Source organism: Felis catus, chromosome B3 (genome assembly GCF_018350175.1).
Source record: "Felis catus isolate Fca126 chromosome B3, F.catus_Fca126_mat1.0, whole genome shotgun sequence".
NCBI lineage: Eukaryota > Metazoa > Chordata > Mammalia > Carnivora > Felidae > Felis > Felis catus.
Genome location: NC_058373.1, coordinates 115,981,260 through 116,046,013, shown reverse-complemented (window position 1 = coordinate 116,046,013; position 64,754 = coordinate 115,981,260). Strand labels below are relative to the sequence as shown.

The window sequence follows — 64,754 nt, the reverse complement described above, 5'->3', positions numbered from 1 at the left end:
ACACAGGAAACAGATGTTGGCAAGGATACGGAGAAAGAGGAGCCTTCTTACACTGTTGGTGAGAATGCAAACTGGTACAGCCACTCTGGAAAACTGTATGGAGGTGCCTCAAAAAGTTAAAAATAGAACTACTCTATGACCCAGCAATTGCACAACAAGGTATTTACCCAAAGGATACAAAAATACTGATTTGAAAGGATAGCAGCATTATCAACAATAGTCAAATTATGGAAAGAGCCCAAATGTCCATTGACTGATGAATGGATAAAGATGGTGTGTGTGTGTGTGTGTGTGTGTGTGTGTGTGTGTGTGTGTGTGTGTAATGGAATATTAGCCATGAAAAAGAATGAAATCTTTCCATTTGCAATGATGTTGATGGAGCTAGAAAGTATAATGCTAAGTGAAATAAGTCAATCAGAGAAAGAAAGACCATATGATTTCACTCATATGTGGAATTTAAGAAACAAAACAAATGAACATGGGGGGGGGGAATGAGAGGCAAACCATACTATAGAAAACATACTGAGGGTTGCTGGAAGAAAGGTGGGCAGGCAATGGGTTGAATAGGGATGGATATTAAGGAGGGCATTTGTGATGAGCGCTGGGTGTTACATATAAGTGATGAATCACTAAATTCTATATCTGAACTAATATTGCACTGTATGTTTACCTGGAAGTTAAATAAAAACGTGAAACAAAAAAAAAAGAACAACAACAACAAAAAAGGCAATGTGGTGTATTTACAATGAGACAGTAGGTTTGCTCACTAGGGGACATACATTCTGGCACCTCCCTTGCATTAACTTATCGTGTCATCTTGGTGACCAAGATCTCCTTCTTCTTCCTGGTGACCAGTTTCTACTGTTGTGGAAACACTGTGTGGTGTTTCTACTGTGTGGTGACACTGAGGTCTCTCTCAGCTGTAGCAGCCCTGGACGGTGGGAGGACCCCACAGGGTTGTGTGGTACATGAATCATCTCAGGATCCTGCTGCCAGGCTGTGGCCTTGACCTCATTCTGCTCAATAATGCAGTCTATCCAGCTTTGATAATTGTGGGCCTTGCCCCTCCTACACCTCTTGAGCTTGAGTTTCAGGCTGCTGGATTTGGGTGTGAGGATGGAAGACGCAACATTTCCAATTATTTTTCTAAGTACTTCTCTAGGGTCAAGACCAAGAGGAAGAAAAGAAAGATTTGAGAGCTTTCCCATCCAACCAGGGACAGAGTCACTGTAGTAAATGGACTTCCCTTGTGGGGATGATCACAGGGGGCATCTGCTCAGTTCTCTGGAAGCTCTGCAGAAGGGCTTGGGGACTGCTTATGTAAGAGGGCATCTTCCCGACAGCCTCTTCCAATTCCCCATCACATGTCCTGTCAAAGGAATCCCCACAATCCCCTTATTTGCCAACCCTGAAACTGCCTCACTTCACTTCTGACTTCTGAACTAGGGATTTTCCGCTTTCTTGTGAAATGGAGGTGAAATGGAGTAAGCTGAAGTAGCCCATGGCTTAGGTCATTTTCCTCGTTTCATTCAACATTTAGGTGCTAGACTCTTTGCCAGGGATTCAAAGAGTAAATTAGTCAGGTTGTGGCACACTTAAATTGGGTAATTGGTAACTTGAGGAGAGTTTAATGAAGAGACTATTGTCAACAGTGAGGACAGAGTACAGGAAAATGAGGGATAGTGTGGTACCCTGGAGCTGGTAACATTAGAAAGAGATTATCAGACCTAGGCTGCAAGGATAAGAGAGAAAATTCCCAGAATGCAGGAGAGAGCATGTGGATAGGGCCATTTGGCAGGAGCCAAAGTCACCCAGACCTTTGGTTGAGGAACTCATCTAGCTTGTGAATGAACACCTTGACCTTCCTCTCTTCTTCCTATTGAACTCCACTGATGTAGTTGGGATGGTCCAGCCTCTTGGGGGTTCACAGTAGGGCAGAGGACAAACAGATTTCTAGCACAGAAATCAGACACAGTCCTGAGTCCTCAAGGAGCTTCCATACTAGTGGGGGTAGGGTGGGGGGTAGATAGGAGTGCAAAAGTAGGTTACAGCATGATAAACGCTTTAGTAAAGATATGAACAAAGTACAAGAGGAGTTCAGGGTTTAGGAAATAGGAAATGATCTCTGCCAGAGAAAGTGTTAATGTGTTTGTAAGTTGGGGGAGGAAATTGGTTCCTGGGAAGGAAGTGCAGGGGAATTGTACCTCAAACGCAGATCAGGCTTCTCAGAGGAAGTAATGTCTAAAATGAGACCTGAAATGTGAATAAGAATTAGCCAGGAGAAGAGGAGGAAGTAAAGGAGTCTAGGCAGAGTGAAACACAGGCATGAAAGCCAAAGACTGAAAGAGAGTGTAGGACTCCTTGGGAAACTGTAAGTAACATGATAGAATAAAGCAATGTAACATAATAGTGTATAGGAGGACAGGTGGCGGGTGAAGCTGAATACAGCAGAGCACAGAGTGTGAAGAATCCTTTTGCTAGATGAAGGAATTTGGGATTTTGTCTAAGGCCTTAAAAGGTTTTAATCAGGGGGGTGACGTCATTGTCTCTGTCTTAGAAAATCACTTTGGTTGAAGAGATGAGAGTGCATTAAAGGTAGGGGGATTAGAAAGATAGTTGTTTTTGTAGTTTACATGAGAGGTTATAGTGCCCCAAAGCCAGCTGGTAGAAGGGCAGAAGGAAAGAAGTATTAAGAAGGGAAATCCTGGCATGTGAGGGTGATCTGGCTGCAATATCAGTCACCCGATTGATCGCCAGGGTTGATTCAGCTGATCTGGCTGGCTAGGCGGGTGTCCCCTTCTTCCCTCACCACTCCATGTGCATCCCAAAGGATGACCTTCCCTGATAGAGGAGGACCGTTCTTCAGTCAAGGGTATATGAGTAGCTGCGCTCCCCTGCTAGAACCTCCAAACAAGCTCTCAAGAAGGGAAATCCTGGTGGGATTTGGGGGTTGGATAGAGGAGAGAGAGTTTAGTCCTGGAGATATAGTGACATAGTTCACTGAGATAAAGATCTTTAGAGAAGGAAGAATGTGTGTGTGTGTGTGTAGGGGAGGAAAGTGTACCATGATGAAAAAGATGGAGGGGATTGATAGTCTAGTTGGGGCACATTGAGGTGATGGCCCAGTAGGATGTCCAAAAAGAATTCTTGGTGCTTTGAATAAATTGTCCAGAAGAGGTCTTGGTGGAAGCTATGGATTTGAGAACCACCAGAATGTAATTGATGATGGCCGCAATGGAGCACATGAGATCACCATGGGAAGAGCTTGGAGCGAGGAGAAAAGAATCCTGACAAACACAGACTTTTTTTTTCTTTAATGAAGAAGATTAAGCATTATAGTTTATTAATTAATTCTGAAGCAGATTATTATTTTTAAAAAATTTATTGTCCAGTTAGCTAACGCACAGTGTAGTCTTGGCTTCAGGAGTAGATTCCCATGCTTCATCACTTACATACATCATCCAGTGCTCATCCCAACAAGTACCCTCCTCAATGCCCATCACCCATATTCCCTAACGCCATCAACCCTCAGTTTGTTCTCTGTATTTAAGAGTCTCTTATGGTTTGCCTCCCAGTCTGTTTGTATTTTATGTTTCCATCCCTTTTCCTATGGTCATCTGTTAAGTTTCTCAAATTCCACATATAAGTGAAATCATGATATCTTTCTCTGACTGACTTATTTCGCTTAGCATAATAACCCTCCAGTTCCATCCATGTTGTTGGAAATGGCAAGATTTCATTCTTTTTCATCGCTAAGTAGTATTCTGTTGTGTATATATACTGCATCTTCTTTATCCATCTGTTGACGGATATTTGGGTTCCTTACATATTTTGGCTATTGTTGATAGTGCTGCTATAAACATTGGAGTGTATGTGCCCCTTTGGGTCAGCACTCCTGTATCCTCTGGATAAATTTCTAGTAGTGCTGGGTCATAGGGTAATTCTATTTTTAATTTTTTTTAGTTTTTTTAATGTTTTTATTCATTTTTTGGGAGACAGAGAGCAACTGTGAGCAAGGGAGGGGCAGAGAGAGAGAAACACAGAATCTGAAGCAGGCTCCAGGCTCTGAGCGGTCAGCACAGAGCCTGATGCGGGACTTAAACTCACAAACTGTGAGATCATGACCTGAGCTGAAGTCTGCTGCTTACCTGACTGAGCCACCCAGGCGCCCTATTTTTAATTTGTTGAGGAACTTCCATGCTCTTTTCCAGAGTGGCTGCACCAATTTGCATTCCCACCAACAGTGCAAGAGGGTTCCCCCTTTTCCACATCCTCACCAACATCTGTTATTTCCTGAGTTAATTTTAGCCACTCTGACTGTTGTGAAGTGGTATCTCAGTGTGGTTTTGATTTGTGTTTCCCTGATGATGAGTGATGTTGAGCATCTTTTCACATGGCTCTTAGCCATCTGGATGTCTTCTTTGGAGAAACGTCTATTCATGTCTTTTGCCCATTTTGTCACTGGATTATTTGTTTTTTGGGAAACACAGACTTCTTGAAGGGTAGTGGAGGTAGAGGAACTCACTAAGGAGTGGAGAAGGAGCAGCCTGAAAGGGAGGAGAACTGAATGAGTGCAGTCACAGAAGCCAAAGAGAATACAGAAGTTCCCCCTTATCTGTGATAGATATGCTCCCAGACACCCAATGGATGCCTGAAACCATGGATAGTTCTGAACCCTATATATAATTTTTTTTAAGTTTATGTATTCACTTTGAGAGAGAGAGAGGGCAAGCTTGAGTCGGGGAGAGGCAGAGAGAAGGGAAGAGTTGGAATCCCAAGCAGGCTCTGTGCCATCAGCACAAAGCCCAACTCGGGGCTCACACCCACAAACTGTGAGATCACGACCCGAGTCAAAATCAAGAGTCAGCCACCTAACCCACCAAGCCACCCAGGTGCCCCTACTATATTTTCTATGTACACACATCTATGATAAAATGTAATTTATAAATTGGGCACAGTAAGAGATTAACAACAATAACAATATAGAACAATTATAATAATATACTGTAATAAAAGTTATGTAAATGTGATCTATCAAAATATCTTTTTGTGCTATACTCATTCCTCTTCTTGTGATGATGGGAGATGATAAAAAGCCTATGTGATATGGGGCACCTGGGTGGCTCCCTCAGTTGAGTGTCCTACTTTGGCTCAGGTCATGATCTCATGGTTCATGGGTTCAAGCCCTGCATCAGGTTCTGTGCTAACAGCCTGGAGCCTGGAACCTGCTTCTGTGTCTCCCTCTCTCTCTGCCCCTCCCCTGCCAGTGTTCTGTCTCTCAAAAAATGAATGGACGTTAACAAAAATTAAAAAGAAGTGTATGTGATGAGATGAAGTGAAGTGAATGGCAGTAGGCATTGTGACACAGTGTTAGGCTACTACTGACTTTCTGATGACAGGTCAGAAGGAGGATCATCGCGTCTGGACCGCAGTTGATCTCAGATAACTGAAACCCTAGAAAGTGAAACCACAGATAAGAGGAGAAAACTGTATTGACTTCTAAGAGGGACATGAGGAAAAGCAATCGTCAAACACTGCAGAAAGGTCCTAGGCACAGGAGTTAACTTACTGAGCATCTACAGTGTGGTTGCTGTGGACTGAATCATGTCCTCCCAAAAGACACGTTACAGTCCTAACCCCTAGTACCTCAGAATGTGACTGTATTTGGAGATGGGGCATTTAAAGGGGTAATTAAATTCAAATGAGATCATAAGTATAGGCTCTAATCCAATATAACTGGTGCCCTTATAAGAAGAGGAGATTGAGGGGCGCCTGGCTGGCTCAGTCGGTTAAGCGTCTGACTCTTGGTTTCGGCTCAGGTGATGATCTCACCATTCGTGTGTTCGAGCCCACATTGGGGTGCATGCTGACAGTGTGGAGACTGCTTAGCGCGCTCTCTCTCTCTCCCTCTCTCTTTGCCCCTCCCCCATCTATTCTCTGTCTCAGAAATAAATAAACATTAAAAAAAAAAAGGAAGAGGAGATTGAGACACACAGAGAGCAGACTATATGAAGACATGGGGGGAAGACAGCCATCTACAAACCAAGGAGAGAGGCCTCCAGAGGAATCCACCCTGCTGACACCTTCTTGGCAGACTTCCAGCCTCCAGAATTATAAGAAAATAGATTTCTTGTGTGTAAGCCACCCACTCTGTGGTTCTTCTTTATGGCATCCCTAGCAACTAATGTAGGGCTACATTATGTTTTAGGTAGGCATTTGAAAAAGCAAACAACATGGGCTAGGGCCCTCAAGGAAGTTAGCAATTTTTTTTTAGGAAAAAAAAAGAAGCACGTAGATTAGTGACTGGCCATTCTAGCCTGTATAACCCTCCGGCTTGGGCAATTCGATTGTTAATAAATACTGTATGAGGTTGAAGAAGCAAGCACGTTGCTCTGGGCTGGAGGCAATCAGGAAAGGTCTTGAGGAGGAGGTGGGATTGAGCTCAGATTTGAAAGCTAAAGATCAGGATTGGCAGGGTGACTTGAGCGGAATTATGGAAGATGGAGTGGCATGCAAAGACCAGCACTCCTGTATGTTCTGATGTCTGTTCTCTCATCCAGGGGAATAATAGGTTCAGCTGACCACTTGGCCACCTGCCCAAAGATGTTTCCTTCACTCTCCAGGTGTGGTCGTGTGGGTAGGTTCTGGCCAGTAGAATGTGAGTGGAAGTGACGTGGACGACTTTCAGTTGTTCCCATGTAAGGAAAGAGGCATGTCTCCCCTGTCACCCTTCTTTCCTTCTCTCCTGGACATCGACAACACATGGCCACTGCCTCAACACTGGGCCACTTTTATTTGGCCTGTTATTTGGGAGATGTTCCCATCTTGTTTAACCCACTGTTATTTTATCCCTTATACTGACAAACAGATAATCTAACTAATGCATACAAGATAGTGCTAAATGGTGGTGGCACCTCCGGTTTGTACCATATGTAATGATAATTACCAAAGTCCTTTGGATGCAAAAATAGAGATTAGGGAAAGGAGCAAATATTTGCTGAGTGCTTTTCATGCACTAGGTATTGTGTTAAGTATATGTTCTGTGTTGGAATTATGTTCTGATTCTTATAACGGCTCTTTAAGGTAGTATTATTGGCCTTCTCTTACATTTTTTTTAACGTTTATTTATTTTTTGAGAGACAGAGTGTGAGTGGGGCGGGGTGTAGAGAGAAGGAGACACAGAATCCAAAGCAGGCTCCAGGCTCTGAACCGACAGCACAGAGCCCGACGCGAGGCTCAAACCCACAAACTGTGAGATCATGACCTGAGCCAAAGTCAGACGTTTAACCGACTGAGCCACCCAGGCGCCCCTATTAGCCCTCTCTTAAATGTCAAGGAAATTAAGTTTCAGAGAAGCTACATCACTGACCCAAGGGAACATAGTAAGTGACAGAGTCAGGATTTGAATCTGGGTCAGTGGTTCTTAACCAGAGGCAATTTTGTCCCTCAGGAGACACTTGGCTGCAGAAATGTTTGTCACAAGTGGTGGAGGAGGGCGGGTAGGGATGTGATACCGGGTAGCAGGAATGCCGCTAAATATCCAACAACGCACAGGACAGGTCCTCCCCCTCCAAAGAAAGAATTATCTGCCTCAAATGTTGATAGTGCTGAGGTTGAGAACCCCTGAGGTCTATTCTACAAAAGGCTCACATTCCTTCCATTTCACCAAACTGGGGAGGCGGGGAGGGGAGGCGAGGTTGAAGAGGGGTTTATGAAGCATGTCATGAAAACATTGTTTTGGGGATGTAAACCTAGAGTGGTAAAAAGAGGAGTTGGAAAAACTGAGAACACCTGAGATGGGAGAAACTGAAGCTAAGAGACTAATGGACACCACTGACATGGTCCAGATGAGAGGGAGGGCTTGAGGGGCTGGGATGGGGGTGGGGGGGTGGCCAACAAAGGGAAGAGAATTGAAGTGTCAGGGCAAGAACTTGTTGACCGGGAGTATCTAGAGAATGGAAGAGTCAGGGAGAAGTGAAGACAGACTAGTCAACGGATGATTCCATTTCTCCCCATCTCTTTCCCTCTCCCCACACCCTCCCCTCCCCGCCTCCTGCTTCCTTACCCATCTCACCCTCTTCTCTCTTTTCCCTGCAGTCTCCTCCCCCGTCTGCCTCTGCTTCTCTCCACCTTCCTTCCTACTAACCCCTTTCTCTACGGGTGTACTCTGTTTTCCTCTGAAGCCCAGTTCTAAGCCGTGGGTCTAAGCTCCCCCTATCCAGTGCAATGCGGAAAGATCTGTATTTCCTCAGCTTCTCCCCTTGACAAGAACCGGCAAGCTCCCGCAGTGACAGCAACAGATTCTGACATGTCTTTTCAGTCTTGCTTCCTTCACCATTTCCTGTTCGCAGGGAGGATTACAAACTTTGGCCACTGTCTAGGATTGTTGTAAGGACAGACACATGGCTCCTGAAAGATGCCCCGAGGGAATTTCTGACATGCCAGAGGAGGAAGGAAATCCTTTGTCTCATTTTTGCTGTTTTTTTTCTGGAGTGGTTTCCAAAAACAACTGGCCTGCTGACGAGATCTTCTGAGGGACCTGGGTGATCTTCCTCCTTTACCTCACCCGTGGCCCGTGCCTGTCATGGCATCGCCTGGCATGCCCTGAGCCCTGCTGGCAGAAGCTTTAGTGTTTGGCCTCTGGGTCTGCTTCCCTGGCCCTTTCTTCCCCAGCACTTGGGGAGCCCTAGGGAGAGGCCACTGACATCTCATGCCTTTGGAAAAACTTGGTCAATGAGAAGGCTGCCGTGACAAACAATGCTGTCACACCTTACAGCTAAAGACAGAGGCTGCACGGGCTGGCCCTGAATCAGGCATCGTCCAGAGGGGTCAGCACCTAGGGGGATGCCAGTCCCCCAGCCCCCGCTCCCATCATGCTTCTGTGGGACTACCCTTGGTTCAGCCTGCGTACATCCCTCGCCCTTAGGCCCCCTCTGCTCACTCGCCTTCCGCTTCCTGGGTTTCCTCTCCTTCTTGCTCCCACCCCACACAGTACCTTCTTCCAGGAGCACCAGGTCAGAAAACAGGGAGAGGGAAGCCCCTTTCTTCTGTGGCCTTCGGCCCCAATCACCTCTCCTCCTACCCACCCATCACGTCACTGCGTGACCCTCTGAGGAAAGGACTGGATGTCGGTTGTCCATACCATTGATGGCCTCATGGCATGGCGGTTTTGATCGTGCGTCCACCCCGCAGTTGGACATGTGGGCTGGAACTCAGGTTCTGTTCCCCACATGCAGGGTATGTGACCAAACCTTTACGTTCCCATTTCTTTCCCGTTTCTTCAGTCCAGAAGTCAGGGATAACGGTAGCACTGACTTCGAGCCGTTGTGAGGGTTCAATAAGCGATGTGTGTAAACACTTTGGACGGCGCCTGGCACCTGAGAAGTTCTATAAAAATCAGATGCTTTGGGGATGCCGAGGTGGCGCAGTCAGTTCTTCGGCTCAGGTCGTGATCTTGAGGTTTCTGAGTTCGAGCCCCACATCAGGCTCTGCTGACAGTGTGGAGCCTGCTTGGGATTCTCTCTCTCCCTCTCTTTCTGCCCCTCCTCCCCTCACATGTGCGCTCTCTCTCTCTCCCTGTCTCTCTCAAAAATAAATATTTTTTTAAAAATTAGGTGTTCCCTTCACAAATATAGATTGATGACCTATAGCTCAGTAAAAGCTGTATGTATAGGTCAGTCCCCCTTCCAGCCATGACAAGCTGAATCCAGGGCCATCATGGGGTGACCAGGCTTACTGGAATGGCCAGGCCAACACTGGTGATGCCCAGGATGGGCTGAGCCACATCCCCTGTCAGCACAGTGGGCTTGAGACTTGGCAGGCCTTATGGAGAAGAGGAGAGGAGGGAGGGAATGGAAAATGGTGGGATTACATCATGCTAACAGTCACTGGACTCGGGGGTAAGCATCAGGCCAGCAGTGGTCAGAACAGGGAGCATGTGCCACTGCAGCAGGGAGACTCGAATGGCTCAAAGGGAAATGTTTCCCTAGGATCTCTCTGGGGACAAGTAGGCGGGACCCACTGCATGGGGAAGGTTGAGGGCTGATGGCCAGTAAAGAGCCCCTCGCTCCATTTCCTGTGCCCTTTCTCCCTTGTTTCAGTCCTCGGTGCCATTCGTGGTCTCTCCTTTCTCTCCTGGGAGAGGCCCCTTGTTAAAAGCTTCTGATAGCAGCCACCCCTGAGGGTGAATGAGTTAAGGTTGTCTATGGGGCAGGCCCTGACTTTTATTAAAGAAAAAATATCAGGGGCGCCTGGGTGGCTCAGTCAGTTAAGCATCCGTTGGTTCATTAGGAAGAGAAATGACTGAGCCAAAGCTGCCAAGAGGCAACTCTTTAGAATTGTTTTTTCTGGCACCTTCCACGGCATTGCCAAACTCATGGAGGGATCAGGGATATCCGATGCTGGGAGCCACAGGAAAACTGGGAGCCCGCAAGGCCAACGGACATGTGTGTGCCTGTGTGGTGGCAGTGTCCTATGTCCCGATGCGGTCCCCTGTGGTCTCCCTGAACTCAGGAAGGGGCTCTTATAGGGTCAGTACCTCCAGACTCCCAAATCACACACAGCCGCGTGGCCGGGCAGGGCTGCTGCCCCATGACTCAGCAGGAAGAGAGTTCCAGGCAATGCTTACTCTCTTCTGCAGGGACCTTGCCCTGAGGAATATCTTAGGCCAGTGTCCAATGGTCAGGTCGGCTGGCTTTTCAACACTCTCCAACAACCGCCCTGCCTACCACCACCCCCGCCCCCATTCACTGATACAATTTTGTTGTGTTTTTCCATCTAAAGAAAAATGTTGTGCAAGAGCATCTTCGAGCCAAGTCCCCCAGCCCCAGGGGTGATTTTCAAGAGTGCCAGACATTAGTCCTTTTATAGCATGTCAGGGAGGTTCAGGGGTCCAGGGAAAGGAGCCTTGAGTGGCTCAGAGCAGTGCCACTTACCAGCTGGAAGGAAAGCCCTTTATTATATTGGGGGGTGGGGGGGGTGGTGATATTCTTTTTTTTTTTTTTTTTTTTTTTTTTACTTTATGAAAAACATGTAACACTAAATTTACCATCTTAACCTTTTTTAAGAGTACAGTTCAGGGGTGCCTGGGTGTCTCAGTTGGTGAAGCGTTCGACTTTGGCTCAGGTCATGATCTTGTGGTTTGCGAGTCTGAGCCCCGCGTCAGGCTCTGTGCTGGTAGCTTGGAGCCTGGAGCCTGCTTCGGATTCGGTGTCTCCCTCTCTCTGCCCCTCCCCCGCTTACGCTCTGACTCTGTCTCTCTCAAAAATAAATAGACATTAAAAATAAATTTTAAAAAAAGAGCACAGTTCAGTAGTGTTAAGTTTATTCACACTGTCGTGTAACAGATCTCTAGAACTTGCTCATCTTGCAAAACTGAGACTCTATTCCCACTAAACACTAATTCCCTTCTTACCCTCCCCTCAGCCCTTGGCAACCACCTTTCTGCTTTCTACTTGTATGATTTTGATTACTTTAGATGCTTTATAGGAGTGGAATCATCCAGTATTTGTCCTTTTGTGACTGGCTTATTTCACTCAGCACAATGTCCTCAAGGTTCAAAACACTTTAATATTTTAACAACCTGTATTCATGCACTTGCGTTGGCTGAATGTCAGCCCGGCCTCACCTCTATCTCAAACATGGGCCCTATTGTGCAGGAGTTCTGGAAGTTACTCATGCCTGGATATTAAAGAAATCCCATTCCACATCCCCAAATCCTTCCTATGGTTCTTTTCCTAGTGTGAGTTTCAGGAGACTCTCAGAGTGTGAGAAGTCTCTCTGCTTGGGTCGGTTTTTTTGGTCGAGGCCTCATTTGTCAAAGCCCACGTGTCTCCTTCCTTTCTAGTTCATTCCCAAGTACTTCCTCTTATATGCCACACACCATCTCAATGTAACTTAATGCTATTTTTTTCCTAAACACAACCTGAATATCCCCATCTTCATGACTTTGCTCTTCGACTTTCCTTGACATAGGGAACCTTTTTCTCTTTTCTCAACTTGCACCCATCTGCTGAGGCTGCTCGAATGGCACCGTCGTCATGGAAGGCTCCAACTATTCCCATGTTCAGAAACGATTTCTCTTCCCCTCTGTCACCCTAAAACACCCTGTAAGGTGGCAGGAAGGTGGTTGCCAGGGGCTGAGGGGAGGGAGAGAGGGTAATTAGTGTTTAGTGGATAAGTTTCAGTTGTGCAACTTCTTCTGAAACTTCAGGATGGCACTTAATATTTCATCCTCCTTGGAGCGCCTGGGTGGCTCAGGCGGTTAAGCGTCCAGCTTCGGCTCAGGTCATGATCTCGTGGTTCCCGAGCTTGAGCCCCGCATCGGGCTCTCTGCTGTCAGCCCAGAGCCCACTTTGGATCCTCTGTCCCCCTCTCTCTCTGCCCCTTCTCCGCTTATACACGCACACATTCTCTCTCTCTCTCTCTCTCTCTCTCTCTCTCTCAAAAATAAACATTTAAAAAAAATTTTCATCCTCCTCCTCCTCATCTGGTAGCATTTATTGAGAATCTACTGTGCGTCACAAAAATATGCTGTGCTTCACATCAGCATTTGCCTTTCTATCTTGCAAGATAGTCATTTATGCACGTCTTCTTCCTTTCTAGGTTGTGATAATAAAGTAAGTGGGATTTGACACCAACTGGACTTGGGCTTGGACCCCTTCTGTTACTGGAGGTAGGACTTCGGGGAAATGGCTTTGCCTCTCCAGTTCTCAGCTTTCATGTTGGCGAAACACAGATTTTAGAACTTCATATCAGGTAGTTGTATTGCGTGAAACAATGCAATGCTGTGACTATAGCTAGCATTTACTGAATGCTTATGATGTGCCGGGCAGTGCTCCCAGCACCTTTTTTGTATCATCTTATCTAATAATGTAAACCCTTACAACAACCCCATGAGATACGTTTACAGAGGGAGAATCTAAAGCGAAGAAGGTTTAAGCCAGTAGACGGAAGAGCCAGAATAAAGTCTTTGACCTCAGGATCCTTACTCTTCGTTATTACCAACAACTGCCTCCCAAGGGTGGACGCTGCGCAGCGCAGGCTGGATAATATCTGGATAATTCTTAGCTCAGCCCTGGCAAATGTGTCCAAAGTGGCAGCTGTTATTCTCATTCCCATTCCTGTCGTGGGGGGCTGGGTCTGTCCGCGCGTCTTTGTTTCTCCGGGGCGCCTCCCGGAAGAAATAGATGGCATTTGTTAAGCATTTTCCACGGATTTGCATTTGCCAGGAATTGTGCTAAGTCTCTAGCCCCAGCACAATTAGCGAGGGGGTGATCGAACAGACGAGTGCATGAAAACTGGGGACACGAGCTCTGGAACAGCGGGCAAAGGCTGTCTGAAGAGAGGGGGCCTCCCAGCCAGGTTGTTGGCCAGGCGAGAAGACACTGCCGTGAGGAGAGGCCTCCCAGAGTCTGACTCGGGCCCAGGATTCATCAGTGTTTTCATTAACGACTCAAACGATGGAGTGCAGAGAATGCTAATCGAATTGGTGAAGCCTGCGAGGCAGGACAGAAGCTGAGCAGTTAGGAGGCGAGCTCGAGCTTGCAGACAGTACTTGACAAATTAGAGAAATAAAGAGTCAATAAACAGAGCTCCAGGAGCTGCAGACTTCAAGTGGCACCAAGGGGAGCAGCTACCGCTAATGGATCCACCCAGAGAAGCTTTTGGCCCACTTTTCTTTGGGCCTCACCTGGCTTGATTGCATATTTGGGGCCAGTCTAAATGCAGTCCCTCGATGAGGGATTTGGGCCTGGAGGCCTCATGGACAAAGTTCCCGCTCCAGAGGCTACGCTGTCCCCATACCCCTTCCTGGCCTCTTCCCTCCTCGCCCCAGCCATTGGTTTTGCTGGTGCTCGTGGAGGGAAGGACATGGCTCCACCTGCTCCCTCAAAGACCTGAGGCTTGGCAAAAACATAAACTCAGCCACGATGCCGCATCCCTACCCACCAAAATGGTGCTGCCTTTCTCTACTTCCTGCACATTCTCATCACTGAGCTGCTTCTTTTCCCATTGGAGGCTGCCCTGGAGGATACTGTGACCTCAGTTTTCCATGGGCAAGTGTACCGGGTGTGAAAGGAGGGACAAGGACACAGCGTGATCTGGTAGGGAGTGCCCTACCTCTTCCCTGCCTGCCTCTGGGAGGAAGATGACGTCTGGGTGGTTTGGCAGAGATGTGCAGGCTTTGGAGCTCCAGCTGCATCCTTCTGGGGCTATGTAGCATCAGTAAGTTATTTACCTTCTCTGAGTCAAGTCCCTTTGGCTATAAATAATTGAAAACCAGTCAGTTTGTCTTCATCAAAATGGAGTACTCAGTGGGAAGAACAGGAGAGAGTCCCAGAAAACCTGGGCGCTGATGGAAGAGCCGCTGTGAGACCACGGCGTGACCTCTCTCTTCCTCTTTCTCCTTCTCTGGAGTTGCAAAGTTCTCTGCTCCTGCTTTTCTCAGCACATCTGATCCCTTCCTTCCTCCCTCCCTCCCTCCCTCCCTCCCTCCCTCCTTCCCTCCCTCCTTCCTTTCCATCCTTCTTCCTTCCTTCCTTCCTTCCTTCCTTCCTTCCTTCCTTCCTTCCTTTCTCTTTCCCTTCCCTTCCTTTCTCTTTCTTGCTTTTTTTTTTTTTAAGTAATCTCTACACCCAAATGGGGCTTGAACTTACCAACCCTGAGATCAAGAGTTGCATGCTCTACTGACTGAGGCAGCCCAGCGTTCCTCCTTCTTCATTCTTCATTGGCCTTCATGGTACCTGTGAACACACACTGATTCCCCGGTCCTGGCTTTAGAAGGGCCTGGGAGTGAGGACAAATATCGAATCCTCATTTCTAGGGAAAAGAAACTAACCTGCCCCACTAGGGTCAAGTTTCTACCCTTGCCCAAGGAGTTGCTGGGGTTTTCTTGGTATCAACATGCCGGTAGGAGTCCACCCTTGTGGGTAGGTAGAAGGTTCTCAAAGAAGAGAAAAAGGGAGGGTGTGCAGTCTCTCAGCTTCATTTTTCTCATGTGAAAATGGAAATAATATTGCCAACCTCCTAAGGATGAAGTGCTCTACATAAAACACTTAGCATCATGGCTGACACATGGTAAGTTCTGTCACTTGTTGAACAACTGCTCTTATTCAAGGTAGGTTCTCTGGACTTGGCAGGAGGGTCTCTGAGCTGGAATGGGCCTGGATGGGGAAGGATGCTCAGAAGGGACAGGCTGAGGAGGAGTGAGTATGGGGAATGTATCTCCGTTCACCCTCTATTTGGGGAGACAGAGTTGCAAAAAGCTGAGGAGGCGGATGCTCAAATGTTCTTGTTTCAGGAGGACCGACTCCTAATTCCCAGCTGGAAGGCAAGTCAGCACTACCATGTCATGAGCTTAAGCTCTCAAACCACGCTTTCATTCATTCTCTCATTTAACCGATGTGAGCTGAATACCTACTGTGTGCCAGGTACTGTTCTGTCTGCTGGAGATATAGCAGTGATCCCTCACAGTGTTTGTGTTCTAATGGGAGAAGACAGTAAAGAAGATAAATGTTATGGGCAAGTGTTAAAGAGAAGAAATAAAATGGGAAAGAGATATGTGAAATGTCAGGTAGGTGGAGTGGGTGTTAACGTTTTAAATGGAAGTAGTCAGGGAGGGCCTCACTCAGAAGGTATCCTTTGATTAAAGACCTTGAAAGAAGTGATAGAGCTAGCCATGTTATGGGATGGGGGAGAGGATCCCAGATAGAGGGAACAGCCAGTGCAAAGGCCCTGAGGTGGGAGTCTGCCTGCTATATTTATACTGTAATTAATACTTTAATTAAAGTATTACAGGACCAGATTTTGTAGATCATGTAATTCATAGTAAGGACTTTAGCTTTTACTCTGAGTGAGAGGGAAGCCATTGGAGGGATTTAAGCAGAGGAGTAACATGATCATAATCAAGTTTTAGCAGAATCACTTTGGAGAAGACTGAGGAGGTCTAGGATAGAAGTAGTGAATCTAGTTAGAGCATTGCTAGGAGAGCTAGAGCTGATATCTTAGACTAGAGTGGTCACAGTAGGAGTGGAAAGAAGTGGTCAGATTCCAGATATATTTTGAAAGTAACACTGATGGGGTTTACCCAGCTTAACTACTGCTTTGTTCTGCAGTGACGTAAATTCCAGGTCTGAGCCCCCAAGTATAACTTAGCACATGGTCCTTCTTCCTGACAGCCAATCCTTGCAGGGCATGTCTCTGCAGACATGTTCATGGGTCACCCATTTCCATGGAGACCCAAGGCTTAGAGGACCTATTAAGACCTCTATGGTCACAACCATGGCTCCTGAGGTCAGAAAGCTCTAAACCCAAGTCCTCAAAGAGGAGGCATGAAGAATTTATATTGTGGTGGCAACTTTCTTTCTTTAGTGATGTGACAGTGAAGTCCCAAAAGTCTTCTTCCTTCTCTTGTTAGTTTTGAGGTACACTTTTAGGGATCCCAGAATTGAGTTTCCAACCCTGGAAACAAATTGCCACTTGAGCAAGGCATGGAAGAATTAGTGCCATTCAGAAGTACTGAACTTGAACTCCAAAGGAAATGGATTTGAGTCCCAACCCTGTCACTATGGGCCTCAGCCTCTTTACAAGGGGGTTCCATTAGATGAGCTCCTTTCAAGCTCTAAGGGCCCATGAAGTTTGTGCATTTTGTTTGCCTGAGATATTTACTTCTGTGGATTTCACTTCTTCAGTGTCCTCATCCTTTTAAATTTAACCTTAAATTTAACCTTTTCAATTTAACTATAAATCAAGAGAAGATAGGTGAATTACATTTTTGAAAAATGGCCTGATGACAGAGAGGATGCCTTTGAGCTAGAGGACCTGGCCCAGGCCTGAAAAGCTCATCACCCTTCTGTCAATGGGCCTCATTCAAGAGCCTGAGCTAAAGATGCTCGGCTCTGAAGGGCGAAGGAGTGAGTCAGCAGAAATGAGGGGTAAGAGAAGGTGACACCTGCAGAGTTTAGTTTCCTTGTTCCCAGTTGTTTTTATTCTCATGTTTCCTGTGAGTTGTCTTTCAGAAAGCAAATGAAACTTCTCTGTAAGCTCCAGGGCTATATGGATGACATATAGGTGACCAAAGGGTAACTTTTTCTTGCCAAGAAGCAGACCCATCCATTTCTGGGGTGTCACCATGCCCTCACTACCTCTGCTGGGGGTCATCAGCATTTCAGGAGGGGCTGTAGAGAAAGAATTTGGACAGGGGGGAATCTCTGTCTTGTGGCAACATAGGGTCTGCCAGCCTGGGAGCTACTCCTTCAAGCCAGTGATGTGAAAGCCCAAATTCTCCCAATGATCTTCCTGAACTGGTCGGCACCACCCTTAAGACTGTGTTTCCTAAATGACCCCTGAACAAGTGACACTGATTTGCTCTATGGAGTTATCAGGGAGTCATACACCGTACAGTTGGTTTGTCCCAACTGAGACTCAGTGACCAAACTGTGTTGAGAATTATAGCTCACTTGGGAATTTTTTGCTTTGGGTGCAAAAGCTGCAATGCTAGGCAACAATGAGATGGGTAAAATGCAAAGCAAGAGCAGCAGAGGCTGAGGAAAAGCTGGATTTTCATCAGGGCAAATGTAAGGCATAGGTCTTCCCTTAAGGTCTTCCCTTGCCTTAAACTTTGTGCAGAAGTAGGTATCACAGAAGTAGTTCTATTTAACTTCTTTTTCTTGTCCTTGATCTTTACCGTAGACTATTTCCCCCTGGCTATTAATCGCTGAGAGGCCAGTGGGTTACCAACACTATTACATGCCTACCATCAAGAATGCAAAAATAAGGGGCGCCTGGGTGGCGCAGTCGGTTAAGCGTCCGACTTCAGCCAGGTCACGATCTCGCGGTCCGTGAGTTCGAGCCCCGCGTCGGGCTCTGGGCTGATGGCTCAGAGCCTGGAGCCTGTTTCCCATTCTGTGTCTCCCTCTCTCTCTGCCCCTCCCCCGTTCATGCTCTGTCTCTCTCTGTCCCAAAAATAAATAAATGTTGAAAAAAAAAAAATTTAAAAAAAAAAAAAAAAAAAAAAAAGAATGCAAAAATAAGCCAGACTCATGGTCTTTACTCTTAAGGAACTTGTGTCTAATAGGAGAGGTAAGCATGGAGACTAATATCTTGATGATCATTTCACTAAATAGCTGGAGATTGCTTTAAGATATTCAACCTGGCTGTGTCTAGAATAAGCTAGTTCTTTTCCAGGCCACTGTCCAAACATCCTGTGAATGAGAACCCATCTTTTGTTTTTCTAGCAAGATGCTCTAGTGGTTAAAAGACTTGGTTCAAATATTTATGATGCTCTTGTCTTATACTTGTTCAGACCTTTCCTTCTAAATGTCCATGCTAACACATTCATCTTGCCCTTTGTTCTCATACATAGGCTTTTACTGGTCAAGTGGCCCTGGTTCCCAACCCAAGAGATGGTGGAGATGTTTCAGAGGATGATAAGAAGGGAGCTGGCTATTTGTCTGAGCCCTTATTCCTTGGCTCATACATATGATCCTAGGGCAGCCCCAAATTCCCATTCCTTACATTTCTATCTTCTATTCTTTTCTAGCTTAACACACTTCTACTCAGGGGTGAAAAGGCATTAACTAATCCTGGATCCCTCTAGCTGCCTGAAAGGCACCCCAGGGCTGACTTTGCTACTGTCTTCTCTCTTAGAGGAGCAGCCATAGGTCCCCATAACTCAGATAAGTCAAGGGGTTGGACAGTGAAGCCAAGAAAAATGAGGGGGTGCCTGGGTGGCTCAGTCGGTTGAGTGTCCGACTTCGGCTCAGGTCATAATCTCACAGTTCGTGGGTTCGAGCCCCGCATCGGGCTCTGTGCTGACCTCTTGCTCAGAGCCTGGAGCCTGCTTCAGATTCTGTGTCTCCTTCTCTCTCTGCCCCTCCCCCTCTCACGCTTTGTCTCACTCTGTTTCTCAAAAATAAATAAATGTAAATTTTTTTTTTAAAGGAAAGAAAGAAAAATGAGCCACACAAAGAAAGTGGGTGGTACTCTCAAGTGACACACTTGGTTGATGTGTGGCCTCCCCAGAAGAGCTCTAGGTTCTGGTTCCCATTCCTGACAGGGCCCCAGAGGTCAGAGACCAGACTCCAAATGACTATGCAGCTATCCTAGAAGAAACTATATAGAGCCTTAAATGACTGAATGAGCCACTGGGAGGGTGAGGGAAGCAACACCACCTTGTTCTATCAAAATAAGTGCTTTTCAGTTGGAACTCATAGATTTCCTCTTCCTTAAGTGGTACCTGGTAGAATTATTATTTTATTTTTGAAATACTCAATTAAAGGAAAAATTAACCTATATTGCCAGGTGAAGAGGGAAGACACTATTTTTAAGCGGGTTTTTTTTTTTTTTTGGTCCAACTCTTCCTCTTAGACTTGGACAAAAGGCCCAGGAGCAGACGCTAGGGTTTTTGCAAGAAGATCTCTCCCCGATCCCAGTGGATAAAAATGTGTCATTTTCCTCCTCAGTGTCTCATCAACAGACATTTATTGAGTAATGACGATATGCAAGAATAGATCATCCTGTCTAGAATGCCTTTCCTTCTTCCATTTTCCTTTCCAGCCAGGGCATAATGGATGATCATTTATCCTTTAGACCTAAGCTCCCTAAGAGTTTTCTCCCTTCATTAAATGATAAGGCTTAAAATGCAGAATGCCTCAAACAGCTCATACATGTGGAGTCACTAATAAGTGTTTTCACATCTTTCTCTAAAAGTCACTTTCGAAGTGGAAGGGAAGGAGGAGGGTAGAGAGCAAAGGAAGACAGAAGCTCCTGAAAAGAGTGGAGGAGGGGCCACAAGATGGTCCCTTGGAGGATAATGGGGAGGCTCAGTGAGGGGAGGCTATAGGTCTCAGAGATCACTCTAGCCAACTTCTTATGTGCTGAAGATGCTTGAAGGTTAAGTCAGACCTTTATCCTGGATATTCAGCAACTAATGCCATTTTATTCCAGGCTAAGGCAGGATGAAAGTACCAAAGTGGGTTAGGACCAGATACAATCAGGCAGAGAAGAAGATATGAGAGCCCTTGAGATTCCAGGGAGAATGGACTGTTCACCCTCCCAGGATAACTTCCCACATCACGGTGGCCAAGAACTTGGGCTTTGGAGTCAGATGGTCCAGGTTCACATCTTGGCGCTTATGAATTGCATGACCTTGGCAATTTATTTAACCTGAGACTTTTCTGGGTCTCAAATTCCTCATTAATAAAATGGATGTTGTTATAATCATAACTACCTCATAACTGGGTTACAAACCCAGTAAGGATCGCAAAACACGGTTCTGGTGTATAGAAGTCAACCTGTTATTGGTTGGCTTATTCTGGAGGGAGGAAAATGGGGAGTGTATAGGTTTAGAAGTATAAATTATAAGGGGTGGATTGGAGTGCCTGTGCAAAGAAGGACCTAGGGGTTAGCAGAAGGGGTTGGAGGTAGAGGTGGGGTGTGGGGTTCTTCACCTGATTCCCAAGATGCTCGGAGTGGAGGGAATACTCAAAAGTCTCAGTGACACTCAAGAAAACAGTAGTTTTTTAAATAAATAATATGTGGCTAGATAAAGATATGGTCAGAGGAAGTATCTGGATACAGGGTAAGAAACTGGCTGCCTCTGCTCAGGAGTGAGGCTCCTCTGTTCTCTCCCTACTCAGAGTGTGGTCCACACACTGGCTTCGTAGCATCACCCACAATCTTGTTAGAACGGCAGAATCTGGGGCCCTGCTCCAGACCTACTGAGTCAGAATCTGCCTTTTAGCAAGATCCCCAGGTGATCTGTGGGCACATTACAGCATGAGAAGCACTAGTGTTCGCAATCACCCATTTCCGTCCCAAGCTGTTCTCGGGGGGATATGTGAGCTGCTGGGACTTTTAAACTCTTTGTGACAGGATGTGATGCTAAGACCCAGGTTACATTTTGTGATTTTTTTAAATATTTAGTTTGGAGAGAGAGAGAGAGACAGAGAGACAGAGAACGAGCAGGGGAGGGTCAGAGAGAGAGGAAGACATAGAATCCAAAGCAAGCTCCAGACTCTGTCAGAGCCTGTTGCGGGGCTCGAGCTCACGAGCCGTGAGATCATGACCTAAACCGAAGCCGGACGCTTAACCGACTGACCCACCCAGGCACCCTGAAACAGATTACCTTTTAAACTTAAATTAACTTTATGCTTTAGTGGGTTCATCTTTAAATGAAGTCTTTCTATATAGACCAACAGCAAGAGGTCACCATACCACCAATACGCCTTGACATATCAAACATTCCTGCCTTGGCATCTATACACAAGGTGACATCAGCAGTATTCAGTATGAGCTTTTTAAAAAATCACTAGACACAATTTCTCTATTAGTGGATTCATTAGACATTCCCTCATGGATAACTTCTATTAATAGTCTTATTTAAAATTCACCTATTGCCACCTGCCAGGGAACACAGGAAATCAATTCAGTCAACCTCCAGCAACCCTGAAGGGAAACCTTGAGGTCTCCATGCAGCGAATCCCTGAAGGAGCAAAGGCCAAGTAGGCAGTGCTCTTGCTAGGACACACCCCTGCTCTGTGCCTCAGTTTCTCACCTGCAAAATGATCAGCATGATTGACAAAAAGAGCTCAGTGAACAGCTCTCAGCTCCTGTCTTCCTTCTTCTGGATCTCAGGACGTGATTCAACTAAGACCTCAGGTTCTTTTAACTAGAAGCTGGTGCAAACCCAAGCAGGAGCAAGATGAGACCCAGGCCAGGACAGCGGGGCTTAGTGGCTCAAAAGGAAGCTGTGGTCACAAGGAGTGGAAGGGAAATGGAGGAAGCTAAGGAATTTTGCCCTTCTACAAGCTCAGGGTTAGCTCTGATGGTGCCCAAGAGCCCTGAGTTACCTCGAAGTTTACACAGTCCGGTCCATTGGTGACGATGTGTCAGCACCTTGCTTACACTGAATTATGTGCCCAATGGGGGCATTGGCAATGCCTTTTTAATCTCTTCATTTGCTTGCCATAGAAATTTCCATCAAGTGTCACTCTACCATGCCTGATGGTCAGTCACCCCTGTCTTTATTTCTACCCCTCTATGTTCTCTCAAGCTTCTCTATAAAAAAAAAAAAAAAAGCCTTTCCAATCTTTGATTAACATTCTTACTGATTCAAGCAAATACATGAAATAAATGCATGGCTCAGAAAGGACCAATTCTATTTGGGATTAGCTAAGATATCCTACCACAGACTTCTAGAATACTAACCCAATGAACCAATATCAGAATTACAGTTTTAAAAAAGTGCAATTTCCTGAACCCCACCATCTATTTTTTTATGCTGACTGGGTGATTCTGAGACCCAGAGAGATTTCTGACCCACCTCTGCCCATTTGTAGATGAGCATGAGGTGGGGAGGCTCCCCTCAGACTCAGGGTCCCATGGCCAGGGATGGCAGAGTGAGTGGGGTGCAGGTTTCCTCAGTCACAGGTCTGTGCTTATCTGCACTTCTAAGCCCACATGTTGTGTGTCAAAGAAACAGGAGGCTTATAATGCTGAACCCAAAGAATGAAAAAGTAAAAAGGCAAGCAACATCTTGGTAAGGGGAGCTTCACTGTGGGAGAGTTGTCGCCTGACTGAAAGATGAAAAGAACCAACACATTCCTCTGTCCTTCCCCCCAAGCCCACCCTCAGCCTGCACAGCCTGTCCCCCAAGCCTCACTCACTGTTTTCCAGTTGAGGGAGTGGGAGAAGAGACCAAGAGCCCTCTGTGATTTAACAATATCAGCAGATTCCAAATCCAGGAAAATAATTCTCCTTGTAAGCCGCCAGACTCCACTTAGGATTTAACAAAACAAACATAACAAAACTGAAAACCAGAACTACCAATAACTTGAGCTCAGGACTCCTGAGACGCCCATGGAAAACTTCATGGCTCTCTCGCTCCAGGTGACTGACTGGTCCTGGGGTCTCCCCCCCCCCCCACCCCCAGAGCTCTTTTCCCCCTTCCATTTCAGCATTCTCGGCTATGCATGTGACCTCAGACCTTCCCCTGCAGCCCTGCCCCCCTCCCAGGACACATCCCACTAGAATGTCCCATTGCCACCTCCGTCAGTGTATTCCAGGCAGAACACAGTCCTTTCCACCAACACGGATCATCTCCCAGTACCTCCTGTTGGCCAGTGCTTCTATAATGCTTTCCATCCCCTAAGCTTGAAAATTGAAGGGTTTCTAGTTTAGTACTGCTGCACTCTCCGTCTTTGTTCTAGTTTTATTTTGGATTAAGGACAGAAGGAATCATAGTCAAATCTGTAGATGGCACGGAGTTGGGGAAATTAGCAGATACGGGTGTGATGGAATCAAGATGAAAATGCTCACCATAAGCTGTAAAGATCGAAATCAATGTGATTAAATGTAATAGGAATAAAGCTGTGCATTAAGGTAAAAATACAATCTTACAATACTGTACTATTCCATTTATATGAATTTCAAAAACAAGTTTTGTTTTTGCAAAACTTAACTGTGGGGCTAGGAATCAGAATAGTGGTCACCGGGGCGCCTGGGTGGCTCGGTCGGTAAAGCGTCCGACTTCGGCTCAGGTCATGATCTCACGGTCCGTGAGTTCGAGCCCCGCATCAGGCTCTGTGCTGACAGCTCAGAGCCTGGAGCCTGTTTCAGATTCTGTGTCTCCCTCTCTCTGACCCTCCCCCATTCATGCTCTGTCTCTCTCTGTCTCAAAAATAAATAAACATTAAAAAAAAATTAAAAAAAAAAAAGAATAGTGGTCACCTCTAGGGTTTTAGGATGGAAACTGATGGGAAAGAGACATGAGAGAACTTTCCAGGGTGAAGGCAATGTTTTTTTGTTTTGTTTTGTTTTTAATTTTTTTTTCAACGTTTATTTATTTTTGGGACAGAGAGAGAGCATGAATGGGGGAGGGGCAGAGAGAGAGAGGGAGACACAGAATCGGAAACAGGATCCAGGCTCTGAGCCATCAGCCCAGAGCCCGACGCGGGGCTCGAACTCACGGACCACGAGATCGTGACCTGGCTGAAGGCGGATGCTTAACCGACTGCGCCACCCAGGCGCCCCGAAGGCAATGTTTTATATTATGACTGTTGTGTTGATTACAGGAGTGTATTCATTTTTAGGACTTATCTATTGACACTTGAGATCTGCACATTTTATAGTACAGAATTATAACTAAATAATAAATGCTGTATTTTTTAAGTTTTTATTTATTTATTTTGAGACAGGGGGAGCATGAAGGAGAGAGAGGGAAAGAGAGAGAGTCCCAAGCAGGCTCCACACTGCCAGCACAGAGCCTGATGTGGGGCTCGAACTCAGGAACCATGAAATCACGACCGGAGCCGAAGCTGGACGTTTAACCGACTGAGCCACCTGGGCACCCCAAAAATAAAAATTTTAACATCAGTGGTATAAGTAGAAGATGGGGCCACACATATACTTCAAGCCAGCTGTGAAATGATCTGATGAAAAAAGCTGGGCACCTTTGCAGTCTGGATGTAGAGAGACAATGAGGGTCTCCTGTTTTCTGTGCTGGCCATTATGGTTCTGTGTGTCACATTTTAAGAGGAACATTAATAGACTGAAAAGCAAGGGCCAGAACCAGAAAACCTGTGAGGGAAGACTAGTTGAAGGAATTGGAACATATAGACCAGAAAATAGAAGACTTTAGAGAGTCCAGACAGGTGAATGTCATGTTGAAGAGAAGACTGGTTGGTCCTGAAGAGGGCCAAAGGCAGGTCATGGATGGAAGCTACTGGAGGATAGGTCCTAGTTCAATTCAAGAAGGCAGATTCTGGGGCGCCTGGGAGGCGCAGTCGGTTAAGCGTCCGACTTCAGCCAGGTCACGATCTCGCGGTCTGTGAGTTCGAGCCCCGCGTCGGGCTCTGGGCTGATGGCTCAGAGCCTGGAGCCTGTTTCCGATTCTGTGTCTCCCTCTCTCTCTGTCCCTCCCCCGTTCATGCTCTGTCTCTCTCTGTCCCAAAAATAAATAAATGTTGAAAAAAAAAATTAAAAAAAAAAAAGAAGGCAGATTCTAACAAGTATTACTACCTAAAATGGAATGGGGTATCTTTGATATAGGACTTCTTTTTGAGTACTCAGGCAGAGAACCACCTGTTGGGGATATCATAGCTCCCAGTGTAGACAGCTATGGTTTCCTGAGTATGTGCTGTGTGCCAGGCCCTCTGCTAAATCCTAGAGACAAGATTAAGAATAATAATTTTCCAGAGTGCCTGGGTGGCTCAGTCGGTTAAGCGTCTGACTTTGGCTCAGGTCATGATCTCACAGTTCGTGAGTTCCAGCCCCGCATTGGGCTCTGTGCTGACAGCCCAGAGCCTGGAGCCTGCTTCAGATTCTGTGTTTCCCTCTATCTCTGGCCCTCTCCTACTCATGCTCTGTCTCTGTCTCTCTCTCAAAAATAAATAAAAACATTTTAAAATTTAAAAAATGTATATGTCAGTGACTTTTAGTATATTCACAGTGATGTGAATATATATTCTTAATTACAAATACCAGATATATGATTGCAAAAGATGGAAGAGTCTCTCCCATTTTGTGAGTTATCATTTTGCTTGATGGTGTCCTTTGAAGCACAAAAAGTTTTTAATGTTGGTAGATAAAAAGTTCATTTTATCTATTTTTTTTCTTTTATTGTTTGTGCTTTTCATGTGCAGGAAAACATCACCTAATCACAGATCAGAAAGATTTACACCTACATTCTCTTCTAAGAGTTTTAAAGTTGTAGCACTTGAATTTAGGTTTTTAATCCATTTGAGTAAATTTTTTTGTGCGTATGATGTAAGGTAGTGGTCCAGCTTCATTCTTTGGCATGTGACTGTCCACTTGTCTTAGCATCATTTGTTGAAAAGACTCTTTTTTCCTCCGCTGAAATATCTTAGTTTCCTTGTTGGAAATCAATCTGCCACAAATGTGAGGGCCTATTTCTGGACTATCATTTCTATTCCATTGATCTCTTGTCTACCTTTATGCTAGCACAGTCTTGACTATTGCAGTTTTGTTGTAAGTTTAAAAAAAATTTTTTTTAACGTTTATTTATTTTTGAGACAGAGAGAGACAGAGCATGAACAGGGGAGGGGCAGAGAGAGAGGGAGACACAGAATTTGAAACAGGCTCCAGGCTCTGAGCTGTCAGCACAGAGCCCGAAGTGGGGCTCGAACTCACGGACCGTGAGATCATGACCTGAGCCGAAGTCGGACGCTTAACCGACTGAGCCACCCAGGCGCCCCTGTTGTAAGTTTTAAACTCTGGAACTGTGGGTCCCCCAACTTTGCTCTTCTTTTTTAAGGTTGTTTTGGCTATTCTGGGTCCCTTGAATTTCCAAATGAAGTTTAAGATCAGTTTGTAGATTTCTGCAAAGAGGTCAGTTGGGGTATTGGTAAAGATTATGTTGAATCTATAGATTAATTTGGGAAGTAGTAACATATTAACATCTTAACAATATTAAATCTTCCAATTCATGAACATGGGCTATCTTTCCATCTATTTAAGTCTTCTTTAATTTCTTTCAATAACGTTTTGTGGTCTTTAGAATTTAAACTTTGTACTTCTTTCGTTAACTTTACTCCCGAGGATTTTATTCTTTCTGGTTATTTTCTTAACTTTATTTTTATTTAGGATATATTATTAAAAGTATTTTTTTCTGTTTACATTTACTTTTTTAAGTGTGGCTTCTAGAAAATTTAAAATTTTATTTCAAATAGTGGCACACGTTTTATTTCAAATAGTGCTGTTCTAGAATAAAAAGGCTGAGATTAGAGAAAACAAAGGAACAAGAAACATGACTCTGGAGCTACATTTGTGAAACTGGGTACAGAATTTTTGCCTATTATGGAAATCACAAGTCTGGAAGAGCTTCTGGTTGCACTCAGAAACAACACATGTAGCCATTTGTCCCTGTTCTACGTGGAGGGGATTTAATCAGCTGTAACCTTCAAGGCCTTCTGTGACTTCTCAGCCCATGGGCCTATGCAGGTAGTAAAAGTGACATTGCCTGAGCCCAGGCTTGAAAAACCAGGAAAAGCATAAGAAAAGATAGCTCATGAGGACGGTCTCAAATCCCTTCGTATTATATCCAAGAAAAGGAGCAAGAGAGCCTTGCCATTGGCCCTGAAGTTGACTCATCTCTCACCAGTTCTCCTCCACCAGTTGGTACCCACTAAGGAAAACCTTCACCGATCCTCCGGGATTGGTAAAAATGCCCCTTCCATGTATGCCCTTGATGTTTTGTAACATTTATTACACAGATTTGAAGTTGCCTGCTTATTTTTCTTTCTTCTCTACAGACTATAAGCTTCTCAAGCAGAGAACATACCTTGTTAATCATTGAACCACTAGAATGAAGTGACTGGAATGCTAACTATTGGGTGAGGGACTGGATGAATGAATGTGTACAATGTTCCTTCTTTCTTTTTTTTAAAAAAAATTTTTTTTTTCAACGTTTATTTATTTTTGGGACAGAGAGAGACAGAGCATGAACGGGGAGGGGCAGAGAGAGAGGGAGACACAGAATCGGAAACAGGCTCCAGGCTCTGAGCCATCAGCCCAGAGCCTGACGCGGGGCTCGAACTCACGGACCGCGAGATGGTGACCTGGCTGAAGTTGGACGCTTAACCGACTGCGCCACCCAGGCGCCCCTGTTCCTTCTTTCTCTAGGAGAGAATTTGGTTTTTGAGTTTATTTATTTTGAGGGGGGAGGGGCAGAAAGAGAGGGAGAGAGAGAAACCCAAGCAGGCTCCATGCTGCCACTGCAGAGCCCAATGTGGGGCTCGATCTCATGACCTGAGCTGAAATCAAGAGTCAGATGCTTAACCCACTGAGCTGCCCAGGCTCCCCTCGAGGAGAATAATTTTACAGCATTACTTTCTTTTTTTTTTTTTTTTTTTTAAGACAGGTGCTGTCTATATAAGTGCATTTTGGTTCAGTGGACAGAATATTAAATTTGTTGTCAGAAAACTGACCTAGTTCCAGTTCTGGCTTTGTTACTGACTAGCTGTGTGACCTTGAATAGTCACTTACCTTCCCTGGACTTGATCCGTCGGCTGTCAGATGAAAGGCTAAACTGGTGAGATTTAAGACTACTCCCAGCCCTGATATTCTGTGAGATGTTAGAAAAAAAAAGGCTAACTGGCTTTCAGTTGCAGGCTTGCTTCCAGACAAGCAATTCAGTTGAACAGCTGAGATCCCCGACCTTTTGCAGGGGCCTCTGCCTCCTCCCCCTCCTCCATGTCTTAGCAAATATTAATAGCCAAGGGCCTCACTGAGTGTGGTTTTTAATAGAATCCAATTTCAGTCCATTTAGAGTGGGACTTTTCATGCTGACTTGGTAATTTGAACTCTGTCATTCCTGATGGGCTGAATGCACTTTCCCTGTCTGTGCAGCCCGCTCGGGGCTGGGGGGAGAGGGCATGTAGGTGAGGATGCCGGGGGCACCTTCACAGAGCAGCTGCAGATCAGCTACTTCCGGCTCACAGCCATTTTTTCTCTCTCCTGCCCTGAGGCATGGGAGTAGGATCCCAGGGCACTGGAAGGAAACAGGCAAGGCCTACTCTCTTTCCTGATGGTCGCCATCCTCTTACAGCCCAGAAGCCACTGGCCTCTGGGTGGAACCACAGGGAGAAAACTGGATTGATCTTTGGATGGGACTGGAAGATACTTGGTTCTGAAAACCAGCAGGATTGTTCCAACTGATTGCTGTGCAGTCTCTGATATTTTGGGAGAGGGCATGTGAGAAAGTAAGTGGCTTCCTCTGCACGCCCCTCTACCCCACCCCCACCCCCACCAAGTACGTGTCCTATTTGAGTAGAGAGTAATCTGAGAGCCTACTGGGAGTTCCTTCCTTCTAGAGTGCAGTGTGGGAAAATGGAGGATGAACATACCGGTATTAGCCATACCATAACTGAGGAAACTGGGGCTCACCAGGAGGAGGGAAGAAAATGAATGTTTATTCCACGCTTAGCCTGTACTGGTCACTGGGCTAGGAGACGCCTGCTTCTTAATCCTACTGATAACCTTTTAAGGGATATAAAATTATCCCCATATATAGGGGAGGAAAATGAGGATCAGAAAAGTCAAGCAACTGCCCCAAGGTCACACAGCGAGTGGGTGTCAAAACTGGTATTCAAACAAAGCTCCGTGTGTCTGGGTGCTCTGATTTGTCTGTTGGTCTAGCTCACAGCACTCCTTCACCAGGCGGGTCGTTGGAAGCACCCCAGGATATTTTTTAAAAACTATAGTATCCTGAGTATTATCCCCAGGCGTCTGATTCAGTGGGTCTAAGGCAGAGGCTGAGATTATGTGTTTTTAAAAAGCTACTTCAAGTGATTCTGATGTTTTGGGAAGCACAGCACTGGGGCACGTGGCTTCTCTTCCAACCTGAGCCTCCTACAGTTCCTCCGTTTTCAGAAGCACAGATCCAGTCCAGGCCTGCATTTACCCCAAGTAACATTTGCCACTGAATCCATTAACCGTTCATTCCAGGCTCAGGGCTTAGTATTTATCGAGCACTTACTGTGTGCCAGGCATTGTGCTCAGCATTCGGGCTGCAAAGGTGAATAAACCATAGCACCTGTCTTGAGGAACGTGCAGGGAGTGAGCGAGACAAACATCAGTAGGAAGGTCCAATTCTTTGTAGCAAATGCTACCCACAGGTAGGCTTATGTTGCTTTAGAAGTACAGACCACGGGGTCAGGGAAAGCTTTTGAGCGGTGATGCCTTGGCGGAGTCCTATAGGAGTTAGCAAGACAAAGAGGGGATTGGAGGGCTGAGGCATGGCCTACTAGGCAGAAGGAACAGCATGGAAAGGCCCAGAGACCCAAAGCAGTGAGTTTGGAGAATCACAAGGGGCTGTGTGACTGTGGACCATAGGATACCGTTGGAAGAGGACCAGGAGGGCAGCCTGGAAGAGTCAGCGGGAGAAATTACCTAGGGAACCTTGTGTGCTATGCTTAAGATTTTTAAGCTGTGGAATGACATAATCAGACCGTGTTCTGGAAGAGGAACTCTCACAGAAATGACAGGGTGGACCGCAGGCAGAAGGAGGTGGCAACAGAGAAACAAATTAGTTGCAGAATTAAGAATTTATGTGTGTCAAAAAGCACCATAAACAAAATTTGAAAGCAAAGCACTTGGAAAGCCTATTTGGGATGTTTCTTGCCAAAAATAACGTTCTTAATAAAATTACAAATTGGTAATAAAGATAAACATAGCAATATCAAATAAATAGAAAAATCACAAAGAAACAAGTACAAATGGTCAGTAGGCATTTGAAGATGCTATTCACTAATAATTGAAGAAGCGTGAGTTCAAATAACACTGACATAACGTTATTTTCCTACCGAACTGGGAAAGGTTTGGCAAGCGACAGTACCCACTATTAGTGAGGGTGCGGGGAACAGGGCACTCTCAGGTCTGCAAACAGGAGAGTGCAAAGTGTAGTACAAACTTTCTGGAGGGCAGTCGGCAACATATAACAAAATTCTTAAAGGTAGCCAAGCAATTTCCTTCTTGGATTTTATCCCAAGGAAATGGCCATCGGTGTATGCAAAATTTAGCTACAAGAATGTCTGCTGCAACATTATTTACAGTCAAGATTGAGAACGAATGAAAATAATCGCTATTAGGAGATTGGTTACCAGATGAGAGCCCATCCACGTAATGGAGGTGCTGCTGAAAAAGTTGGAGAGACATACAAAAAAATGTTTCGTCCATGGTATAGGAAGTGAAGGAGTACAAAGTACAAAACAGTGTGTCTGATGTGCGACCATTTGTGTGTGACAAAAGAATATATACGCATATATTTGAAAATGCATAAGTGTTTTTGGAAGGATGTACAGCACGAGTAATTGGAGGGAACTAGATGCTGGCAGACAGGGTGGAAAGGAGATTTACTTCTTGCTGTAGAGCTTTTTGCCCTTTTTGAATTTTGTCTCTGTGCATGTATTACATATTCTGAAATAGAAATACACATTTTGAAAAGCAAGTTACTGAAGAGTATATACACTGTACTCCAGTTTTTGTCTTTAAAAAAAGAAACAACCCTGCACGGGCACGTCTACATTTATACCAAAAAGAACTTAACGATGAGTCCAAAAGGGTAGCTATGTTTGTCTTGGGTGGTAGGATGACGAGTTGGAGTTTGTCTCCCCCGCCCTCCCTAAATTTTCCACAATACACACGTGAGGCTTTCCTAGCAATAACAAGAAAAGTACAATTCTCCCCCCCCCCTCCCCCCCCAAAGAGTCTATCACAAAAGTCCAAGCAGGATGACGAAGCAGGTCACATCCAGGTTTAGTGCTCCAGGTCTAGTTCAGGGACATCTGCAAACAAAGCATGTGATCACAGTCCCTGCTTGGGGGAGGGATGGGAGAAGGAAGCTGAAGGTCTGCTAAGGTGAATAGACCTGATTTTGCTTACTCGCTCTCTTAAGTCCCTGTTGGACAAACGCACAGCAAACTCAATCCCTCCGCCCCAAACATCAAACAACACGGCCAAGGCAGCTTTTTACTTTGGGATCACTTATCTTTGGGTCACAGTGAATGGACTCCAGTAAGCACGTATGTGTGAATCACCAGACAATCTGGTTTCCCACATTTCTCTTTAGAAGGATGGCAACAGTCTTATCCCCACCTGTCCAGCCCTGCCCCAACTTACTGGATGAGGCAAGACCCTCTCTCCTGCTCCATGTTGGAGCAGTTAAGTCCAAATCCTTCCTGATGGCACGAGGGAGCAAAGGATGACCGTGCTGGCTGGAACTGGTTCTGCAGTCCACCTCTGACCTCATCCTCAACCTTCAGACCCTGACAAGCAGTTGGCCAACTCACAAGCCTTCCGGGCTGGAAGCTTGGGAACAGGGGAGTTTTACACACGTGCCTATGTTGCGTATGCTGTGGGATGGCTCTGATCTGGGAACATGTGAAACCACCCTGGAAGAAGAGGGCAGAGGCAAGGATATGGTAGGCGTGGGGGAGAATGTGGCAGCCTCTCCTCTTCCCCAGAGGTGAGCTACCGGCAAGCAACTACGAACCCCCCTAGAGATTCCTAGCACCTTCTCGAACCCTGGCCGGAAGCCTTTCAGGAGCTGTGTGAATATAACCTGGGCTTCTGGCTCCGGGGCCCCTCAGCGGTGATTAGATCCTTTAGTGGTAGAGCCTCTGATTACACAAATAACCCATAATTACCTTTGTGTTTCCTTTCAATCTCTACCTATAATTGTGAATCTTCCCCGATGGCTGGGGGAATGCTAGGTGGGTTGGGATATGTGCTGACATCAGAAAATAGAATGAACGATACGCAGAAATAACTGCTAGGTCTCAGATGTCTTTTCCTGGCCCGTCCCCACCCGGACCACTGGGGAGCCTAGTGTTAGGGACCTTTTTTTAACCTTGAGCTAAATACAAGAGGCAGCCCACGTGTGGTACCTACTATACCATTGGCACAGTCAAGGCTTTTCAACCTAATACACACTGTCCTGCTCTCGACTGGTTGTAACCGCTCAATATAACACTTTGTAGAGCACCTGCTACCGACTACAGAGTAGTTAGTGGCCAGAGCTCTGGAGTCAGACAGACCTGGTTCAAATCCTAGCTATGCCCCTTGGGGCCATGTAACCTTGGGATAGTTACTGTGTCTGGTTTTCAATTTCCTTCTCCACCTAATGGAAATAGTGTCTCGTGGGGTAACTGCATGAAAGAAATGAGATTATACATGTAAAGATCTGAGGACAGTGCATTTAATAAATGCTAACTATTAACATTATTGCATCTGTATATATTTTAATTTGTACAATATTGTCTCACTAGTCACACAAAAAAATACACGAAAGTGCTTTGAAAAATTTAAAGCATCATATAAATTAAAGGTGTCAGTGGTGATCATCTCATAGGAGTATTTCTCAACTCTTGCACCTCCTTAAAGACTGGGACTACATCCTATGTCCCACAGTGTATTGCACGACGATGGGCAAACAGTAAGCCCTCAGTAAATGCTTCTTATTTGACTGGAGCATCATGGCATAGCGTAAAGAGCGTCGATATCGGGAGACTAGGCTGGGATAAAATTCGTTTAAGGCAGGAGGGAGCCAGTCTGCAGTCATAATTTATTCATTCAACAAATATTTGTTGAACACATTCTATGTGCTAGATATTGAGTCCAGATAATTTCATCACAAGGAGGCCGTGCAAGTTCCCACAAAGCCAAGTCCCTGGGCAGTCTCCACGACACCAGCCCACTCTACTGCACAAAGGCGGCGGCCCACATTGTTCACCACCGGACAAACGGCCCATTGCTGTGGGGGAAGCCAGTCCTGCCCGGCTGGAAGTAGCTCTGAGAGTTGGGGGAGGGAGGGACAGTGAGAGAGTGGGCCGCTCCCAACAGAAATGACAGGAACTGCTGCCCGTGAATGTATCTTTATTTACACTCGGTCCACAGTTCGATCCCCAGTCCATACAATGCTCCTTCCCCTAGGCGTCAGCTCCCCTCCCCTCCGTCACCTATGCGGTCGGCCCCGGGCCCACTTCACCCTGCCCCTCTGCTGTCACAGCTGCCTGCTGGGTGGGAGTATGGCAGAATGGTATGTGTGGTCACCAGAGGGCACTGAGAGTGGGCTTCAGTGGCATGTGAAACCTGGCAGAGTCTCAGATCCCCAAGGCGGGGGAGAGAAGAAAGCCGAGACAACAAGTGAGGGAGGGAGGCAGGGGCTGAGGTTACGGGGGGTCGCGGTGGGGAATCCAGTGTACAAATTCAGGGTCTGTTGGCTTAACCGATGCTTCTGGTGTTTGTCTCATCCCCGCATTCGACACGGTTGCCTGGAGATGCTCTGGCGTGTTGGGAAAGCGTGGAGGGGTCCAGCCCGTGGTCTCCGTGCCTGCTGCCTCTGGGACGGTACACCTACCAGGCTCTGCCTCCGTCAGAAGCACTGGCCAAAGTCAAGGCTGCAACAGCATTCCCAGCCCGTAAGAGTCCTCTCCAGCTGTCCCCGAAGAAGTGAGGTCCCTCTCAGTAGCTGACCTACTAGAGAAGGGGACTCTCCATTGCGGGCAACCGACCAGATTCCCAAACTGTGGGTCTCCTTCTCTTCACACCGGGAGCAGACAGATTGTGGAGGAGTAGCAGGAGGAAGGAGGGGGAGCCGGAAGAAGTGGGGAGAAGGGAACAAAACCCAGGAGGGGCTCTTCATCGGGCTCTTCGCCTGAAGTCCCGGGTCTGGCGCAGGTGCAGCTCTAGGGAGGTGCCCTGGTTACATGGCTTCCTTCTCTCTCTGGGAACACCTGCTGAGTTTCATCTCTGTCAGCTGGATATACCGGATCACGTTGGTGTCTGCGAGGACAAAAGCACACCTTAGGGAACGCGTGGTGGGGGAACTGTGGGGTCTCTACGCAGATTCAGGTCAAAGCTGTGTCTGCAGATCACGGAGCCTGAGGGGGCGACCAGGAGTCCGGCCTCCCCTCCACCGCCCCTACCGAATGTGGACGGGTCACTGGGACCCAGGGGGCAGACGGGAAGGAGAGGAGAGCGGGGGACTCCCTCCACTTACTCCCAGGCAGCAGCAGATCCCAGTGGTGCTGAGTCAGCACAGCTGGTGGAGACTCTGGGGTTTCACCTCAGGCAAGTTACCAACTTCTCTGAGCCTCCTGTCTCATCCGCAGGAAACAGCCTCCATTTTTCAAATGCCTACTTTGGGCCGCGCTTGCTACCTTCATTATCCATTTAACCCTCGTTACAATCATCTCGAGTACCTGGCATCATCCTCACCGTGACAAAAGGGAGAGCTGAGCCCTGGAGAGATTAAGACGCCCAAGGAGACGCGCGGTCAGTGGTGCACCTGACTCGGCAGCCTGCCTCCCCTGGGGATCATGGTGCCTTCTTCACAAAATTGTTGCGAGGACCAAAATAGGTAAGTCTAAAAGCGCTTCATCCAATGAGCGATACATATTGAGGGAATGTAAATGTTTTCCAATCGAAGAGTTTAAAATGACTCTGCTTCATTGTCTTAAATATTTGTCTTGATCAGTAAGGTCAGGCACCACCTCGCCACAAATGGGGCATTCCCCCCCCCCCCCAATGTCAGGCATTGAATTAGTGACTGGGGCATGGCAGGGAACAGCCACCTAGCTCTACGCGCACCGCGATACAAGGGCTTCGGGGCTGCCTGGGATGCGACACTTCAGGAAGCAGAAATGGATGTCGTCTACTACTCAAAAATGCCAGCGGTAGCATCTAGAACGGTGCTGGCATATAGAAGCGTCCCAGAAAATTCTGTTAAACGAGTCCTTCGTCCTCACGTCTCCCTTAGTCTGTGCTATAGAACACAATTCATATGCAGAAAACAAATCAACAGCACATAAAAGGAAAGATAGGGGTGTTCTTTCGAACTATGGGGAGAAAAGTATACATTTGGACGTTGGCAAACTGGTCCTGAGGTTCTTAAAGACTTTTTGAAGGAGAATCGCATTTTTTAAAAAATCAGCCACGTGAACAACCATGGCAACATCAAGTCAAACTCAAGGCAAACATAGTAATGCCACCGGTTACCTCCTCAAAGAGGCTCTTCCTGACGACCCGGCCTAAAACAGCACCCCCCTTTACTCCTGATTCTTTTACACTGCTTTATTGTCCTCCTAGCACTTACCACTACTAAATATTACATTATCTGTCCATTTGTTTACTGTCCATCTTCCTCCGTCATAACGTAAGAAACCCCTTGAAGGTAGCAGCTTCCTTTGGTTCGCTATCTACGCAATACTTCCTGACCCATTGGACCCGCTCAATAAATATCCGTGGAATGAATGCATGGCTGAGCTGGTGGACATGAATTTAAGTGGGTGGTCCAGGTAATGCAGGTTCTAAGAAACGGCACTTGACCAGAGAAGTCAGAGCACACTTCCCGTAAGATGCCGAGCCCAGCGCCAAAGAGCATCCGTTCATATTCTGTCTCGCCAAGTGGAGCGCGAGATCCTCACAAGGGGGGACTATACCTTCTCAGTCACATCCCTGGCGCCCAGCACAAACTGTGGCATGCACTAAAAATTCAGTATGTATTTATTGAGTAAGTGAAAAGAGCCGGATCCTGGGTTGGAAAAAAAAAAAAAACCAAAAAACAAAACAAAGAATTCCATATTCTATTTGAAAGAGGTGCCCAAGCTCCCTGGAACCCAGACCCCAGGCAAATGCACGGACTGTTTACTCTCCTCATTCCAGGTCCTGGCCCACACTGGGCTGGCTGACGGTAAGAAAACAAAGCAATTGTCGCCTTCCTTACCTGTCGGCTGTCGGGTCCTTGCTTCTTTCAGGTAGTAGAGGGCTTTGTCATAGTCCCCAAGGTGGTAGAAGGCCACACCAGACCGGTAAAGGGCCTTGAAGTTCTCTCCTTCTTTCTTCAGGACTTTGAGGCAATACTCTTTGACTCGCTCATAGTTTACCAGCTCGGCCTGGAGCAGGCAGGCTACGGAGGGAGAGAGAAAGGAAGGGAAAAGTTATGAACACAGCAGACTCAGAATGTCTCTCTCTGGTTCTTTCTCCCTGCCCAGAAAAGGTTTAGTCGCGTTGGGGCTTCACATGGGATTTGTCATCAAATGATCCAGGGTCCTCGGGCTCAGTTTCATGACCAGCAAGCTGTGTGACCTTAAGTGAGTTACCTGGCGTGGCATTATGGGTCGAATTGTGTCCCCTCCAGAAAGATATGTTGGAGTCCTATTCTAACTCCCAGTACATCAGAATGTGACTTACTTGGAAATAGGACCTTTACAAAAAAGGTAATCAAGTTAAAGTAAGGTCGTTGGAGTGGGTCCTAATCCAATATGACTGGAGTCTTCATAAAAAAACACACTATAGACTGAATGTCTATGTTCCCCCCCCAAATTCATATGTTGAAAACCAGTCCCCGGTGAGATGGTATTTGGAGGTGGCTAGGTCATGAGGGTGGCACCCTCATGACTGGCATTAGTGCTCTTAGAAGAGACCTTAGAGAGCCCCCTTGCCCCTTCTGCCACGTGAGGACACAGCGAGAGGATGGCTGTCTGTGAACTAGGAAGCAGACTCTCACCAGACACCAAATCTACTACCTTGATCTTGGACTTCCCAGCCTTCAGAACTGTGAGGAATAACTGTGTTGTTAGAGCCACCTGATCCATGCTATTGTTACAGCAGCCCAAACAGACTAAGACAAGGGGAAGTTCGGACACAGAGACAGAAACACACGGAGCTCAGACGACATGAAGCGACACAGGGAAAACATGGCCATCTATTAGCCAAGGAATGCTCGAGGTCACCAGAAAGTAGGAGAGGAGCATGGGGCAGATTCTCCCTCACAGCCCTCACCTTGATCTGGAACTCTGACGCGAGAAATTTCCATCGTTTACGCCGCCAGCTTACGAGACTTTTGTGGTGGCAGCCCTAGGGATAAGCTCCAAGAAGCAATAACAATGCTAACTGTGGCTAATACTTGTCAAGTGCTCACCTTGTGCGGGGCGCTTGTGTCACTGCTTGTATTCCCTGACATGATCCTCGGGATACCATGAGGTAGGTCCTACTCTTCTTCCCATTTTACAGATGAGGAAGCTGAGGCCCAGAAAGATCAGGTCATTTCCCAAGGTCACATAACATGAGAGAGGCAAGGCTGAAATTTAAATCTAAGCTGCCAGGCTCCACAGCCCAAGTTCTTTATTGAGTTGGTGAGGGGATTTTCTAAAATAATGGCCATAAAGTATTTAACACGGGGCTTGGTACACAGTAAGTACCCAAAGTGTTATTTAATATTCTTACAATTCTTTTCAACCCTGCACCCCTTCAGGGACAACGGCCTCTGACTTTCTTCAAGTTCCCTTTCATACGAGTTTGTCTTTGCAGTTCCTGGGAGCAGGGACCTTTTGATGGGCCAGTTCCCAGATTGTACAGGGCACACCTCTGGACCCGCGAGGCCCCGTGTCCCTGCTGAGGCTGGCAGGTACCCATGGTGGGGCCCGTTCCTATTCTCTATCAGCCATCTCTGAGTAAATCATCCCTCCTTGAAACTTTCTCTCACCAGAAATCAGCCAGAGGGCCAGGGTCAGGGTCAGGGTCAGGGTCAGGGTCAGGAAGCGCGTGAGAACCTGGAGAGTGATGCCCTCTTTCCTCGTGTGCCCAGGGGCCTCCCTGCCTCACCCTACTCCCAGCCCTGCTGAGCTAGCTACCTCCCCCTCCGTGCGATCACTCAAATGTTTAGGAGGCAGTGAGCAAAGATGGTCTTACACATGACGGAGGCATTGCCAAAAAATGGGATGCAGGGCAGGGGGAAAGACACCCGTCTGCTTCTTGGAAGTGAATAAAGAGAGAATAAAAAGAGACGTAGGAAACAAAAGTGCTCTTCCCGCCAAGACCAGACTGGGTGGTGGTGAGAGAACGCGGACCTCCAGGCCTTGTGCTCCCATTTATCCTACATGAGACGAAGCATCGTCTCTTTGGGATGGAGACAAGTCAGTGATTGAAATCTTCAGGGGTCTAACTTCAGCTGTTTTGATCCTTTAAACAACCCCCCAGGGGTCAAAATTGCTGAGTAGGAGACCTAATGCCCTTTCACTGGGCATTCTGGGCAAAAATAAAACCCCAAAGCAAAAAAACCACATCCCTCTTGTAGGCTGAGGGGGAGGGGCACCACACAGTCTCTCTCAGGTTGAAGGTGTGAGAACCAGGAAGTGGAAAGTGAGTCGGCCTAGATCTAGAAACTGACCCATCAGGTTCCACAGGCCCCCCGGGGCAGAAAGCCAAAGGAGTTGACAGAAGTGACAGGCCTGCTAGTCCCTTGGGAGTGGGCGGCTTGGGTCACAGAGAACCAGGAGGGCTGGTGGCCAGGGGTCCATCCGGCGGAGCTCCTGCCACCAGCCTCCTCCTCTCCTCCATCAGCTGTGGGGACCCCTCTCCACCCACAAGCCGTTGGAGTCCGCCCAGCTGCTCACAGGGCTCTGTGGACAGGGAGGGGTTTCTCTCAAGGGGGTTCCTGTGCATGGCTACCCGTGTGGGACTCGGCTCCCACACCTGCTCCCAGAGCTAAAGGATTTCCGGTCTGGTTCCCACATGCCTCATTTGGCATCCTCACTGCCCGGGCGGGGCCACCCTCTTCCCATCTAGCCGTCCATCTTCAGACGGACACTTCTGTTTGCTGACCTGAGCAGCGTAGGAAGTGGACCTTTGTCTCTTTTAAAAACAGCTTTTGAATGTCTAAAATGAGGGTGGGGTGTTGGGGAAAGGAAGCAAAGAGGGCTGGGAATGGAAAAGATCCTCCTCCTCCGGGGCAAAAGGAAGGATAGCAATCAAATTCTGGGAATCGTTCCGTGCAAGTGTTGCAAATTCCCCTGCTGAGCCAGATCCGCTGGGAACTGTGATACCCGACTGTGGACCAGGGCTCAGACCGGGTGGGAGGTGGGGCCAGGCTGGTAAGGGGGTGGAGCCCCAGCTGGCACCACAGGCGGAGCCCAGGAAGACAGAGAGAGCTAGAGTTGGGTCTAAATGGGCTGCCGTCTGAAGGCTGGCCAGAGAGGTGGGATCCAGACGAGAAACCTGGGGTGCCAGGCCAGAGCTCTTAAGAGGCTCCAGGAGGGAGGGGGAAAGAGGCAGTCTGGAGAGCTGCCTGCAGCCCTACCTATAGGTGATTTTTAGGCACCCCTCTAGTTGGGTGGGGAGCTATTTAGGGTTCATATAACCAGCCCAAGGGAGAGGTAAGAGGGGGTGTTTGTAGGCATACTCTAAGGAGTGGAGAGAGTTCAGGAGAGGTTGATCGGCAGTCTCCTGATGTTCTTTCCACGTCGCTATGCCCACCACCCAGGGCCTGGGGATTATGGTGGACTTTTAGAATGGGTCACGTTATCCCACGGCCCTTTCTTCCTCTTAGTGGTTAATCCCTTACCCCATGTCAGAGATGGCGCTCAGTACCGTACGTATACCACACCTTTTCGTCTTCACGGTAACCATGAAGCAGGTTCTATTTTTATGCTTCTTACAAATGATGAAACCCAGTTCCAGAGAAATTAAGTAACTTACTGAAAGTCACTCAACTAGGAGGTGGTAGAATTATGATATTTACCCACTTCTGCCAGGATCCCCAGACTGTGCTCTTGACCATGGGTATCTGTGGGTCTGTGTTTGAAGCCCTCCAAAACCCAAGTAAGCCCTGGAAAAAGCCACGTCACCTGCGTAAACCACCTTTCTCTGTGTGGTAGGGTCAATAAGGCAAAAAGCAATCCCTGACTGCACTGGGCACTGGGATCAGTAGTGAACCAAACACCTACTCTGTCCTGGAGCTAATGGGCTGGTGGGGAAGGCACGGGTTCCATGATCTCAGATACTCCCATGTGCCAAGATGGAGAAGGAGAAGGGAAGAGTGGGAACACACTGAGGGGGAAGGGACCTCAACCAATATACAGTGTCATGGGAGGACTTCATGGAAGAAGTGGTATTTAAGTGAAGCTCTGAAGACTGATTGTTCCTCAACTTAGCACTAAAACATCTTAGGCTGGATAATTTTCTGTCGTGGGGGAATGCCCTGCCCGTTGTATGATGTTTAGCAACATCCCTGGCTTCTACCCACTGGATGCCAGTTGTGAGAACAAAACAATGTCTCCAGATATTGCAAAAGGTCCTGTGGGGGGTAAAATTCCCCTCTGTTGGAGAACCAGTGATCTCGGTGGTGGAAAGGAGAAAAAGCTTTCTAGGCAGAATCTTTTTCTTCTTCTTTTCTTTCTAGGCAGAACCTTATCTTTGCTCTGTTAGAGAAAGAGATGGTGGTGGGGGGCAAATGACTTATTTGAGGAGTTCTGGGGAACCACGCCTGGTTGGAACAGAGAGATGGAAAGGATGGGTAAAAGGAAGGAAAGGTGAGGGCACCTGGGTGCCTCCGTCAGTTGAGCGTCGTACTTCCGCTCAGGTCATGATCTCCTGGTGCGTGGGTTCAAGCCCCCCCTCAGGATCTGTGTGGAAAGTGCAGAACCTGTTCAGATTGTCTGTCACCTTCTCTCTGTCCCTCCCCCCACTCATGTATGCACATGCTCGCTCTCTCTCAAAAATAAAAACATTTTTCTAAAAAAGCTGGAAAAGTAAGATGAAACCAGGACACCCAGACCCTTCTGGACTGTGTTTAGGATCTGGGACTTTGTTATTAGTCACCTGGGATGAAGAAATGGTTTGACTAGGTTGGCTCAAGTGGAGGCAGAAAGACAGGGGAGGGGGATCAGTTTAAGAGGCAACCAGGAGATAGAACATTAGGGAACCTCTGAAATATTTTCCGTCTCCTGTCACACTCGTGTGGTTAAAGCCCTTCATCCAGGAGGGCTAAGACTGTCATTTTGGGTTCGCTGATGATTCAGAAGTATTCTTCCACGTTGTTGTAACCTGGTCTCCATGTGAATTAAAGTTTACAATACGACAGCCTAAGTGCTCTGCTATATGGAATGGGCCAATATTTTAGAGTACTGGGCTGGGGATCCGAAAAACTGGATTCTAGTCCCACTTCTGCCATTAGCCAACAGTATGAAAATCACTTTCCCTTTCTGGGCCTCAGTTTCCTATCTGTAAAGGGAGGGGCCTCCACTTGGCTGAATAATCTGTGCTCTCCATTGCAGTCTAACAGCCTATGAATACAAATGGTTGCCACTTAACAGAAAGATGCCATTGTTTCATTGGTTCCTCTTCGAAAGGAATTGTCTCCCTGTGACTTATGGTGAGGTATCTTCTGTTGGGGATGGCACTCAGGAGTGGTAGGGCAGAGATCAAAAGGGCTTCTGTAAAACAAATCTCCCTCTATGTGGAGATTTTTTTTTTTCCACATAGAGATTGGATTATGTGGTCTCCCAAGGCCATGGACCGGGGCAGGATCTTCCCTGAAGGGAGTAAGTTCAGCCACCATCAGTCAGCCTCAGCAGAGGAGGCTGTGAACTTGGGAAGGCAGGCCTCATGCTGGATGGAGAGGAAGCTTGTTCCCGTCTGTGGCCTCCACTCTGAGTATATATTTGGATCCAAAGATGTAGTCATGTGGTGGCAGAGGGGGTGCAAAGTGGGAAGCCGTGTCCACGGTGGACATGTAAAGATAGCCCTGAGTTCCCAATCACACCCGGAAACCCTTTTGAAAGAAATGTTATTAACCTTCCGGTCTCTGAGTCTTCTGACATGGTTAAACAAATGCTGCAGCCCTGCATCAACCAAGCTGTGGAGAATTAAGACAAGTTTCTAATGGTTGGGAAGAAGTTCTAGAAGAGAAAAGCCTTCCCCAAGCCCATAATGGTGACAGAAGTTGTAGACAGTGCAAGTTACAAGAGAAAGGTAAATTGGGGGGGACAAAAACTGGGCTATAAATGTCCAACCATCCCTTGTATGTGGAGATTCCTCTTCCACTGCCAACCTTGGGTGGTTAGAGTATGCTTTTATAAAAGGAGCTGGCAGGCTTTCTTTACTCCACAAAGGGGTCTGTGGTAGGAAAAAGAGAATCGGCAACCGAAAGAACCCCATGGCCCAGCCGTGCACTCGAACAGAGGAAATCATACGTTTGATGTTCTCCAAAGCAACCACACTGAGACCTCAGGCTAAAACATGTCAGGTTCTCCTAGCTCTGGCACCTGTTTTGTTTTTGTTTTTCCTGGTGCACGCAGGGCATAGTGACTGCCTGGGCAAAGTGCCACTCACTGGCAGGAGATGAAGGGAAGCTGGATGAGAGAAGGAAGAACAAGTTCATGCAGTCATTGGTTTTCTTCTTACAACTGATCTGCTATAGTTTGTCCTTACCAGCTGCCCAGAAGGGAAGCATGGACTGGATGGGAGGGAAGGAAAGACCGGATTGGGGCCGGGAGTGAGGAGAAGGAGGTTGCCCCACTTTATGGGTTGAATTGTGACTTCTCCAAAAGATAAGTCCTCATCCTCAATACCTTAGAATATGATCCTATTTGGAGAAAGGGTCTCTACAGAGGTAACCAAGTCAACATGAGGTCACTAGGATGGGCCCTAATTCAATACAGGGCCCATCAATACAGGGTTCTGGTGTCTCTAGAAAAAGGAGAAATTTGGACACAGAGACAGACACACATATGGGAAAGACGATGTGAAAAGACATAGGTAGAAGGCGGCCATCTACAAGCCAAGGAACCTAGGCCACAAGAAGCTAGGAGAGAGACATGGAACGGACTCTCCCTCACGGCTCTCAGAAGGAACCAACGTGAGAAACACCTTGGCCTTGCCCTCCTAGCTTCCAGAACTGTGACAAGACTTCTGTTACCTTAAGCCACACTTTGTGCTGCTTTGTGATGGTGACCTTAGGAAACTAATACACCTTACTGCTCATCCCTTTGAGATGTGGGCTCAGGGCGTGGCCATTACATTAGTGGGGGGGGGGGGGAATCTCCCAAAAGTGGACCAAATTATTTGGTTTTCGAATTTATTTTTAAGGGGTCACGGCATAGCCGTAAAGTGGATGGAGTCTGGATCGGGACGGAGGTGACATTCGGAATATTTAACGACCGGGATAGGTCATAACCTATCCGGACAGGCATATAGTATTGTGCCGTCGTGCCAGTTCTGGGGTGTCCTGGCTGAACATCAATTGCTCGATCTGGAGATCCAGGACTGGGCTGCAATCCAAGCTCTGCCACCTAGTAGCCCAGGCCCTTGAGCATGTTACTTAATCTCCCTCGGCCTCATTCTTCTTATGTATTAAGTGGAGATAATAATATCTATTTTGTGGGAACACTTGTGATGAGAAAATGAGAAAATTAACGTATGGTATGTGCTTCACACGGTGCTGGGCACAGAAACCGATTCTCATAAGCGCCAGCTCTTTAGGAAGCCATTTGTCAAACATGGTTTCCCCAGCAACGTGTACATTCGTCAGAGAACATTTCCATTTTGAGTCCTACACACAGGGTATGACACATACATACCCAGAGCTCAAGCCGGATTTAAAGCAAATTTTCAAGATGGGTCAGAGACATTCTGGAGGGTGATTTAGAGGGTCTTTCTAGGACAGAGCCGTGAGAATGCGGCCTGGGCAGTGAAACGACAGAAACTTCACGCGTGTGGCTCCGTATCCAGGACTGGAATGACCAACCCCACCCCCACCCCAGTTCCACCTCTCCATGAAAGCGCTGATTTTCTCCTCTACATACACAAATGCTGGAGTTCAGAGTTCTGAAAACCCTGATTTCTTTGGATTTCTCGCTTTTGCTTCACGGCCTGGACGTATATAAACTCGCACGTGCCCCCAATGCTCCCCAAACCCAGGTCTGAGGCTTGGTTTTCCCTGCCGGTTTTCCTTTTAGAGGTGGGTCTTCTCTACTGGGAGTGGATGGGTATATGCAGAGAACATTCCAAAAGTAGCTTTGCAGCCAGAAAAGGGGGCTTAAGGGTATGAATGGAGTGGGGCTCCGGGCCTATTTTCTCCTCGCTTACACCCGGGACAGCCTCTGGGTCAACAGGTGGTTCTACCCCTCTACACACCCAACCGCAAACAGTAGTGCTGTCTGCACCTGCTCCCTCATCGAGGATGGATGAGCAGGTTCCATAGTCAGTATCTGGCTGACAGCTTTATGGATGGGGTGGGGCTGGACCTAAAGTCACTGAGTTCCTCTGCAGCCCCAATAATCCAGGAGAGCTAGGAGCTCTAAATGCCAGCGTGGCAGGAAAATTAATAAGTCAGCTCCTGACTCTATACAGCAACAGAGAGTCTGGCAGGTGGGGGGGAGCAGGGAAGTCAGAAGTGTTTTTAGCAGACAAGTTGCTGGTCAGTTTCAGTGCCTCTGAGTTAGTTGATGCGACGGTGTTCCCAGCAGTGGCATTCACGCGTGTGTCCTTGGGTTAAAACGCATCACCTCTCAGGGTCTCAAGTTTGAAGTGGGTAAACATAAAGATAATTATGGTTGCTATCTACCTTTTCCTTAAAAAAAAATTTTTTTTTTTAACGTTTATTTATTTTGAGAGAGAGAGAGAGCCCGTGAGAGCAGAGCGTGAGTGGGGAAAGGGGCAAAGACAGAGGGAGCCACGCCAAAGCAGGTTCCAGGCTCTGAGCTGTCAGCACAGAGCCCGACAAGGGGCTCAAACTCGCAGGCTATGAGATCATGACCTGAGCCAAAGCCAGATGCCTAACCCACTAAGCCACCCAGGCGCCCCGCTATCTACCTTTTCCTTGAAGGCTTGCTGGCAGGATGAAAAAAAGTCTGACATCTGACGAGAACCCCACAGACAAATGTTTCTCATTAAATCATCCGTGGAAACTTGTTTAACGTGGACCCCATGCCCAGTGATGTGGATGCCCAAGGGCTAGGCCCAGTAACACACATTTTTAGTAAGTCCCCAGAGGGTGCCTGCAGGTAGCCTTCACCTTCTGAGCTGGTACTTTATATACTAGCATTTTGGATGTATGTTTCTTAGGGATCAACCAGTTGGTTAAATCTTGAGAGCCCAGGACAGCAGGGAGGAGCTCCAGGATTACCCTCGAGGGCACACACGTCCCAGATGGCCAATCCTAGAGCTAGAAAAACCTGCACGTGTGGGAAAACAATTGTTCTCGGGCAGATGATCAGCTTGTGACACTTTGGGTTCTTCTCTTCTTAGAGTCTAGAGACTTCTCGCTGGAGAACAGGAGCTCAGGCCAGGGAAATGGGGAAACAGGGCAGAAGGCTGAAATGGTCCATAATAAGCTCAAGAGAATCTAGCCCTGTACCAGGAGGAAGTGTCCATCCATCCTTCCGGAAGGGTAGTTAAATGAAGAGCAGATAACTTTTATTAAGTATGAATGGGCCAAGCACTGTTGTAAGCATTAACTCATTTCATCTGGATAACAACCTAAGGCTCTAGTACTTCTCTAGATGGGGAAACTGAGGCCCAGGGAAGTTCATTCACTTTGCCCAGGGTCACAAACAACTAAGTGTCAGGGCCAGGATGTGAACCTGAGCCACCTGCCCCCCGAGACTGTGCTCCCAAGTGTTACACACACTGCCTTCCCAGGATGCTTAACTGCCTATAACGAATTTTAACTCGTTTCCTTCATTGGACAGATTTGAGGCCTGAGTTCTGCTTCTTGTGAGGCCTAAGTGTGAGGCCCTCACAGTGCCAAACTGCCCACTCTTTATGTATACTTCTCATCTGGAAGCTTCCTGTATAACTCTCTAGATCCCTCTCTGCATCAAAGAGGAAAACAAATAAACAAACAAACAAAACCAAGTGCAGAGTTTCCACCAAGCCTTTTTTTCTTTTTTTTTTTTAAACTTCTAAAACCACCACCATCTCCAATTCCATCCAGAGTCTACTGTTATCCTCCTAGGGCTGACATGATCCGTCTCTGGTTTCTTCCTGAAACAACCCCTACCTTAGCTGGTGCTTGTAAAACCAACCCCCTTAGTATTATTTTTTAACAGAAATTTTTGTTGAGGTAACTGTAGATTCACATGCAGGTGTCAGAAATAATCCATAAAGCTCCCCTGCACCCTTGACCCAGTCTCCCCCAAATGGTAACATCTTATAAAACTATAGCATAATGTGTTGGCCATAAGACTGACACTAACACAGTCCTCAGATTGATTTTTGCAGGTTTACTTGTACTCGTGCGTGTATGTCTAGTTATATGCCATTTTATCACTTATGTAGATTCCTCTATCTACCTTCAAAGTTACAAAACAGTTCCACTGCCATCAGGATCCCTCCTATTGCCCTTTAATAACTGCATCTCTACCCCTCCTGTATCCCCAACTCCTCTTTAACCCCTGACAACCACTAGTCCATTTTTCCTTACTAAAATTTTGTCATCTCAAAGCATCACATAAAAGGAACCATACAGTATGAAGCCTCTGGGAGTCGGCTTTTTTTCACTCAGAATAATCCCCTTGAGACGCATCCAAGTTGTTGCATGGATCAACAGTTTGTCCCTTTTACTGCTGAGTAGTATTCCACGGTGTCGATGTACCATCATCTGACCATTTCATCTGATGAAGGACATCTGAGCTGTTCTTGGTGTTTTGGTTATTGTGAATAACGCTGCTGTGAACAGTCACAGACAGCTTTCATTTGTCTAGGACAAATGCCCAAGGGTGCACTGGGTCATGAGGGAAAACATTCAATCTGTCATCATGTAGCATGGTGTTAGCTTTAGTTGTTTGGTAGAAACTCTTTATCAACATCAGATAATTTCCTTCTATTTCTAACTTGCTGGGAAATCATTGTTTGTTTCTACTACCTGATGGTAATGGTTTCCTGTTGGGTACTCTTTTTTTTCCAATGAGGTCAGATCTATAGGTATAATCATCAAGTGGACCCTTTAGTTTTCCCGAGAATAAAATGATTTTTCACAGCCATATACTCAGATCATGCCCATCATTGCAATTATTCATGAAACATGTCTTCTTTGCCCTTCCAGACAAGCATTCTGTAGGGCATCTTTAAATCCTCCCACAGCGAAATCACATCATTGTGATTTGCATACATTGTATGCTTGATAAGTAGCAATACCTAACGTTAGTATCTTGTTTCACAACTCCCTTGACCTTCAAGATGACTGTGGGAAATAGGTGTTATTCGTCCTGTTTCCAGAAGCTGAGGCTTAAGGAAGTTAGGTGGCTTGCTGAGCCCATCTGACTTGTAAGGAAAGAGCCAGAGTCATCTAAACCCAAGTCCCATATTGGTTCCACTCCAGCTGACCTGGAAACCTGGGCTCCATGATCTCTAAAGGTCTCTTCCGAGTCCAAGGCACTGGGAAACTGTAAGAGCAGGAAGATGGCCGTATCTGTTCACACCAGCCTTGCCCTGCCTGGTGCCCAGACAAGAGCTCTCCCGCCAGTGATGCTGCAGCTCCCACTGCCAGGAGTGTGTGGCTTTGTCCAGTGGGTTCAGTCTCCTCTGGGGCCATTCACATTCATTTCTGGCCTTCTGTTTTCCAATCCAGCACATGCTCGCATTTGATTTGAACACACACTGCCAACGGCTTCCTTTGCTTTCTTTGTTTTAGCAAAACTGTCTTTGAAGAGCCCTACTTTGCACCAGGACCCAGCTGCTCTTTGTTTCCCCACCCTTTGAGTTTTTCACTTGGATGTCCCCAACATTCAAGAGCTGCTTGAACAAGGGATGCTGCTCTCACCATCGCCACACAATTTGGGCAGGGCCTCTTAGTAAACTTATTTGAAAAAGATATATTCGGGGCACCTGCGTGGCTCAGTCAGTTAAGTGTCTGACTCTTGGCTTCAGCTCAGGTCATGATCTTATGGTCTGTGGGTTCAAGCCCCACTTCAGGCTCAGCGCTGATAGGGTGGAGCCTGCTTAGGATCCTCTCTCTCTCTCCCTCACTCTCTGCCCCTCCCCAACTCACTCATGCTCTCTCTCTTTCTCTCTCTCAAAATAAATAAACTTTAAAAAAAATTATTCAGGGGGGCCTGGGGGGCTCAGTCGGTTGAGCATCCAACTTTAGCTCAGGTCATGATCTCATAGCTTGTGGGTTCGAGCCCCACATCAGGCTCTGTGCTGATGGCTCAGAGCCTGGAGCCTGCTTCGGATTCTGTGTCTCCCTCTCTCTCTGCCCTTCCCCCACTCAAGTTCTGTCTCTCTCTGTCTCAAAAATAAATAAACATTAAAAGAATTTTAAAAAATTATTCATCACGGCCTATGCCCAGGGCTTCATAAGGAAAATGGACAGTGTTGAAAAGACACTGGTACCTTCAAGGAGCTGACACTCTTCTTTTTCGGCCTTTCTTGGCCAGCACGTAGGTGTTAACATGGCAGGTGAGAGAGCTAAGGTGAAAAACCCATCTAAAATCCTTTACGTTGAAGGCTCATGTTGGTAGTCCTTTAAGAGATGTCAGAGTCTGCTCAACAGAGTGTAATGCCAAAGCCTGAGGTCAGTTCAGCTTTTTGGTGCCTTCCACATACCCCTGTTCATGAGGGAACCACTCAGGTGCTATGGTGGCATACTGACAAGCTATCTCCCTGTGGCCCCTAACTCTCATTCTTGACCTCACTGTGGTAGACACACAGGATAAGAATGGGTGCTAGGACAGGATTAATGCTTATTGGAGTCTTCATTAACATCCCTTTCTTGGGTTGGAAGTGGGAATGGTGGGGGGAGCAGCTGGGTCATTTGGAATGTGATGATAAGTATATACCTAGCAATAGAAGAAACCCATCGCCTGAAATTATGTTTACCTTGCTGGCTCTGGCCAAGACACATGTCATGCTTAGTGTCAGGAATTCTGAGCCAGGATGAAGGGAAATCTCAGAAGCCAAAATCCCATCCTAGTCTCTTTTTGGACTTTAAAGAAGGCTTTTTCTGGTCTGATGACCTCGCCCGCCATCCCTTTGGACCCCAGCATCCTCTCTCCTATTCCTGTTGCCTTCCCCACAGTCCTTCCATGGCACCTGTGCAAACATCATGTCACCAGATATTTTGGGGGTAAGTTAATTAACAGGCACATATGTAACAGAAAGAGCACTTCTGTGGCCTCTCTATGGCAGCACTGTTTATATTAGCAAAGTGTTGGAAATAACCAAACTATCTACCAGTAGAAGACTGGTTAAATAAACAATGGGACATGGGTATAATGGAACATGACAGACATTAAAATCATGCTGTAGAAAAATACTTCATGACACTGAAAAGACATTCTTAGTGGAAAACATCGGTGGAAAAATAAAGGTTGTAAACATTTGTGCAGTACACTGTGAATCTTGTGAAGAATAACTGGTGGAGAAAAATAATCAGGGTGGAGAATTTGCAATAGCAGTCATCAGAGTTCCTCTTGGGGAAGAAATTATCCTTTTTTAAGAATACTCTCATCAGGGGCTCCTGGGTGGCTCAGTCGGTTAAGCATCCAACTTTGGCTCAGGTCATGATCTCATGGTTCGTGGGTTCGAGCCCCGCATTGGGCTCTGTGCTGACAGCTCGGAGCTCTGGAGTTCAGATTCTGTGTCTCCCTCTCTCCCTGCCCCTCCCCTTGCACTCTCTCTCTCTCTCTCTCTCAAAACAAATAAACATTAAAAAAAAAAAAAAAGAATACCCTCACCAACTGCTCTAGTGGGTAAGGTGAAACTTAGAGATGAGTTGGAGGCAAATAAGGCAGGATAAAAAGATGAGCAAACTGCTCTGTCTGTGAAACGACCTGAACGTGAAAGTGGGAGAATCTAAGAAACAGAAGGTTTGTAGGGGAGAGAAGAATCCGAGGAACATGGTAGGATGCTGGAACCTGCCAAAAAAAAAAGTTAAGCGGTCGGGGCACCTGGGTGGCTCAGTCAATTGATCACCCAACTCTTGACTTCAGGTCATGATCTCATGGTTCGTGACATCGAGCCCCACGTTGGGCTCCACGCTGATGGTGTGGAGACTGCTTGGGATTCTCTCTCTCTCCCTCACTCTCTGCCTCTCCCCTGTTTGCACATGCTCTCTTTCTCTCTCTCTCAAAATAAATAAACATTTTTTTTAAAAAAGAAAAAGAATTTTGAATATTCAGTTTTTGAGATGTAAACCCTTTTGGATCCCGCAGCCTTCGGTAGCTGTACAACCTGATGGGGTGGTAGCACAGGACGTGAAAGGGAAGAGGCCACAAAGGGAAGAAGTGCCCCCTGGCTGACACCCGGGGAGAGTGAGCGGCATCCTGCAGGGACAGGGTAAGGAAGTCAGGGGTCCCCGGGGGTAGTAGCCCCAGCACAAATGAGACAAACTCCTTCCTTCCGAAATAAACCGGAGAAAGGTGGACCTTGAAGTGGGCTAGCTGATCCATGTTTATACGGACACAGAAGAAAGACTGGGAGGAAATCAACCCAAACAGAAAAGAGTTGACGGGATGGCTGGATGACAAGTGAGTTGTTGCCTCTTCTCTGAATTTCTTTTATTTGCAGTATCTTCTACAATTAACAGCGTTTCACTTTTGTAATTGGAAACCTATGTTAAAAATCACCTCCGCCCATTATGTCTCCAAAGAGAGCAGGGGTAGAACTCCAAAGAAGAGTGCAGAGAAGGCTTCTGAAGGGCGTCCTGAGCGGAAAGCACGGCCTGTTCCCGGGGCCCTGACTTGGGAAGACCTGGGGCCATGAGAGGGCCCTGGGCATCATGGCGGAGGCACGCCTGCAAGGGGGGATTACCAGGAGAGTCCAAGGGACACGCCTGCTAGTGTGTTCACTCTCAGGATGCCTGTGCAAGCCAAGGGCCTTCCTCGTGGAACGCCAGGAGGGAAGCTTGGGAAGCTGGCACCAGCATGTGGCTCAACAGAGCACACAGAGCAGGCCTGAGGCTACCGGCCTCACAGCCTCTCCCTCCGATGTCTTCCTCTCAAGGAGGCCTTGCCTTCCTCCGTGTCCCCTTCCCGCCAGTAAGCTTTCTTGCTCGTTAGGCTCCCCAGGGAACCCAACTGATCACAGCATGCGTCTTCTCTCCCTGGCAAATCCTACACTCTGCTCTCAGACTCTGAACTGGTCTGACTTGTGAGAGAGCCCAGGTTCTAACTCCACTCATTCAGTTCAAAGAGACGGTCAGAGGATCCTGAGGTAGAGGATGGAAAATGGCAGAGAACGGACTCTAACCGAACCTTATTTGCTGATACGGTTTCATGCCGAAACACGTCTGCCTAGAGCCCAGCAGTCTCTGTCTCCTGGACCAACCTGTATCCCGAGAAGCTGCAAGTAGGCACAGACCCCATGTCCCAGCGGCCCTTGCTTCTGGCTCTGCTGCCCTTCAGAGGAAGCCCGATGGGTTACCTGTTCACTCAGCCTCCTGGGCCCAGGAACGCACCAGGTTCGAAACACCCACACTGAAGGCTATTAGTTTACACCTTGGTCACTTCCCCTGCCCTAAAGCCACTGACCTCTCTTTTGACCTCCTCTGTTTGCTCACTTGCTTCCCATACGCCCCCATAACCTCCTTTGCAGGGTCCTTTGTCCCTCCCGTCTCACATACTTTCCCGTCCTGGTCCCTACTGGAGTAGGGGTTAGATTTACACAAGCCATCATTTATTAATGACGCCTGCTGTGTCATTTCATCTCAATCACCATCACAGTCCTGTGTGCTGCATATTATCACTCCCATACTATAAAGGAAACAAGCTCAGAGAGGTCAGGACCTGCCTGGGGTTAATGGAGGAGTCCACAGGAAGTCAGGATTCAAACCTAGATCCTGTCATACTAAGTAAAGTTCTCTCCCATGAGGCCACACTGCCCTGTGTCTGTCCCTCTGTGTTCTCTCTCTTCCCTCCCATCCTCATTGGCACACACAGGGCTACAGCCCTTCTTCCCTATAACGGCATAAAGAAGAGTCTACACGAGTTCCCAATGACCCAGCGGCCTCCACAGCCTGAGGGTGCAGATCCATTTGAGCAAGACGCTTACTCCTTTCTGACTCAGGGTGAGCATGAGGCCCAGAACCATATCCCCAAATGCTTGGCTGTACCCCAGACTCCTGAGGGATCTTTAGCTTTGGGCCAAGGGCAGCAACTGTCTGAGATGCTATTAACTTAGCCAGCAACTGTTGCCTGCTCCAAATCGAAGTCTGAATTTTGAAATAATCTGGGAAGATAGAGCAGTAACAGGTGATATTTTGTGACATCCATTAAGAGTCCAGGGGCCAGATGGCATTTTAAATAGGCTTCCAACACTTACCCTGGTTTTTGGCAGAGACCCTCTGTCTGACTCTATCATCCTGGGAGGCTGTGAGGTCCCTTATTTCGGTTTACTCCCATATTTGCAAGGGTTGCCTTGGAAATCTTAGTTGAGATCTTTTCATGGCTATTTGTCAGCACATACCAGTAAACTAGAATAAAAGAGAGCTTGTTTCTTGTCTCTTTCCTAAATCTGCTCCCAGAAAGAGAGGCTGGGACACGGGTGGGGGGAGTCGCCGAAAGGCCTTCAAAATCCTAGACAGTCCAGCACTTGTGAGGGCACTGGCCCAACCCCCACTGTTTACATTTGGGGAAACGGAGGCTTAGAGTGCTGTGACTTGTCCACAGTCACGGAGCAAGTGAGCAGCCGACCCTAGACTGGAACCCTAGTTCCCACTGCCCCCGTGCCATGTTTGGAGGAGAACAGAGAAGATTTCGATTTGCATAGTGAACAGTAAAGATTCAATGAATGAGTGAGTTTCCTTCCAATACTCAGTCTGCTGCGTCTGAGCTACCAATACAGGTGGTCAGGATTTCTGAGATTCAGGGGCCAAATAAGAATCTGGAGCATTGAGTACACACGCCGTCCCTTCCTCAACACCAGAGGCACATTGCTAATGTTCAGGACGAATTTATATCACTTAAAACGACAATTTACACTTCTAATACTTGGTAGGCTAGGAAGCACATTCACATACATTATCTTCTTGCTCCTCGCCCTCACCTTGTGAGTCAAGCCGGCCTGACCATACCCATTTAATAAGTGAGGAAAATCAAGGTCAGGGATTTTGCGAACAGGTTAAGTTCACATATGTGGCGAATGTGCCCCCAGCTGTCATGCGGGTCTACCTCAGTTAGTGTTGCACTAGACCCAGGGCCAGCTGGTCTCCTTAGTGCTGGCTTTGGGGCTTCTTTGTTTTTGTTTCTTGGGAGATGACATTTGGACCCACAAAGTCAGAACCTAGTACCAGCCGATCATAAAGACACTAACCAAAAAATAAATAGTACTTTCCGGGGTGCTAGGATTGCAAATGCCCCACACTGCACGGAATAAATAATACATGGCCAACCTCACTCGGTACTAAAACTGAAACATATTTTAAAAAGATGGTATCATCCCTCTCATGACATTAAAACTGACCAGGTCTAGAGTAATGCATTTGGATAATTCCAGATGCTATTCATCTAGTGGGTCATTTCTCACTGTGTCCGCAAAGTGATTACTGAGACGGTAATGGCTGAAATGAGTTTCCGCTCTTAACCCTTCCACTTAAATTTCTCAGGACCTCCTAACTGGAGCAAGGGGGACAGAAAAGAGGAGGACGTATGGGTAGGGCTTCTGCAGTCTTTAGGCTCACTGGAAATTATGCCTCACTGGCTCCTCACACCTCTCTGTCCATACAAATTCAGGTCATCTTCCTAATGACAAAAGACCCAGGGAAATTCTGACCTGGTTACAGAATGCAGGCCACTTGCCTCTTCACCACCCGGGATGGTCACAGAATGGAAATCCTAATCACAGAAGGCACAATCACAACAAAAGGATGTGTGACCTACAGAACATAAGACTGGAAGATGAGCAAGTGAGTTGCCTTAAAAATGCCAAGGCTTGTGGCGCCGGGGTGGCTCAGTCGGTTAAGCGTCCAACTTCGGCTCAGGACATGATCTCACGGTCCGTGAGTTTGAGCCCCGCGTCGGGCTCTGTGCTGACAGCTCAGAGCCCGGAGCCTGCTTCGGATTCTGTGTCTCCCTCTCTCTCTGACCCTCCCCCATTCATGCTCTGTCTCTCTCTGTCTCAAAAATAAATAAACGTTTAAAAAAATTTTTTTTAAATGCCAAGGCTTGTCCTTACTACAAAGGTGAAGAGATGTAGTCTATGTGAGATGTCTATGTTGCCTCCAAGGGTAGACAGAATATGGATGGATTTCAAGGAGACAAATTTTAGTAGTTAAGGAAGAAACTCCTAAAAATGGAGGCTGTGAGGTGAACGGTTAGGACTATGGGCTTTGGAATTACAGAGTGGCAGATGAGAAACCCCAGCTTGCCACATACTACTATGTGACCACAGATAAGTGACGTAGCTATTCCAAGTTTAAGTTTTCTGTCTCACAAAGGCAGATCAAATGAAAATATATATATTAAAAACATATGAGTATACTTATAAATGTGTAAATTATATGTAATTTATATATGTTTATATACATGTAGGTGGTATACACACACATACACACACACACACACACACACACACACAAGGTGGAGGACCTTGTCCTTCATGTTTATTCCTGTATACTCAGGCCCCACGCCCTGGGTCTAGTACATATTAAATGTTCAATTAATATTAATGGAATGATTGAATTTACTGTATCCTTAATATGAGACAGCTACTGGAATAAGCATTGTCACTTATTTCATACACATTCTCTTTTTTTGTTTTTTGAGAGAGAGACAGACAGACAGACAGACAGAGTGAGTGCACACGTGTGCACTTGAGCGGGGTGAGGGGGGGCATAGGGAGTGAGAGAATCCCAAGCAGGTTCCACACCCAGTGCAGAGCCTGCCACGGGGCTTGATCTCACTACCATGAGATCCTGACTTGAGCCAAAATCAAGAGTCGATCACTTAACTGACTGAGCCGCCAGGGCGCCCCTCAAACACATTCTTAAAACATCAACCTGGTGCTAGGAATTGGGCTTGTCATGGTAGTCTTTAGCTCCATGATTGTTACTAAAATTTTATTATTGTAGTTGTTATTTTGTGGTGGTGGTGAGTATCTCTATTGTTGGAAGTACCTAAGTTTATACTAGATGCCCGGTTGGTCAGGCTGACGAGGGAATCCACACACGTAAGTAAGGTTTGGGGTCCCAAACCAAATCTAAAATCATAATTCTGATTTTACATAACTCTCAAGATAGCTAGTTAGTACCACTTCTCAATTTTTGTTCTTTATATACAGAACCACCATGGAAGGGAAACATTTGCCCTATGAGCTTCCTCCATGTAAACCTTGTCTGTAACTTGAGCGCTATTTTATTTACTCATTCATTCGTTCGTTTGTGCATCCATTCATTCATAGTAGGCTTCACACCCAGCAGGGAGCTCAACGCCAGGCTTGAACTCACAACCTGAGGTCAAGACCTCAGCGGAGATCAAGAGTCAGACGCTTAACCGACCAAGCCACCCAGATGTCCCTTGAGTACTCTTTGAATGTCCTTTTGGCAGAAAGGGAGGGGAAGGTCCACTTGGATACATTTCAACTTGAGATGCTTTTAGTTCAAGTCAACCTTCCTTGGCACTACACATCCTGCTTCGTTTTCAAAAATATTTGGGAAGTGTTGGTTTGGATCCTACTAGACATTGGCATCATTTTATTGCTGACATGAAAATGTCTATAAGAGAAAGGGAATGAGTTTTACATTGCTAATGAATGATTTCAAGGTCACGTGAATACCAGCAAGAAGGCTAAACTCCTTTCATCTTTTGTAGCATTATCTTTGGCTTTTTTATGTCTGGTACCACTGTCCGTGCTAGAGGTTGTGGCTATGTAGTTGGAGCAGGACTAACCATTTTGGTGAAAATGGAAAACTCTGTTCCCAACATGAACATCTGACTTCCCAAAGTCACTGGGGAAACAGGAAGTTGATGGCGGGTTGGTTGAAACACTTCGTTTTTATCTGAGCTATTTGGAGTAGACATAGGCTGGTGGTGAAAGAGATAGGCTGTAAGAAAGGAATAGCCCATCTGGAGGTCACTCACAACTTGTAAAGCTCCTGGAGCAACTTTTGGATGCTCCAGATCTTGGCCTTCCTGTCCTCACTGCAGCTGAGTCCCCTTGCCTTGGATGGGACACTCCCATGTATTTTTGCTGTAGGGACTTTGATTTTAAAGTGTCCTAAAGAGTTTCCGGCGAAAAGCCACCCAACTCATTTCTCTTGCTGGTAAACTAAGGACCTTCAGAGTCTACTTTATTTTATTTTTATTTTTTAAATGTTTATTTATTTTTGAAAGAGAGAGAGAGAACACGGGGAAGGGCAGAGAGAGGGGGGACAGAGGATCTGAAGCAGAGAGCCTGATGCAGGGCTCGAACTCACCAACCATGAGGTCATGACCTGAGCCAAAGTCAGACACTTAACCGACTGAGCCACCCAGGGTGCCCCCAGAATCCACTCTTGAAACTCAGCCCAAAGTCTACATTCAGAACGTTCTTTCCTTGAAAGCATCCTACAAGTTTCAATTCTCCCATCTTCTCCTGGAACACAATCTTAGAAGCCACATTTACAGGCAAAGATTTATTGGCAAAGATGCTGCCCAAGGAACAGCTTCGGACCAGCAATGGCTTGGCCAGTCAAGCTCTCCTGTCCAGATGGCAAGCTCTTGGCTGAGCATCTCAGCATGAAACCCCTCTTCTTTCCCCTTCCTTTGACCAATGCTTAACCCCAAAACTCATCTTCTGGCTACTGAGGTACACGTTGACTCAAGCTTATCATCTCCCTTTTTACCACTGAATTCTTGCATTTGTAATCCATCCATCTTTATATTTGGTTCTCTGGCTCCACAACAATTTCTGTTGAGTGCCCTTTGTCTTACAACCTGCCTCAGAGTCTAGATCTAATTTTGTCCACCTTAGAATGTTTCCACCCAGTCAGTCATCTTCTGGTATTCCACTGAGGGGGGTTTCAAGGGTGGGTGACTCACGCAATCACATAGGACTTGTGCTCAGAAGGGCCCTGCACTGGGCTTAATGCTCTGCTGTTGCTTCCTGGAAATTCCTAACAACTTTATCTTTGGAGTTGTGTTTTATAAGTGAAGTTCGATGGGAATGAAGCACAAACATGAGCAGAGGAGACAGGCACAGCCATTCTTTGCAGCCCCACTTGCATAGAGCAGTCATGATGCCCCATGAGCACAGAATTCCAGCGGGCCCACAGCGCGTAAGAGTTCATCAAGACCCAGCTCGAGTACAAGGTAAGACTGTCAGGGATGTAACTAAGTCAGCAGGCAGACCAGCTAACAGCCCCAAGAGGTATGCTTCTCATTCAACCCAGAAATTGCTACACATGCAGAAAGAAAGCAGTGAGAAGCACAAATGACCTCAAGTCCCCTCCTATCCTTTCTTATGTCACTTCCCTGGATGCTAGCCAACCACTTGTGCTGAAAGTGATGACACAGAAGCAAAGAGTAGGGTAAGAGTAGGGAATAGTCCCTGTTCCTTTCCCTAGTCAGTAGAAAGCCAAACTTGGTGGAAAGTGCACACATGATGAATGCATATAAATAAAGAGGGGTGCCTGGGTGGCTCAGTCGGTTGAGCATCTGACTCTGGATTTCAGCTCAGGTCGGGATCCCAAAGTCGTGGGATCAAGCTCCAAGTCAGGCTCCCCACTGAGTTCGGAGCCTCCTTAGGGTTCTCTCTCCCTCTCCCTCTGCCCCGCTCCCCAGATCGTTTTCTCTCTCTCCAAAGAAAAAATAATAATCTTAGAAAAAAAGCATTAAAAAAAAAAAGAATGCATACAAAGAAATGAAATAAAGCCAGTTGATTTTGTTTTGTCAGCATCTCCACTGTTCTAGCAAGAAGAAACTACATATGCCTATATAAGCTACAAAATGTGAATTGTGTAATTTATGTGATTTCACGCACAACGTAAGTGCTTTCACATTTGCACTTAAAACTAGCATCACACAATATAAAGATGAACAGTGACATTCATGCCAATAATTTAAAATTTCAACTTTCTTATAGTGACATTAAATAGCAAATAAAAGCACCATGTCAAGTCAAGAGAGAGAGAAAGACAGATCCTGAAAGTAAGAAAAAAGCTTTATCTCTTAACACCTTTAATGATACTTTCTCCCTGCTTCTGGAACAAGGAGTTCCACATTTTCATTTTGCACTAGGCGCCATAAATTATGTAGCCAGCTCTGGTCCCGTGGCTTTAAGGCACGTCCATCCCAGGCCTTTACCCAGTGTGACTCCTCTAGGCCTTGTCACACCCCTGTCCTGGGGCTTCAGTTGGGATCAATGGATATTATCTGTCCCTTTGGTAAAATAAAAAAATTAAAAACCCCTCTGAAACATAGCTCTAAATCGATGGGAAAATGGGTAAAATGACATGGTATGGGCTTAACCAAAGTCCCAGGGTATACCAGTGATAGAGGCACAAGCTGACTCTCATCTAGCCTTCAGATCCAATGCCATGGCCTGTTGGCACGCATCTTTACCACTGGCATTTGAGTCTCGAATATCATTTGAAAATACCAACAAAGTCATTACATGTTGCAACCTTTTGATCACACCCCAGCTGGGGCCACCACAGCCCCACAGGAATCATGTAGAGCTAAAGGCCCTGCCTTTCAAGAGATTCTGCACAAAACATTCCAAGGCCCCAGGGGAGTCTTGTGTCTTGTTCAAGGTCAACAGGAGTCGATCACCAGGCCAACACAGGCTTCCTTGGCAGCTTTGGTAAGGATTAGATTCCTGTATCTCCCCAGGCAGGTCAGAAGATCTTTTCAATCACTGTGTCAAAGTCATTTGAAATTCTGAAAGAACAGGATGCTTCCCATTTTTTTTTTTTTTTAATTCCTTGAAGAATAAGACAGGTAAAATCAAATCCAGGGGTCCTGAGGCACTGGCCAGATCCCTCCTAATCAGGAGGGACTCCAAGCCAGAATGGACCACAACTATGGGCACGTTGATAACTGCTCTCACACCCTTCATGCGACCTCCTCGAGTCATCTAAGTGGATTTTTAGACTAGCATTTCTTAGCACATTCTAGCTGCCCTCTTGTTATTCTCTTAGAGCCTTCCATGAAGAGTACCAGGGTTCATCAGACCTAAGTTTTCTCCAGAAGCCTCACCGCAGCATTTTATTGGGTGCGAAGATGCTCTCGGCAACAGAGCCTAATCCTCTAGGTACTTCTGGGCTAGTCCAAGTTCCTTCCAAATCCCAAACATCTCCCTCTATGGACAGCTGATGTCCATAGGACATCATAGGAGGACAGATCCTTGTGGGCACGAACGTCTTCAGGCTGCTTCCACCAGGAGCTGGCTGGGCCACTCAGCAGGCACTGTGGCCCAGATGGAAGGGTCAGTTGCCTTTCTGCCAGAAAGAATGTGCAGCTGCTGTCTCCTTCCTATTAGCGGGCGTGAGGGGGACAGGGTACATTATGGGCGACACTGCACTGTTGTGTCACTGACAACAATAACAGTGATCTTTTCTTCCCTTGCCATCCGATGATAATTGTAAGCCCACACTTAAAATGTTCATGTTCCCATTTCGAACAATCTTCACAACAAGATTTTAATGAAACGTAACAGTGTTCCTGGCATAATGGTAAGTGGAAATAAAAGCAGGAGATACAGGAGGTCCTTGCTTTGCGAGCAGTTTACGTTTATGTGTAGGAAAAAAAAACACAGGGAGAAAATACATCACAAGGAATGCCTTTAGGTGGTGGGATTAAAGGTAATTTGGTATTTTCTTCTTTAAACTTTTTGGTATTTTCTAAAAGAAAAAAACACTTTATAGGTACGTATTACTTTTGTAATCTGACAAGAAAGGATACTTTCCTATTAGCTAGAATTTCTGAGATCGTAGTAACAGATTTAATGCATTATCCCAAAGGAAACCAACCATCAGGCTTCTCCCTCTCCAGGTGACTTCCAGGATCCCCTCTCCCAGCTGAATTTTCTATCCAGTATACAGATTTTGGCTTTGACACGACTGCTCAGCTTGTAATTACTCTTCTTTTCTTTTTCATTAAAACTTGAAAATATTTAGAAATAGCCCTATCAGGTTTTTGAATTAAGATACTGTATTACTACTTCCTCCTGGTTACCAGGGCTCAGATCCCCCAACAGAATTTTTCAAGGGTAGGGCTCTAAAGCCCACCTGACCCTGGATTCAGGGAGACAGAGGCCTAGAGACACTGACTTTGTGCATCAAGGTGTGATGACAAGAACATTGATTTTGAACTTGAATGGCTCTGGAACCTTGGGTTGTTTTTTGTTTTGTTTTGTTTTGTTTCTCTACAATCTCTTAGCAAGTTGGTGTAAAGATTAAAAAGTGCATTGGAGTGTCTGGGTGGCTCAGCCGGTTGGCTGTCCGACTTGGGCTCAGGTCATGATCTCGTAGTCCGTGAGTTTGAGCCCCCGTGTAGGACTCTGTGCTGATAGCTCAGAGCCTGGCGCCTGCTTCGGATTTTGTAGGTCTCTCTTTCTCTCTGCCCCTCCTCCACTCGCGCTCTGTCTCTCTCTGTCTCCCTCTCTCTCTCTAAGATAAATAAACATTAAAAAAAAAAATTAAAAAGCACATTGTGCGTGAAGTGCCCAGCGCAGTGCACACAATAAAGTATTAATATGAAGAGTGGTGAGTGCTGGAGAAGGCAGCAGTGGGGAAATCTGCTCCTGTACTCCCCGTTCTCCCACCACAGAAGTTTTCCAAAGTGCCTGGGGCGTGGGTGGGGGGGGGGGTGGGGAGGGTGGGGAGGAGCTGGCGGGACCTGAGCCCCACCCTGACTGGGCTCGCCTGACCCAGGACACGTCTTTGGTTTCACCATGGAAATGTAACCACTTCTGTGGTAGGAGATGGGCAGTCCTAGCCACAGGCCAGCAGCCAAAAGCGTGGGGTGAGGGGCAAGCCTAGAATGCCCATGGACAACACTAAATATTAAGACTCCATTACCACTCTGAAACCGCCGCATTAGTGATCCAGAGTGCCTCTTCCTCCACCCACGGCCACTCTGCCCTTTAACTATTCATCAGGCGGAAACAAGGATGCCAGAGACTTACAGGAAATAAAGAGAATCAAGCTGTACGTTATGATGGACCAAGATAGTCCATCTGGCTATACCACTACTTTATCTGCCGCCATCATTGTTAGCACCACCATTTTTACAGCTGCTACTACCAGCAGTCTATTAATCCTTTACATTTGCAAACTACAATTCATAAAGTGGCTGGGTTTTGCCTGGGTCGGGATGACCCTGGACATGGCATCACAGGAAGACAGAGGCAGGCTGGCACTAGCAACCTCAAAGGGAACAGAGCAGAATCACTGCCAGGTTGTTTTCATGCCCCGACCGCCTGCACCCCAGACACATCCACCATCCCCAGCCACACCCAGTCACTCTCTCAAAGTGACTCTGCCCCAACTGTCCGGAGCTAGTTTTAGGCAACTTCAAGGGTTAGGAACTAGGAGGAATGGCCTTTTACTTGGCCAGAGGAGCTGGACCATGCCCAAATCCCATCAAATGGGGTGAGAGAGGAGTAGAGAGTGCCTTTCAAATATAAGGTCATCGCGTCTGCCAACATCTCCCACCTTCTCACAGGAAGGCCCTGGAAAGACCCAGACTCTTCCTTTTGTTTTTGTTGTTGTTGTTTGTGAGGTTTCACATTTTCCTGTGCCAAAGTTAAATTTTTAAAAATGTCTGACTTTGACCTAAATCCCCAAAGTGAACTCTGGGATGTATACCTCGCCTTCTCATCCCAACAGAAGGGTCCCCTTTTTCCAAATCAGGCCCCGCAGCCAGCTGGGGAGAGGACCAGCGCTACAGGGAGGGAGGATGTTACACACAGCTCAAGCTCAACCATGAACTAGCTTCCCTTTGAGATCGCTCTCTTCACCTGGCAACCGGGGGCCCCAGCAGAGCTGAGAGAGAAGAAAGTGGCATTTTGGAATCCATTTTGCTCAAGATGCTGAAGGCTCGTGGCAAACTGCCCTTTGCTACTGAGGCCAAGGGAACTTGGGGAAGGACCTTAGCCTTTGGGATGCGGTCAGTTGAGGGCAAGGTGAGGGCGAGCTCTGGTGCCAATGATACCCGAGGAGGGCAGCCACTGGGCATGCGGTGGGTGCGGGTGCCCACCCTGGGCGCCACTTCCCGCATTTGGACCCAGGTCCACTGGTGAGCGGTAGCAGCAGCGATCGCCACCAGGCCAGCTGGGTCCCCTTCTGTGTGTCCAGTTATTTTTAGGTGAGATTTACGACGGACGAGGGGGAAGGGACACGGGATGACAACGAGTTTTGGACGGTATAATCCTAAAAGTCACTTTTTCCAAAGCGCCCCCCTCCCGGGTTCTCCTTCCCGGAGCAGCACGGTGCCAGCGGGGAAGCGGGCAGCGCGGGCGCGCCGCAGCGGTAGGCTCGGACCCGAGAGCCGATGGGGGGGGCCCTGCGCCTGGCGCCGGGCGGGGGGCGGACGGGCAGGGGAGGAGGGGCGCGGGCGCGGCGCAGCTCACCTGCCAGGCTGTTGTAGCAGTCGATCTCGATGGCTTCCACCGTCTTGCTCTGCTCCTCCGAGAGGCGGCCGGGGTTGGGGGCCCCTGCCGGGGAGGCCGCGCGCGAGTCCCGCTCCTGCTCCGCGGGCGCCGGCAGCAGCCCCTTCAGCTCCAGCAACGCCCTGTGGTATTTGCCTATGGCTTCGCGGAATTTCTTGTCCTTGTAGCACTGCGCCCCTTGGCTCTTGAACTCGTGCGCCCGCCGGATGAACTCGGCGGGCTCGGCCGCCGCCCCAACCTGGCCGCGCGTCGGGACCCCGCCGCCGCCGCCGCCACCACCGCCCGGGACGCACAGTGGCGGCGGCGGCCGCTGCGCCTCGCCAGCCGCGGGCGGGCTCGGGTTCCCCTTGGCCGCGGCCGCCGAGCCCTTCCTCTCCATCCGGCCGCCGCCCGGCGCCCCGCGCGCGCCGCGATCCGCCCGCCGCCGCCGCCGCCGCCGCCGCGCCCTCCCGGCTTTAAAAGCGGCGGGCGCCTGCTCCGCGCCTGCCGAGCTCGGCCGCGGCCGTGACACCCCGCGGCGGTCTGGCGCCCCGCACTCCCATTCTCCTCGCCAGCTGCGGGAGGCTGCTCTCTCCTCCTCCTCCTCCTCGGATTGCCGTCCCCTCCCTCCCTCCTTCCCTCCCCCTCTCCCGCGCCGCCCGCCCTCCTCCTCCTCCTCCTCCTCGCCCTCCTCCCCTCCCGCAACCTGCGGGCGGTGGCGACCTGGCCCTCGCGCGCACGGGACTAGCGGGATAGGGGACCGCGGGCCTGATTGGGGTGGCGGTGATTGTCGCTGACCCGGAAGAAGCTTGGCTCGCCCGAAGGAGGGGAGGATTAATGACAAAGACGGCCCCGTTCTCTCCCATTCAACCCAACCCTCGGAGACGCGCCTTGTCTGCAAGAGACCGATGGGGGAAGGAGAGTGTGTGTGTGTGTGTGTGTGTGTGTGTGCGCGCGCGCGCGTGTGCGTGTGTGTGTGTATTTAGGGAGGGGGTCCGCCAGCAACCAGACGCATGCAGACTCACCCTCAATAGATTACTTGAAAACTAGAAAGGAAGGTGCGGCGAGGAGCAAGGGGCGTAGGCACAAGCCACCGAGCTTCTTGTTCTTTGCAGTCAGGCAGTAATATTTTTAAGGTGGCAGGGCCTCTTTTTTGTGTGGATCCAGGTTGTCGCCGAGGTGTGTCTCCCTCTGTGGCCGCCCAGGCGCCCGGAACCCTGTGCACTTCGGCGTGTGGGGCGCGGTATTCCAGGAGCCGCTGACACCTCTGTGTGCCCGCAGCTGTGCAGAATGAATCACAGATCGGAGATGGAAAACACCTGTTACTGCTGGTCATCGGGCTGGGCGTGCATGCGTTCCAGTTTCCATCGACAGTGCCCTTTCTCGGGAGGTTCCATTCCTTCGGTTGCTCTTCCAGCCTGTCTGAGTGTCGGCTGTCTGCTGGGAACTGGCTGCCGTGAAGGGACAAAGATATTAGAGTGGGAGAAGCACTGCCCTAGACGATTCGCAAAGTCCAGAAACGCATACACCCAGATATACTCTGCTAATATTTTGGTGTAATTCCCACCCTTTGTGTTCTACATCCTTATTTGTACAAAGTACTCTTTTAACCAACATGAGTGGTAGGGAGTGTTATATACAGCTTCCTGGTCTATTTATGTTCAATTGTATGTGATTAAATAGTCTTTTAAAGCCTGTGATGAATGAGAACTGTATATTGAGTGGACTGGGGTATCTTGAATCATAAGGGTGGACATTTGTTACACGCAGAGTTGCCATTTGTATAGTATTGCGGGCTTTTATTTGGGCAGGATCTTAATATACTGAATTAAACTAAACCTTGTATGTTACAGTATCTTACTTTTCCAAGTGCGTTAACATCTTTAATCTCATTTAAAACTCACATTAGCCCCAGAGAAGAAAAATAATTCTTTAGTCACTCAGTGAGTTTG

At 47.3% G+C, this 64,754-nt stretch overlaps 1 protein-coding gene across 1 annotated transcript; it reads right to left on the bottom strand.

Annotated features, from left to right (window-relative positions):
* Positions 1–30,043: 30,043 nt before the first annotated feature.
* TTC9 (tetratricopeptide repeat domain 9) lies at positions 30,044–63,428 on the bottom strand. The gene is made up of 3 exons (XM_023255792.2): positions 62,785–63,428; positions 36,242–36,424; positions 30,044–34,299 (listed from the first exon to the last, which is right to left on the bottom strand). The coding sequence occupies exons 1-3, from the start codon at positions 63,200–63,202 to the stop codon at positions 34,220–34,222; spliced, it is 681 nt and encodes a 226-aa protein (XP_023111560.2). The 5' UTR covers positions 63,203–63,428; the 3' UTR covers positions 30,044–34,219.
* Between the last annotated feature and the right edge of the window lie 1,326 nt (positions 63,429–64,754).

Coding starts and splice junctions, on each gene's coding strand:
- TTC9 (XM_023255792.2), bottom strand. CDS start 63,202: ATGGAGAGGAAGGGCTCGGCGGCCGCGGCCAAGGGGAACCCGAGCCCG. Junction 36,425..62,784: donor CTGCTACAACAGCCTGGCAG/GTGAGCTGCGCC, acceptor CTCCCTCCGTAG/CCTGCCTGCTCCAGGCCGAG. Junction 34,300..36,241: donor AAGGACCCGACAGCCGACAG/GTAAGGAAGGCG, acceptor TTGTCCTCGCAG/ACACCAACGTGATCCGGTAT.